The sequence below is a fragment of the Phoca vitulina genome, unplaced genomic scaffold (assembly GCF_004348235.1).
Source record: "Phoca vitulina isolate PV1807 unplaced genomic scaffold, GSC_HSeal_1.0 scaffold7, whole genome shotgun sequence".
Taxonomy (NCBI): Eukaryota; Metazoa; Chordata; class Mammalia; order Carnivora; family Phocidae; genus Phoca; species Phoca vitulina.
The window spans coordinates 25,097,741-25,169,829 of NW_022589710.1; the positions used below are offsets into that span (position 1 = coordinate 25,097,741).

The window sequence follows — 72,089 nt, forward strand, 5'->3', positions numbered from 1 at the left end:
CCCCAGGAATCCTTGCCTGTTTGTATCATACTCTCGTGTGGTCCTTTCCCACAATGAACAGGTCTGACCTTTAGGACCAATAGGATGTTGTGGAAGTGACCAACAGTGAGCTGCCTCTGAGGTTGGGTCATAAAAGACATCACTGCTTCTGCCTTGCTTTCTTGGATGGCTCACTCTGGAGGAAGCTGGTCATGAAAACCTCAAGTGGCTTATGGAGAGGGCTTCGTGGAAAGGTGCTGAAGCCTCCCACCAGCCAGCATCTCCCACATGTTAGCCACATGAAAGCCACTTTGGGAGTGTATCCTCCAGCACCATTTAAACCTTCAGATGAATGTCCCTCGATCAACATCTTCTAAGCAACCTCAGAAAGACTCTAAGCCAGAACCACCAGAAATTAAGTCATTCCTGAAGTCCTGACACACAGAAACTGTGAGAGAGAGTCGTAGGATCAAGCCCTGTGTTGAGTTCCATGCTTAGCATGAAGTCTGCTTGAGATTCTCTCCCTCTCCTTCTGCCCCTCCCCACCCCTGCTGTGCACTCACACTTTCTCTCTCTCCCTCTCACTAAAATAAGTAAATAGAATTTAAACAAAACAAAACAAAAACCAACAGCATATTGACTTGCTCCTTTTAATTTTTTAAAATGACTGCCCTAGTCTGCTTAGGCTGCTACAAGAAAATACCATAGCCTTGGTGGCTTAAACAACAGACATTTATTTCTCACAGTTTTGAAGGCTGGAGAGTCTAAGATCAAGTTGTAGAAACTTTTGGTTCTTGATGAGGACCCTCTTCCTCATTTACAGATGCCTGCCTTCTTGCTGTGTCCTCACATGGCAGAGAAAACCAGCTCTGGTGTCTCTTCCTCTTCTTATAAAAGCACTCATCTCATCATCAGGATTCCATTCTCATGAACTTACCTAAACCAAATGATCTCCCAATGACCCTACCTCTTAATACCATTGCATGGGGGCTTAGGGCTTCAACATAAGAACTTTGGAGAGATACAAGCACTTAGTCCACAACAAAAATTAAGAGGTCATTTTCTATAATTGCTGAATTTCAGAGAGATACTTAAGTGTAAGTGTGGTATATCAGTATACATATATAAAACTTGATATTTAACCTACTATAATTAATGTAATAGGTAAATATAAGTTAGTATGCAATGTTGCTCTGTATTAACTGCCAATTCTCCTGGGCAGGGAAACTGACATCCGTGGTGTGCTCAGATAACCATCTCTGTCCAGGTCCAGTTCAAGCATCTCTTGTTGTCCTGACTCTATCATTTATGATCCTTTCTCTGCCCTCGGCCATCTGTGCAGGAAGAGCTGCTACAGTGTCAAAGATTTCAATGCTAAGTGAACACACTTCTCTTTCTTCTTTTGAAATTGATCAGACTTCAAAATTTAAGTCTGGTGTCTATGGCTTTAGCTTTCCTTGTGCCTTATGAACATCTGCAATAATATATATCTTAAAGCTAATCTCGAGCTACAAATCCCCTCTAACTTGCCAAGTTATTACGTCAGTGATGATAATCCTTCAGATGGCCAAATCTTCATTTAACTCTAACTTAGGGTTTCACGTGATAGTGTCCCTTTGAACATTTGGAATTTTCTCTAGTTTCATTTAAACATTTTATGCATGAATGAGGACATTATAAAATATTTAATATGCTTCTTTAAAGTTAAATTTTAAAGTCAACCTCATAAATTTAGAATGGTCCTCACTTTTGCCTTTCTGCATCTAGATGGGAAAGGAGAATAATTAATCTTCCTAATCTTGGCTTAGAGAGCTGTGAGACCATCTAAGGATGTTATCTCACAGTGTAGTTGTCAGAGAGTTTAGCTAAGCTACTCTATAATATTGCTGCTTGGGCATCTTTTGGGGTGGTGAGGCAGCCTACAGGGGCCTTGAGCTGACACTAGGCCTCCTGTGAGCGTATGCCCTAGATAATAGCTCATTGAGTCATAAGTAAACGTAAGTTCCTGATATGACTCCCTCAATGGCCCTTGTGATAAACAATCCCCCACCCTCTTCCCAGGACTTCCACTATTTGCACCCCCTTAGATAAAAACCCTGTGAAATTTACCAAAACCCTGCTTTTTCTGGTGTGAGTTGACCAGGAACCCCAAAGCACTCTACCCACTGACTCTCAAGGCATACTGTGTTCTTCTTCCAGGACTTGTGAGTAATAAACTCTATTTTAATTTCCCTTGTGGTCTTTTATTAAACGGCAACTTGCCATCTGATAACCCAGAGCTCTAAGAACAGTATTAATTTAACAAAGTCACAATAAGTGGCTATACTAATATCAGACAAAATAGACTATAAAACAAAGTTACAAGATATAGAGGGAAATTTTATAATAATAAAAGAGCCAATCCATCAGAAATGTGTAACAATTATAAAAATATATACAGCAGAGCTCTAAAATACATGAAACACAAACTGTCAGAATTGAAGAAAGAAATAGTTCAACAATAAGAGTTGGAGACTTCAGTACCCTATTTTCAATAATGGATAGAACACTTAGGCAGAAGATCAGCAAGGAATTAAAAGACTTAAACACTATACACCACCTAACCTAATAGACATCTATAGAGCACTCACCCAACAACAGAAGAATGCAAATTCTTCTCAAGGGCTGGAATATTCTGTGGACTAGACCATATGCTAGGCTATAAACCGAATGCTCTTTGATGATAACAGAATGAAATTAGAAATTAATAACAGAAAGGAATTCTGGAAATTCAAAAATATATGGAAATAACACACTTTTAAGTAACCAATGGACAAATAAGATGTCAGGATAATTAGTAAATACCTTGACATCAATGAAATGATGACATAACATGATAAAAGTTAGGGGATGCAGCTAACGCAGCGTTTAGAGGGTAACTTAGGGGTTCAATACCAACATTAGAGGATAACTTAGGGGTTCAATACCAACATTAGAAAAAGCAGAAATATCTCAAATCAATAACCAAATCTTCCCCCTTAAAATACTGTAGAGGGAGGGGGGAAGAAAACTAAATCCAAAGATGCAAAAGGAAGGAAATAATGGAAGAGAGGGAATTTTTTAAAAATAGAGAAAACCAATGAAACTAAAAGATGGTTCTTTGAAAAGATCAATAAAATTGACAAACCTTTAGCTAAACTGACCAAGAAAAAGGAGAAAAAACTCACATTATTAAATTATGAATTAGTAAAATTAGGAATGAAAGAAGAGACATTAATATTGACCTTACAGATATAAAAAGGATTATAATGGGATACTATGAACTACCGTAGGCCAACAAATTAGATGATTTATATGAAATAGACATATTCCTAGAAAGATATAAACTCCCCAACTGACATAAGAAAAAGGAGAAAATCTGAATAGATCTATAACAAAAGATTGGATTAGTAATTTAAAAACTACCCACAAAGCAAAGCCCAGGCCTAGATGACTCCACTGTTGAATTCCACCAAACATTTAAAGAATTAGTAGAATTCTTCATATACTCTTCCAAAACATAGAAAAGGATGGAACACTTTCTACTTCATTTTACCAGGCTAGTATTATTCTGATATCAAAACCAGAGAAAGACATCATAAGAAAAGAAAACTACAGGTCAATATCTCTTATGAATATAGATGCAAAAGTCCTCAATAAAATACTAACAAATGAAACTAGCAATATAGAAAAAGAAATAAACACCATAACCAAGTGGGGCTTATATCAGGAATGCAAGGTTGGCTTAAATCAGTTAATACAATACACTATATCAATAGAATAAAAGACAGAAACCATTGATCATCTCAATAAATGCAGAAAAACCACGTGACAGAATTCAATATTCCTTCATGATAAAAATACACAACCACCTAGGAATAGAAGGAAATCTCTTCAAGCTAATAAAGGACATTTGTGAAAAACCCAAACTCTCATTATACTTAATGATGAAAACTGAATGCTTTCCTCCTAAGAATAGTAACAAGACAAAGTTCTCTAGACTTGCCACTTCTGTTCAACATTGTACCAGAAGTCTAGCCAGCGAAATTAGATAGGAAAATTAAATAAAAGTCATCTAGATTGGAAAAAAAGAAGTAAAACCATCTCTACCTTTAGATCACATAATCTTATATACAAAAAAATCCTAAGAAATCCACTAAAAAGTATTAGAATTAATAAACATATCCAGCAAAATTGCATGATACAAGATAAATATAAATTCTATTGTATTTCTATACAGCTGCAATGAACAAATCAAAAATGAAATTAAGAAAACAAGTGCATTAATATTAGCACCAAAAAGAATAAATACTTAAGAGTAAATTTAATAAAAGTGCAAAGTTTGTAATTTGAAAACTATAAAATTTTGTTGAAAAAAATTAAGACATAAATCAATGGAAAGACCTCCCATATTCATAGACTAGAAGGCTCAATATTGTTAAAAGGGCAATACTCCCCAAATTGATCTACAGATTTCATGTAGTTTCTTACAAAATTCCAGCTTGCTTTTTTATAGAAATCAATAAACTGATTTAAAAATTTATATGGAAATTCAAGGGTCCCAGAATAGCTAAAACGATCTTAAAAAAGAACATAGTTGGAAGACTCACACTTCTGATTTCAAAACTATAGTAATGAAGACAGGGTGGTAATGGCATCAAGGGAGACATATAGATCAATAAAACAGAACTGAAAATTCAGGGGAAAAATAAAAAAACAACCTCATACATTTATGACCAACTGATTTCTGACAGAGTTGCCAAGACCATTCAATGGTGAAAGAATAGTCTTTCCTCCCTGCTCAGCGGGGAGTCTGTTTCTCCCTCTCCCTCTGTGATTTCTCTCACTCTTGCTCTCTCTCAAATAAATAAAATCTTAAAAAAAAAAAAAAAAGAAAGAAAGAATAGTCTTTTCAACAAATGGTGTTGGGACAACTGGATATCCACATGCTACAGAATGAAGTTAGATCTCTTATCCCACACCATATATAAAAATTAACTCAAAATGAATCAAAAATCTAAATGAATGAGCTAAAACTATAAAATCCTTTTTTTTTAAGAGAGGAAGAGAGAGAGGTGGGGGAGGAGCAGAGGGAGAGGAAGAGAGAGAATCTAAAGCAGGCTCCATGTGGAGCCTGACATGGAGCTCAATCCCACAACCCTGAGATCATGACCTGAGCTGAAATCAAGAGTCTGACACTTAACCAACTGAGCCACCCAGGCACCCCAAACTATAAAATTCTTATATGAAATCTAGGTAACCCTGGATGAGGCAATAGTTTCTTAGATGTTGTATCATAAACACTTTCATTTCAAGGTGGGTGCCCATGAGATATGAGAACATTATGTCCCCACAAAAACTTGTACATGAATGTTCATAGTAGCATTATTCCTAATAGCCAAAGAGAAAAACAAATCAAATGTTCATCAACTGATGAATGGAAACTAAATATGTTCTATTCATGCAATGGAATGTTCTTCAGCAATAAATAGAAATGAAGTACTGATATATGTTACAACACAGGTGAACTTTGAATACATTATGCTAAATGAAAGAAGTTAGTCACAAAAGACCCTGTATTATTGCATTTCTACGAACTATCCAGAGTACACAAAACCATAGAGGCAGAAAGGAGATTGGTGGTGGCTTAGAGCTGGGGAAAGGGGTAGTTGGGTGGAAATGGAGAATGACTGCTAATGAATATGGGGTTTCTGTTTGAGGTGATAAATATTTTCTAAATTTGACTGTGGTGATGGTTGCACAACTCTGTGAATACACTAAAAACCATTAAATTGCACATTTTAAATGGCTGTGCTCTATGATACATGAATTATATATCAATAATGAGATTATTATAAAAAAAAGGGAAAAAAGAAACCCTTCAAGATTCCAGAAGAAAAAAGATGATGGCATATATCAGGGCTGTGACAGTGGGATGAAGAGATAGATTTGAGATGAGTTTAGTTGTTAAAATGAACAGGACTTGATGATTTGGTTGATTGGTTAGGAGGGTTAATTTGATTTTAGTAACTCAAATTTAAGAGTATTTGTTTGAGAGCTTTTGTGGTAAGCCATAGCAGTGAAGTTAGGTCATCAGTGGAGGTCATCAGTGGCTCCTCCCCCTAAGCCTAATGAAATAAACCAAAACAGTGCAAAACTAGCTCTCAAAGGAAGAGAACTGCTCTAGCCTGGGATAAGTCTTCAGCTACATTGTGACAGTAAAGCTGCACCAGTTGTTAAAATATTGAAATACTTGGTCAGTAAATAGCTGCTGCCTGGAGCCCAGTGGGAGGCTCCATCACCGGGCTTGATCCCAGGACCCTGAGATCATGACCTGAGCTGCATGCAGATGCTTGACTGAGCCACCCAGGCGCCCCCATGTATGTGTTTTTTTTTTAAGGAATAGTTTATGTGCATAGAAAAAGTCTGAAAGCATACAAAAGAAAATGTTAATAGCAGTTGCCTACAGGGTGCAAATTCTCACAGGAGATGGGAAAAGATTTTAGAGGGTATTTCTTTTCACTTTACAGTCTTTGGTACTTTGCACATTTTAGTCATAAGTGCATTTTTTTGTAATATGAAAAATTCCCTTAAAATGAAATTTTAATAAATTATCTTGAATGACTTACAGCTTACAAAGAATACTCATTTTGAATTCTTAATCTCAGGAAACAAACTGAGGGTTGCTGGAGTAGTAGGGGGTGGGAGGGATGGGGTGGCTGTGTGATAGACATTGGGGAGGGTATGTGCAATGGTGAGCGCTGTGAATTGTGTAAGACTGATGAATCACAGACCTGTACCCCGAAACAAATAATACATTATATGTTTAAAAAAAAAGAAAGAAGATAGTGGGAAGGGAAAATTGGAAAGACTATGGACTCTGAGAAACAAACTGAGGGTTTTAGAGGGGAGGGGGGTGGGGGGATGGGTTAGCCCAGTGGGTGATGGGTATTAAGAAGGGCATGTATTGAATGGAGCACTGGGTGTTATACACAAACAATGAATCATGGAACACTACATCAAAAACTAATGATGTACAGTATGGTGACTAACATAATAAAATAAGAAAAAAAAAAAGATTATTACCCTCCAAAAAAAAGAATACTCATTTTATCCTCTTATCAACCCTGTGGATATAAACAGCAGGTATTTTCTCTATATTACACATAAGAATATAGTTACATTCTTTCTTAATACAGCTCATACATTATAATAAAAGCATGGCATATCTATAATTATGGTTTTCCTCATTCATTCAACAAATATTTATTGAGCATTTATTATGTACTAAGTTCTTTTTTAAATTTTTTTTTTTTTAAGATTTTATTTATTTGCGAGAGAGACCATGAGAGACAGAGAGCATGAGAGGGAGGGTCAGAGGGAGAAGCAGACTCCCTGCTGAGCAGGGAGCCTGATGTGGGACTCGATCCCGGGACTCCAAGATCATGACCTGAGCCGAACGCAGTCGCTTAACCAACTGAGCCACCCAGGCGCCCCTATTATGTACTAAGTTCTAATAGTGGCTAGGCACTATACCTTAGAGATTATAGTAGTGAACAAAATAGAGAAGTTTTCCACTGTCATGAAACTTATATTCTTATTTTTTTTAAGATTTTATTTTTTTATTTATTTGAGAGAGAGGGAGCATGAGCGTGGGGGGGAGGGGAAGAGTAGAGGGAGCAGGACAAGCAGACTCCGTGCTGAGTGTAGAGCTGGATGTGGGGCTCCATCCCACAACCCTGAGACCATGACCCGAGCTCAAGAGTCAGTTGCTCAACCGAATGAGCGACCCAGGCACCCCGAAACTTATATTTTTATTGAGTGAGGAAAGAAATCAGATCAGAAACAAGGACATCAGTTTAATATTATGCACAGCTTTAGAGTAGACTAAGATGGATAATATGACTTTTAAGAGGTAACATTTGAAATCAATGACAAAATGGAGTGATACGAAGACCAGTGGGTAAGTAGTCTAGGCAGAGGGAACGTCAATGCCAATTCTCTAAAGTGGGAATGAGTTTGGCATCTTCAGGGAACCACTGGGGTAAGGAGGAGGAGGGCAAGTACTACATGAGGGAGTAGTTAGGCAGGTTTCAGATCATGTAGGACTTCTTAAGTGATAGTAAGGAGTTTAAGAAGTTTGGATTTAATTTTAAGTAAAGTGGGAAGCATTTGGAAAGCTTTAAAGAGAAATGGCTTGATCTTATTTAGAGAAGTAAGAGAGGACACAGGGAGATCAGTTAGGAATCTATTATCGTAGTAGAGGCAAGAGATGATAGAACTGTGGACTAGGGTGTTGGCTGTGGAGATGGAAATTAGTGGTCAGATTCAGGCTATGTTTTGGAGGTTGAGTTTTTGGGACTTGCTGATGGAGTACATGAGGGAGGGTGAAGAGAGAAAGCAACAAAGAATTAAAATGAAAATTTGTGTCTTGAGCAACCTGATGGACCTTGGGGCTCTTTTCTGAGAGGAAAGACTAGGCGAGGGAGAATCAAGAATTTTATTTTTTGGCCACGTTATGTTTAAACTGCCTATTTGATATCCAAGAGATGTCCAGCAAAGAGTTGAATACATATGTCCCAATTTTCCAGAAGGGTCAGAATGGGAATGACAGGTATACAGCCAGATTGAGGTTACCTGGAGGAGTGTGTGGATACAGAGAGAGGGAAGGGCCAGTACAGCATCCTGGGTCAAGCCGATGTCTAGAAATCACATACAGGAGGACCAGCCAAGAAGCAGCACCTAGTGAGGAAGGAGAAAAAACAATCAAGTGAGGCTCACCTGAAGGCAAGAGAGTAAAGCAGCTTCACGGAGGTAGAATGCTGCTGGCCAGTGGAGTAAGATGAATACTGAGAAGAAACAATTAGCTTTGTTAACATGCAGATCACTAGTGTCCTCGAAAGAGCCTTTCAGAGGAGGGAGGGGTGAGCAAGTCAGCCAACTGGAGTGAGTTTAGGAGAGAATGTGAGGTGAGGAGACGTAATGGCAACCACTATCGTTTGACTAATACTTTCTAGAGACAGTGCACATTTTGGTTTGCATTTGCATTTACAAATGCTTGAGAGAAAAAAATCTCAAATATTTGTTATAAGCCTATGTGTTTTGTTCCCATGTTGAATTTCAGATCTCACATCTCTGTAACTACTACATTTAAAAGCAAACTGAGGGACAACATACATCCTAAAGTGCATAAAGTGCACTAATCTCAACATGTACAGCTTGATGGTTTTTTTTTTTTAAGATTTTATTTATTTGACAGAGGGAACACAAGCAGAGGGAGAGAGAGGGAGAAGCAGGCTTCCCACTGAGCAGGGAGCCCGATTCGGGGCTCCATCCCAGGACCCGAGGATCATGACCCCGGCGGAAGGCAGCCGCTTAACCGACTGAGCCACCCAGGCGTCCCTTGATGGTTTTTTTATATGTGTACGCTCGTGTAACCAACTGTTCAGACCAAGATAAAGAATGTGAAAAGCATCCCTTAAGGTTCCCTTGTGCACCTTTCCAGTCTATAATCCCCCATTAGTAAACCAATATTCTGATTTACATAAACATTCATTAGCTTTACTGCAAAAATTTTCAAAACAAACAAATGAAAACTCTAAAGGGCAGTTAACTGGAAATTGCTTTTGTGTAAACTTACCAATTGGCCTAAGTATGAATACCAATTATTTGGCGCCAAAATTCTGAAGTAATTTTGAAGCCAGTCATCTCCGAAGCCCCGCCCCACTTCCTACGCCACGCCCCCTGTTTGCTCTTCTCCTTCCCAAAAGTACTGGGGCTCACCAGGCGGTGGGAAGAGACCGCTTTTCTGTCATGCGCACTAGGGATAGGCGCGCTTCCCTCTTTTCCACAAACCAACTCACTAGGACCCGGCCTCGTCATGCGCATTGAGAGTTCCCAGGAGCGCGCGGTAAGGCGCATGAGCAGATAAGCTCTCGAGGGCGGAAGTGAGCAGCGGCTGCGCGGAGGTTGGGGCCGCCGCGCTTGCTGTGGGGTGGGCAAGCTGCAGAAATGACGCCCCCCGGGAGTCGCGTGGTTCCAGTGGCAGTGTTGCTGCTTTTGCTTTGGGGGGCTCCCTGGATCCACGGGCGGCGGAGCGACGTGCGCATCATCACGGACGAGAACTGGAAAGAGTTGATGGAAGGAGAGTGGATGATAGAATTGTGAGTGTGGGGGGCGGTTGTCTCGGGTCCCCTCGGTGGGCCGGAAAGTCCGTGTCTTAGATCCAAGTCTGGACACCCGACTTCACCTCCATTTACCACCTCCTGCGGGTCCCAGGTTCGCCAGTACTCCACTCCGAGCCGTGGAGCCGGCGCCCCTGACTCCTCGGGATCCCTAAACTCCTCTTCGGATCAGCTTGGTCCCACCCCCTCCTCGTTTCTTATCGGGAAATATTAAGTTTCTTCTAAAGTGTGTACCCCCAGTTTCGTTTCTAGCGCTGTGGTGCTCGTAAGAGACGGCGTTCAACTTGGAATTCTCTCAACTTTTCATGACTTTGGGGCTGGAGATTGTTCGTCTGACTAGTTTCTATACGTTATCTATTTTAGAATGATCTTTCACAAACTTCTAGACTTACTTTTCACCAAACTTTACAAAACAGGAAATTGAGCAGAACCTCTCTTCTCCTTTGGTCTAATTATCCTTTAACAGTCCATTTACAGTGTTGGAATTTGAGACTCTTTTATTTTATGGACTGGGTATATTTTTATTTTAGGTGCTGAGTAAATTCAAGTTGGGTTATTGTTAAATTTTCTTTATCTTTTTTTTTTCTTTTCTCTTTCTCTGCATCTCAGTTTTCCTTTGGATGTGTGTTTTTGCAAAGTACTGAATATCTTCGATTGTTACTCTTACATTCAAGTGTTATTGCATTAAAAAATAAAATTAATGTATGACTGTGATTATAAACTCTGAAGACCACCGGGTCATCATTTACTCGTCAGAGGAAATCATATGTCTGTGGTGATTCTGTTATAATGTCTCTTCTGCATGGGTAGAAAATAAACTGCCAGCCTTTGCTTTAGTTGCTAAATTGGTGGTGGTGGTGATGATGGTTGTAGTACTATTGATAATAGTAGGGTTAGTGGTATTAGTAACAAACACCACTATTGAGTGTTAACTGTACTAAACACTGCTAAGCACTTTATATACACTATCCTATTTAATTCTCTACAAATTTTGTAAGATGGGTATTACTTCCCGCATTTTACAAGTGAGAGAAATACCTAAAGGCTTTAATTAATCTGACCTGGTATTGCTATACCGGCTTCCTTTCCGTTTTCGAAGCCTAAGAGTAGGTATGCAATAATTGTTAGAACAGCCCCCTTCTTTAACAGAGTTCAGGTGAGTGTTTTCCTCTATGCTTGGGTTGCCAGTTAATGGATGGAGGTGGATGTCCCTAAAGGAGAGCTCAAAAGGCCAAATCAATAACTCTTGAGTCATAAAATCAAAAAAGGCATAGAATATTTATATGGAGGAAAAGATAGGGGAAAATGTTTATGTAGTATACATATAATCTGTAACTTAGTGAAATGAATTTTCAGGCACTATTGAAGCTATACAGGGGAGAGGAAATATAACCAGAGACAACATTTGGTTTTTATTGTCATGAATAACTTGTTTTAGATTGTGCCAGTAAAATATTCAGTTTCATGAGTATTAAACAATAGTGATTATGAATTTATATGCAAAATACAGTCAAGTAATACTTAGGAGTTTTTTTTTTTAAACTCGTTTGATCAAACTGTAAAAATACAATGGTCAAAAATTTATTAGGGGATTTGAATTAGAACTTCTCTGTGAAATTAGAATATACTGTAGTACTTTTTCCTTTAGCTTACTGAGTTTGAGGTTAAGACTTAAAAAGGGCCTAAGAAACAAAAGGAACTTGAAAGGGGGATCTAGTACTAGTCTTAATGATAGTCTGCTCTTGTTACAAGTCTGTTATATGCATTACATCCATCCTTATCAGTTTTGTTACAGAGAGATTTTCATTGAAATACAATCTCTTGTTAAGGACTTTTCCCTTTTATGTATGGTACTACATAGTACTAGTCTTGTTCCACAGTGCCACTTACTTTTAGGAGTTCTATTGTCATAAAATAAGTTCAAATATAATGAAATGTAGAAACTGTACTCTTGTGTTCAAGTACACGCTTTATTCTTCTTGGTTTCATTAAAAAAAAACTGAGGCAAATTAAAAGATGATATGCAATAAAGCGAAGAATAAAATCCTAGGGAGAAGTCAGGGCCTTGAAAGATGCAGAATATCAGAGGAGTAATTAAAAAGCTAATAAACTTACCCATAGATTTGTAAACCTGAGGTCTTAGAAACTGGCTGACCAAGGGCTGGCCAGAGGAATTTTGTTTGGCTTGCCTAATGTTTGTGTCTGGGTTAACTTTTGAGGTAACGTTTTTACATAAAAATGCAGATTTTCAGCTTTTAAATAAGATAGAGCCTGCTTCCTAGCTGTAAATTCCTTCCTGGTGGTCTTGCTGAGTGATTGATGGTGCCCCTCTTAAGCAGGGGCATGCATTTCCTTGTTCAGCTCAGCCCTGGGCACTTCCTATTTTTCTCATTTGTGACTCATGTAGTGCAAAGTATTAAAACTGGTGAACTCCAAATTTGGTTTTGAGGTTTCTGGTTGCCACATATTTGTGGAGAAATTCAATTTTTTTTTTTTTTTAAGACTTTATTTTTGAGAGAAAGCGCACATGTGGGGGAGGGGGCAGAGGGAGAAGCCAACTCCCCGCTGCTGAGCAGGGAGCCTGACTCGGGGCTCCATCTCAGGACCCTGGGATGACCTGAGCCGAAGACGATGCTTAACCGACTGAGCCACCCAGGCACCCTGAGAAATTCAAAGGTTTTTAAAGAGCTGTTTTGCATGTGAACTTACGAACTTATTTTTGTGTCTTAAGAACTTATTTCAGAATTACTTTTCTGTGATCAGCGTTATCAGTTAGTTTTGATTTCCAGAACGTTAGACCCACAGTTAAAACTTTTTCATCTTCACAAAGTTAATCATTTTGCTTTTTGTTTTTGGTATAAAATATTCTTCATAAATTATACACTTAGAATTTTTATCTCCATATGGTCATATTAGATTGCTTAACTTTTTTTGTACTCTGTTTCTTAGTTATGCTCCATGGTGTCCTGCTTGTCAGAATCTTCAACCAGAATGGGAAAGTTTTGCTGAATGGGGAGAAGATCTTGAGGTTAATGTTGCAAAAGTAGATGTCACAGAGCAGCCAGGTACTGTAAGTCTGTGGTTAGTCTTTGCAGATTGGGTTCATATATTCATCCTGTTTGCCACATCACTTGGTCTTAACTACCTTTTATTAGGTTTTGAAAACATAACTGTCTGTAGTACTTAAGCTGACCCACCCACCTCTCTGATGAGGGATCCTTGTGCAGTGGCTGCAGAAAGCAGATTCCGTGGTTGTATATGCAACTCATTCCTTTTATGTGTGGCTCTAAGGGACCTTGGAGACATTGCCCTCTCCCCATTCTTGCCCATTTAACTGCCTCTGATCTTTTTTTCCTTTGTATCCCAGGCCCCAGAATAGCGTGTAAGATGCCTTTGAGAAGTCCTAGAATACTGTGGTTTAGGTGGACATTGGAAAAACCATCATTTGCATCCATACCAAGCTTCAGAATAAGGAGCATGTGGTTGAAGTTCTTTGTAGAGCCAAGGGCACATTCCCTGACCAGCGATCCTAATCTCTTAATTGGGTTTCAAATTTAATATCTATGATTTGAGGACATGCTTTTAATACAAAGACCTCAAGGTTGTGGGGTCAAATATACTCCTGACTTGGCCCCCTGAATAAGTGGCAGGCTCTGTTCTTAAGGATGCTCCTTTCTTAGACCAGCCTCATCTTATGTGTTCTTGGTCACAATAAACCTGGATTTGTTGACTCCGTTCCCACCTCAGATGGTAATAATAGCTAATATTTATTGAGTGCTTACCTAGTACAGATATTGCTCCAGATTTGCATTTATCCTATACAACCTTGTGAGGTAATATCCCCATTTTATAGATAAGAAAACTGAGGCATAGAGAGATTAATCCTTGGTTATATTATTGCCTAACACATGGTTAATAATGTTATTGTTATTGCTCATCTTACGAAAGGTTCAAAATATTTTCCATTTTAACAACATGTTAGACTCTGCCTTTGTTTTTTGAATGTCAAATGCAATTTCATTTGATTTTAGAACTTTCTAAAACTACTGTTATATTGTGCTGCCCCATTACTCATCGCTAGTAGTCTTATCGTACAGTGGTATAATTGATCAAATGTTAATAAATATATATTCACAGATATCTTCAGTATTCAAGCTTTTACATACTTTTAGTTGAGATAATGTGCAATAGTGTTTATTTATTTTTTAATTTTATTTTACTATGTTATGTTAATCACCATACATTACATCATTAGTTTTTGATGTAGTGTTCCATGATTCATTGTTTGCGTATAACACCCAGTGCTCCATTCAATACGTGCCCTCTTTAATACCCATCACCAGGCTAACCCATCCTCCCACCCCCCTCCCCTCTAGAACCCTCAGTTTGTTTCTCAGAGTCCATAGTCTCTCATGGTTCGTCTCCCCCTCCGATTTTCACCCCCCTTCATTTTTCCCTTCCTACTAAGTGTTGATTTTTTAAAGTTGCTTTCAGTACATAATTGGGATTTTTTTTATTGTTTGTTACAAAGCTCAACTATTTTCAGGTATAATTTCATATGCTTTCCCAGTTAGTATTTAAATACAGAATCAACTTTTAAGTAGTGATTGTTGGCTTATATAAAACCTGTTGTGTGTTCTTTCTTGTATTTATTTCTAATCTTTATCATTTTTAGGGCTGAGTGGACGATTTATCATAACTGCTCTTCCTACTATTTATCAGTAAGTATTTGAAGATTCTGTAATTATGGAGAAGGATGCAACATAGTATAATCAGAATAGTAGACCTCTGGCCTGGGTCATGTTTAAAGAGCATTATATTCAGTAAGGCTCATTTTGCTCTTAGCACTATCCTAGATGTCTTTAGGTAGATGGTTGAGGTATAAAATAGTCCCTGGTTGGGGCGCCTGGGTGGCTCAGTCGTTAAGCGTCTGCCTTGAGCCCAGGTCGTGATCTCAGGGTCCTGGGATTGAGCCCCGCATCAGGCTCTCTGCTCCGCGGGAGGCCTGCTTCTCCCTCTCCCACTCCCTCTGCTTGTGTTCTCTCTCTCACTGTGTCTCTCTCTGTCAAATAAATAAATAAAATCTTAAAAAAAAAAAATGAAAAATAACAGTCCCTGGTCTCAGAGCTTTGTAATTATTTTGGAGGGTGGTGTTCACATGAAATCGTGTGAAGCCATATAGCATAGTAAATGATTATGAGCCCAGAGTTGTGTTAAGTCCTGTAGAAAGTTTGGTAAGGGAAAAATCACTGGGCTAGGAGGGTGGTTCCTGGAGAATATGGGGATGTAAATGCAACCCTGAATTTTCAAAAGAGTGCAGAAGTAAGCATTCCATCCTTTGAATAATCTCATGAACAGTCATAAATAGGGAAGTTGTATGTTCAAAAATGAACTAAGAAAGGGCTATATAGCTCAGTCTTTGGACAGTAGTAGGTGAAATGATTGAGTGCTAAGTCAGAATGAGCAAGATTATGTAGTCTTCAGTATCAGGTCTTTTAGTTTGAATTTATCTTCTAAATTGGGGATAGGAAGTCTCAAATCTGTACAGGCATACCTCATTTTATTGTGCTTCCCAGATATTGCAGCTTTTTACAGATTAAAGGCTTGTGGCAACCTTGTGTCAAGCGAATCTATCCACCATTTTTCCAACAGCATTTGCTCACTCTGTCTCTCTGTCACATTTTGGTAATTCTTGAGTATTTCAAACTTTTTCATTACTCTGTTTCTTATGGTGGCCCATAGTAAGTGATTACAACTTGCTGAAAGCTCAGATGATGGTTTACATTTTTTAGCAATAAAATATTTTTAAATGAAGGTATGTACATTTTTTTTAGACATAATACTATTGCATAGCATTAATAGACTACAGTATAGTAAATATTTATATGTACTTGGAAACCAAAAAGTCTTGTGACTTTATTGTGATAATTGTTTTACTGGGGTGGTACGGTGATATCTCCCAGGTATTGCCTGTACCTGCCCGATACCTTAAAGTTCATCTAGTTGGTGGGTTGAATGCCAGGAGGTACTTCTCATTTAAAGTATAAAAGCAAGCTGGCAATTTTTTGTGTGTCTATATCTCACTTTTCTTTGTCATTTTTCTTTTTCATGTTTATGTCTGTTTCCCTCTACCTTTGTATTCATCCCTACTCCCTTTGTGTCTTTTCATGTCATCATAAGTACTGCTGTCCCTTTTCACTCAGTCCTTTTCTCCACATGTCCCTTAACTGGTTCTGATTGTGTCTCTCATCTTCCTTCTCACTTCTTAACATCCCTTAAACTTATCTGGAATTTCCTGTGCTTTTTTAACTTACATTGTTTATGCCCATTCTTTTGCCTGTTGAACTTCTACCTATTCTTCAAAAACAGCTCAAATGCCATTGCCTTTACAAAACGTTTTTTTGAGTGGGGGCTTCCTTGTGGTCTTTGGCTCTGGATGGCTAAAGGATCCTCTAACCCTACTGTAGGTAGTAGGGAGCTCTTGAAAGTTTGCACTTAAGAGATAAAAATAGAAGTATTGTATAGGATGAGACTGGCAGTGTTATTGGGGGCAGTTTGAAAATAGTGAAGATGTGGGAGGAGAGAGAGAATTTTTGAACCTATGAGAACTCCATACATTGGGAATGGGAGGGAGGGAGGGGCCTATCAGGAAGAATGCAAAGTAGACTGTAAAATACAATCACTGAAATAGGAGGAAAGGAAATATGACCAGATACCTCCAGCAATTTAAAGTAGCATGGCTAAGATGATGTAATTAGGGCTGAAAATTCCAGAAAAATGCCTTTAATTTTTAACCTAGATAGCTTAAAAGTAGCTAATAATTAATAAGTGCCAGACACTATTCTAACTTTACATATAGTCATTCTTTTAATATGTTCATTACACATTTATTGAGGTATAATTGACATATAACTTCTGTGTTTCATTGTTTTACTATTTGGAAAGATAATAATAGTCTTAAGGCTTATTATTGTTTATAACCCCATTGTTTAAATAAATTTGGAGCTAAGATGTTATGAGTAGGCAATTAGTATAATTTGTTACTTGTGCATTACTAATGATTTTGAATATAAGGATTGATTGTAAAATGAGGTTAAAGAAATAGCAAAACAAATACAAATTTATTTGGTTCTGTTTAATAATGTGATTCTGATCCTCTTTAGTTGTAAAGATGGTGAATTTAGGCGCTATCAGGGCCCAAGGACTAAGAAGGACTTCATAAACTTTATAAGTGAGAAAGAGTGGAAGAGTATTGAACCTGTTTCATCATGGTTTGGTCCAGGTTCTGTTCTGTAAGTATGAGGATTTTTCTTTTATTTATTTCAGAATTAACTGGACCAATTATATTTTGTGGAAATAAAGCATTTTTATAGACCCTTAAGGTATATTCATATTTACTGTGATATTTTTAGCTTGACTTTTTCTTCTAAGTCAGGTGCTTTGATCCTTGTTAAGCTAGAAGGAGGCATTCACTAGAATTGAAAGCCTTTTCAGGAATATTTTAGCTCTGTAGATCATGGTCATTTCATATCAAAAACTAATCAGGCTTTCTGAGCAATATGATGGGTAAAGTTATCATTTGAGTTTAATATTTGAATGAGAAGCCTCAAACATATACCTCCTCTTGCTACTTTAGATTTCAGTTCTTAATGTGATTAAATTATTCTACCCATCTGATAATATTTTGGTTGAATAGTATGGATGAACAGTGCCCTTAATGGCATGAGTAACCACTGGACTTTATATATAGCTAGATATATGGAGTAGTAAGGGTTGGAGATAGCATATTTCCTGCTAGCTGTTGGGGTGTAAGGCCTCACAGGTCATTTGAGAGACATTTAGAAATACTGAGTTTTGCTGAGGTCCCCATGGACTCATCCTGGTGTGGCTAAGCTATCTCTTCCTGTCTCCTCACCACACTTGCTCTTGGTATACACAAGATCTACCAATGGTATATACACACCAATGGTATAAGAGATAATACACACCAATCTTGGTATACACCAAGATCTACCAATGGTATATACACACCAATAGTATAAGAGATAAAAATATAAAGAGATATGAAAATATAAAAAGATATACCAGTAGTATATACACACCAATGGTATAAGAGATAAAAATGCTCTGGGTTCTGGGAGTGGAGGAAAGATCAGCCATAAGCGATATTTTGAAATAGAATTTTGTCTTTAGCACCTTTCCCTTACACCTCTCTTCCTGTGAAAATCTCTGAATTGAATTGTCCTGTAGCTGTCAGAATTCCCCCACTGAACCACCATGCCAACCCAGTTAAGGCACCTAATCTTCCTGATAGAGCCTGATTAGTGCTGATTGTAGTGAGGCTATACGGTGCTTTATGTTTCAGTTCTTGTTCCTATTCCCGTTTTGCAGTTTAAACAACAGAAACAACATGATTGAACCACCTTTCTATGTTCAACTGAAAATGCAACTGATTTTTGTTAATTTGAAATCTCATAAATGACTTCTCCCCTCTCCAGTAGAAGAAGGGGTTGCTTGTAAGACTTTGTTCAAAGAATCCTCAGGGATTCAGCAGTCCATGCCTTTGTCTTGTGGACTGAATAAGAGGTACTTCCAATGTCAGTGTGTTCACCCACCCGATGATGGGCAACAGATGGGTCATCTTGCCTACAGGAACTTTGGCTTAGGTGTGAATTAGTTTTATGTGTTGGTGGCAACACTTGCTCTAGAGGGGAAACAGTTCGGAACCCACAAACCGTTTTTAGTTCTGGAGCATGCCTTTTTCTAACTGTCCATCTAAACTATTTGGGTTTATGTGAAAATAATAATAATTTTTATTTATAGGGGCGCCTGGGTGGCTCAGTCGTTAAGCGTCTGCCTTCGGCTCAGGTCGTGATCCCAGGGTCCTGGGATCGAGCCCCATGTCGGGCTCCCTGCTTGGAGGGAAGTCTGCTTCTCCCTCTTCCACTCCCCCTGCTTGTGTTCCCTCTCTCACTGTGTCTCTCTCTGTCAAATAAAATCTTTAAAAAAAAAAAAAAAAAAAATTTATTTATATTATTACTTAGTATTGATTTTCAAGGTAATTTCTTTGTATATCATTAAACTATATCAAGCTAATGCTATGATAAGTTTTATTTAATTTTAACACAAAAGGTGGGTAATTCTTAGGTGGGAAGGATCAGTTCAACAAGTGCTCCCGGTTCTTCCTTCAGACTCTCTTCTCTGCTCATTCTTTGGAGAATTTTAAGTGTCAATAAGAGTTGCCATTTGCTTACAGTACACTTGACTTTAACTGGTTCCATAGAGCTCATAAGCTGTTATTCAGAGTATATTGGAGAAATCATCAGGTGAAAGGTGAAAGGCTAATGTCAAAGCAGTAGGGACAAGGAAAAAAGTTATCAAGTGTTTTATTTATGAGGACATCACATAGTGACAGCAATTCAAGAACTGTTAATTTTCATTAATGAGACTTCTTAATACAGGCTTGAAATCAGTGATGTATCACTAATCTTGATTAACACCAGCAATAAAATCTGTCATGTTGGGGAAATTGTAGACTGAAAACTAGAAGGTATAGATAGACACACATTCTACTTCAAAGCTGTGTGTCTTACTCAGTTTCTCAGTCCTCTCTCCTTTCTTTCAGGATGAGTAGTATGTCTGCACTCTTTCAGCTATCTATGTGGATCCGGGTATGGACTAAAGTTTTATTTCTATTTTAAACATTTTTGACACTACCCTTTTATTTTAAACAACCAGGTTTTTTATTTATTTTTTCTTTTGATTTTAGACTTGCCATAACTATTTTATTGAAGAACTTGGATTACCAGTTTGGGGATCATATGCAGTTTTTGCTTTAGCAACTCTACTTTCAGGACTATTACTAGGACTCGTAAGTATTTCATTTTTCAGAGTACTAGGAGAAAACCTTTTACGTCTGGTAATTTAATATAGTTACACGAGCTCAATCATATACATTCAGATTTCTTGTGTTTATTTTTGCAGTGTATGATATTTGTGGCAGATTGCCTTTTTCCTTCAAAAAGGCGCAGACCACAGCCATACCCTTCCAGTAAGTATATTTTTTAGTATTTATTTTTTATTTTTTTGTTCACTGTAATTCTGTTCATTTCTGTGAACACAATCACACCTGTAACAGGTTGCCCTTCCAGCTTAGCTTTCTAAATGTGGAATGGTAGGTTATATTGGAAGTGGCAGGGGGATATTTATTTCATGTAAGAATGACAGCCTGGTGGATTTTGGAACATAGTTATTTTCTTGGGTTTTATAATGTAGAGAATTTTAACATTGCATATAACTTGTCGATATTTAATGACATTGATCTGATGTCATTTTATTTGAACCATCATATTCCTGGATCCATTTGAGTATACTTGAATCAGAAGAAGTTGAATATATTCTACTCTTGAAGTCATTCTTTATAATAGTGATCACATTTGAAGATTTTTCTTTGTATGCTAGCCAAGTCTAAGTTTTTATGGTAGGGTATTGGGAACAGTAATTCTCGTAGCTGATTTAGGAGTGGCATTGACACTGGATTACAAGATGAGTTTATATAATTAGAAGTATTCACTGATGTCTGTCTTAGTATAATTGCCTCTCAAACATGCATTTAATCTTGAAAATTACGGTGTTATGGAAGCCTTCCTATTTGCTGTTTATAAAGAACTTTCACTTTGTGCCATCCCATTCACTTTTCCGTAACTCTCTAGATTTCATAAGTGATACTCTTTCCATTTTGTGGTTGAGGAAAATAAGGCTCAGAGAGATGAATTATTTTTCCAGGGTCACACAGAAGTGACAGAGTGGAGAATAGAGCCTAAATTAGACTGTTGGCATGACATTTTCATTGTGCTGCCTTTCATGACTTAGGATTTATTGAGGTCAGAACTCGTGAAATGATATCAGTGGAGATTGCTGATAACTGACAGGTTGTCTTTTCTTAGATCATTACATCAATACTGAAAAGGACATATACAGGGGAAGGAATCATTTTATCCAGCAAGAGCCACTGACATGTAGGGAAAGAAATGCAAGCACAGATTACTTAAGAGACAATTTAAAAGTTGGCGAGTGTACATTTAATATTTATATCACTTGAAACACTTTTAACAAATTTGTCTCTTTAAGTAATCTGTGGCACAACTGATAGATAGTAACCCATACTTGAATCTGATACCACCCTTTCTATAGCAGGCCACATGATTTGAGTTGTTTTCTAGGATGTGTTTAGCTTAGATTTTGAGTTGCTAGGGAAAGACCCAACTCAGTCCAGCTTTAAGCAAAATAGAAGTTTATTGCTTTTCAGGTAGCAAGCAAGTCTGAGGGCAGAGATGGCTGGATCCTAGGCCTCAAATGTTGAGATGTTGTGTTTCTCAATTGCTTAGTTGTCCATGCCTTAGCTTGCTCCATTTTTGGCTCTTTCCAGTCCTTAGCATAAAATGATTAAGAAAGCCATAGCTCACAATCCAGAGTAAGAAGGAAATACGCTTTTCCCCTACACCCACCTATCTTTCAGAAAAATTCTGATGCACTCCACTAGTGTAAAGAGCTCACTTGTTTGGAACAGTCACTGTAAACCAGGGTTTCTCAACCTGGACACTTCTCACATTTGGGCTGGTTACTTCTTAATTGTGACAGCCTGTCTTTTGTACATTGTTGGATGTTCGGCAGCATCCCACTGGTTGGCGGTAGCACCACTCCTCTTAGTTGTGACAACCAAAAATATCTCCAGATGTTGCTGAGTGTTCTTTTGGGTGGGGCGGGTTGGGGGGAGGCGCGTGTGTGCAGCAAAATCACCCCTGGTGGAGAACCACTGGGGTGAACTGTAGTGCTCACCACAGCTACATGGGATGTGGTACAGGGAAGGGGCTATTAACCCAACAGAAAGAGGGAGGCCCGACCAAACAACAGATTGTCTACCATGTGGTAATTGCTTCTGGTGTTTTCTTCTGCCTTGCACCCTCGCATCTCCCTACTCTTCTGAATTGCCTAAGATTAGGGGCAGTCTAGTATCACTGAACAGACTGAAGCTCATTGGCCCAACTCTATGTTCTGTATCTCTCTGTTACATGGTGTGTTCTAAGTTTAAGTTAACTATCAATAGGCCTTGTTAAAAAAATGGAAAGGGTATGTGTGTGTGGACAGAGTTAAAAAGTCATTGAGCTGTACACTTAAGATTTGTACATTTCATTTGTAATTATATCTTCATAAAATTATATCTTTAAAGAAGAACATTTGTGAAACTCGTTGGAAAAAACCTGGATAAGAATATAACCGTCAGGGGCACCTGGGTGGCTCAGTTGGTTAAGCGACTGCCTTCAGCTCAGGTCATGATCCTGGAGTCCCAGGATCGAGTCCCGCATCGGGCTCCCTGCTCAGCAGGGAGTCTGCTTCTCCCTCTGACCCTCCCCCCCCTCATGCTTTCTCTCTATCTCATTCTCTCTCTCAAATAAATAAATAAAATCTTAAAAAAAAAAAAAAAAGAATATAACCGTCAGTAGTAAATGTCTGATTCCTGTTCATGTGGGAACTGAAACAAGGGTAGTGTTGGAGTCTGTTTTCAGTGTACTTGTTCACTGGAAGATTTAATAGCAAATTAAGATGGTTCTGTTGAATGCCGTGTATTTTCCACATTCATAGCATTAATTTTGGTATATTAATTTCAGTTCAGTTTATAAACAGGCAGGTAATTATAATGAATTTGGTAAGTAAAATGGATCTTTCAAACCAATTTTTATTTTTATGGTGTCACTCTTTTTTTTTTTTTTTTTAGATTTTATTTATTTATTTGACAGAGAGAGAGATAGCGAGAGCAGGAACACAAGCAGGGGGAGTGGGAGAGGGAGAAGCAGGCTTCCCGCCGAGCAGGGAGCCCGATGTGGGGACTCGATCCCAGGACCCTGGGATCATGACCTGAGCCGAAGGCAGACGCTTAACGACTGAGCCACCCAGGCGCCCTTTATGGTGTCACTCTTAAAGATAACTTTTTCCTTTTGGAAATCTAAACTTACGATTGATAAATAAGTGACAAAGCAGTTTATGGGCATAGAATCGTGTCTTGATTTTACTCCAGTGCAAATCTGTTAACAGCAACAACAACAACAAAAACCCATTTCTGGTCTTGATCTTTTTTTAATGCTCACCATGAATGTTGTTGTCTCTTGCCATACAATGTTATTAAGATATTACTGACTATATTCCTGATGCTGTACTTTTCATCTCAGTGACTTATTTATTTTATAACTGGAAGTTTGTACCTCTTAATTCCCTCTGGTCTTTATCTTTAAGAAAAATTATTACCTGAATCTTCTCAACCTTTGCAAAAAGTGGAGGAGGAACAAGAGGCTGATGAAGAAGATGTTTCAGAAGAGGAAGCAGGAAGTAAAGGAGCAAACAAAGACTTTGCACAGAATGCCATAAGACAACGTGCTTTGAGTCCTTCATTGGCCACAGATAAATCCTAGTTAATTTTTCTTAATATCATAGTATTATTTTGGCAGAAAGAGAAGATCATTTCTTTTGGTTTGAAGTGAACTGTGACATGCTTGTACATTGCAGGGTTCAGTCTAGATTATCATTAGATTGAACAGACTACCTTCAGAAAATAAAAGTAGCACTACATAAAAACGTTTGAAATAGGATTTAAGAATGGCAATATGATGGTTTAAACAATTCTTTAATTTTTGAAAAATCTGGTGCCAAGCAATAAGATTTGAGTATGTTTGTTTAATAATTGGTTTCAAGTTTTCTGAGTTGAAAATTTACATTTCCCGAATATTGCATTATTGAGGTATTTAAGGAGATTACTTTGGAGAAAAAGATTTCTCATTTGATATAATTTTTCTCAGTTTCACTGTGTGAAAAAACGAACATATTTCCCATAAATGGGAACTTTGCCCATTGTCTAAAGAAATGTGTATTTGAATGACAACTCTGGTCATTTTAGAGAGATAGTTCAAGATTTCTTCATATTTTTAGATTATGCAACTAATAAAAACTACCTTGTTTAATTACAGTTTTCTACATGTGATAATACAGGATATGCTACTGATTTAGGAAGTTTTTATATAAGTCCATGGTGTTGTCTTGATTCCTATAAAGGTTGGTTACCTTTTTTGTTCCCCTCTGTTCAGTGTATGATTTGTATTTTTCTTAACCATGGGTTACATTTTTCATTTTCCAAATTGGGTAATTTTTGGAATGTTTTTCATTCTTTAATAAATAGTCCTTTTTTGTTGTGTCAAACCGAAGTTTACTGAGGGATCCTTAAAATTGAAGAGCTGTCTACTGATCATTTAAAATTTTGGCCATTCATGTCAGATTTTATATCATTCTGTTGAACCTCTCCTTGAACCATGTTTTTTTGTTTTTGTTTTTTTTGGATATGAAGGTGAACATTCCTGATTTTTATTTGATGTGGAAAAGCCTTGGTATTTTACATTTTCAAAATTCATAGAAACTTAATTTGATATAAAATAAAGTTAGCATTCTACTCAGGAAAAAGTATCTTATAGTGTATGTTTTCAATGTATATTCATCATGCAGAAAGTTCCTAATTAATTTTACAAAGTCTGTATATGCTTGATGTTTAAAAATCACAGCATTCTTACGTTTTTGAACACACAAAATCTGTATTCTGCTGTACTTTTTTATTGTGTAGTATTTCATAGGTGGGCATCAGCAGGATGGGACATTTAAAATATTTTTACTCCTCAGAGAGTTAGAGCACAGAGTTTTCACCTTACAGTGAAAGTAGGGAGGGGTGCTGGGTGGCAATAAGAACTATATTACCTACAAGAAGGGGAAAAACCGTAACTCAGAGTGAATCCCTTGTCCATTTATGTAATAGACAATTTCTGTAATGTCCCCTTTTGTCTGGATTCTGCTGCTGTGTGAATCCATTAGACTTATACAGTATCATAATGTACAACAGTTTTCTTGAAAGGCCTTGCCTTTAGAATATTAAATATTCTACCATTGAAGAGTTTTGGATGTATAATAATTCTGTGATGCTTTAGAAAAATAGTCTAAGCACAAAATAAACTTTTCTAAGCACTTCACTCAAGCTGGAGACAAGTGTGATTTCTTGTTGCATATTAAGAAAAGCTTAATTACTTTGTATTTAACGATGTTCAGATGAATAGTTATGTCACTGTGTGTGTTCTTGATCTGCACAGTCCAAAGGCTAGAGTCATACACATCTTTTTCTGTTACTTGAGATGATAGAGGAAAATAGTACTTATTAATCAGGCATGCTGTTTTCTAGTGTTCTAGTATACACGGCGTAGATTTTAAGTTTCTAAGTGATTAGAAAATAGTATATATGTAGAAAATTAAAAGTAGCCCGAACAGGTAGAGACATGATATTTCAGAAAAGATAATCTTGCATTTCATAAGGACTCTTGCATCTCTCCAGTGACTCTTCAGTCACTCTAGACATCTGAATAAACAGTTTTCTGTCACACCAGCGGCGCACAGAAGGTATAGGGATCGTTTTACCTTTAACAGACCCCTTTTGTTTCCATTATTGGGCTAAGGGTACTCTATATGGCAGAGAGATTAAGGCGCAATATCAGCGTCCTAGAGAACTCTGCTCATCACTGCTCCCCCCCGCCCCCCAGTAATTATTCAGTGCTTCCATGGAGGTGTAAAATCTGATCACTCCAATGGAAAATGCAGTTCTACCACATACTGCATGGATACTTAATGAGCAAGAATGACAAGAGTTGTAATGAAGAGTCCTGTGTATATAATAGTAGCTTCCATTCACGAGGGTTCTTTTTTCTCCACATTCTTGCCAACATTTATCTCATCTCTGAGTCTAGTCATTCTGACAGGTGTAAGGTGATACCTCATTGTGGTTTTGATTTGCATTTCCCTGAGGATGAGTGACATTGAGCATCTTTTCATGCGTCTGTTGGCCATTTGGATGTTGTCTTGGGAAAATTGTCAGTCAGGTCCTCTGCCCATTTTAATCGGATTATTTGGGTGTTTTTGGTGTCAACTTGTATAAATTCTTTAATATGTTTTGGATATTAGCCCATTACTGGATAGATCATTTGCAAATATCTTCTCCCATTCAGTAGGTTGCCTTTTCATTTTGTCGATGGTTTCCTTCACTGTGCAAAAGCTTTTTATTTTGATGTAGTCCCAACAGTTTATTTTGCTTTTGTTTGAGGAAATGTATCTAGAAAGTGTTGCTAATGCCAATGTCAGAGAAATTACTGCCTATGTTTTCTTCTAGAAGTTTTATGTTTTCAGGTCTTACATTTAGGTCTTTAATCCATTTTGAGTTTATTTTTATGTATGGTATGAGAAAGTGGTCCAATTTCATTTGTAAATGATGCTTTTGAAAGCAGTTTTCTGTCAAGTTGTGTCCTTATTCAGCCCAGTGCATCAAAGGCATAGTTCTGGACGCAATTACATTATGAGATTAACATTAAAATAAACATTTTGACTCATTTTAGGGTTACCCAGGATATCCTGATCCATCCCAACAGTTAAAGGTAGAAGTCTTTCAATAAGTTATTTTTTCCATTTTATTGAGGTATGATTGACCAAACAAATTACTTTTGTTAGGGCTCTTTTATTAATAAAATAATTGACCTGGGGTGGAATTTAAACGAGTGGTCCTAACAGTAAATTTACAATTGTCAAAGTAAAATTTTAAGTATCTTACTTGCAGATTTAGATTTGTATTGTATATCTAGCAACTTTTGCATTTGTTTTAAAACATTAAAACAAGAACAACAATAAATTTAAATTGGAACTTTGATAATATATAAGTAGTAAGGTCAAATTCAATACTTGAACAGATCTAAAATATATCCTTTTTTTTTTTTTCCGTATCATTATTTTTAATGTCCAGCATTTACAATACGAGGGCCAGAGCTTTCTCCCCAATTCAAGTTTATAAATTCTCAATTGGCTTGTGAGGCCAATAGGGATACTTCTTGTCTAATTTGGTTTCTGGGAAGACTTCATTCAGGTCCTCAATGGTCATCTGATCAAATGGAATTATGTTCCTCATCTTCTCCAGCTCTTTTTCATATTCCTCAATCCTGGCCTTTGAGAGAGACATAAACTCGGCACAACTTTTCACATCTTTTTCTTCAGCATCCACCTGAACAGTATATTTATCCTCTGGCACAGGAACCTTCAGGGCATTAAACTTCTTCTCAAAGTCATCTACCAAACCAGCCTTCGCCACATTGGCCTTGTAGTAAGCCCAGTTGATAGCAGGTGGTTTCTCAGGGAGAGCAGCCAACCTGGAGGTAAGTGTCTCATTCCAGGATTTCAGGGAGTTAGCAATGGCCTTCTGGTTTCAGGGTATGATCTCCCCAAAAGTTACCCAGTCAATGGTTTTTAGAGCAAATTTTCGCGCAGCCATCTTGAGATCCTTCACCGACCCCAGCGGCCCATATATCCTTTCTTTTAATGATTGTTTCTTTTGAGTCATTAATTACAAATGGTGGTAATATCAGTATTGTGGCCATTAATGAAATCAGCTCTCTCTCTACCTATCTGGCTGTGACATTATTTTTACACCTATTTTGGTTGTGTTTTGATAACTCAGACTGGTTGTATCCTGAAAATGACAATATGAAAAATGAAAATATCAGAAGTCAATTAACCAAATAGAGGTTAGATTCTCTGAAATTTCTTTTAAATCTAAATTAAGAGTCAGTTTTGAACTGAGTGAAAATATATTTAATTTTGAAGAATAACTTAAGTATTAAGTACTTTTAAAAAACTTTCCTAGGTTCAGTGTTTTTAATACAGCAAGTCACAGAAATAAGGTTGCTAGTGGATTGGAATATATTAAGTTCAGTACTTAGGAAGATTCAGCTTATTGCTACCTGGGCATTCTGAAGAAAATTTCTCTAAACTTCAGATGTTTCTGCTTCCACAGAAGCATACATACTATATACTTGGTTGGAAAATTTAAATGTAATCAACTTTATCTCCCCGCCCCAATGTAACTAATACTCCTGAAACAATTTTAACAAATCCTCTGTTGTTCTGTGAACATGTTTCACATTCCATCTGTTGGTTTAAGAGTCAGCTCAAATCCCTTAAGTCCTTTCTGGCCCACAATTGTAGTTTTTTTTTTTTTTTTAAACTAAACTAAAATGTAGGTTTTCATCATTCCCTGGCAGTTAAATCACATTCTGTCTTGTAATATTTCTTCTCACATTTATTATACCAATTAACTGAGTGACAGAGCAAATCACAGTACATCCCGTGGCCTCAATTTATGAGTTAAGTGATTTCTGGGGTTCTCTGCCTTTAACAAGATAGTCACTGTATTCATAAATTGTCTCTAAAGCCTGATTGTCATCACCTTGAGCCCTGAAAATAGTTTGAGACAAAGCATACTGTTGTGCGGAGACTTGGCAGAAGTCAGGAGACCTGGCCTCAAGTCTTTTCTCCGCCCCTGACTAGGAATGTGACTACTACCTCTCTCTACACTGATTTTTCATTTTTGTGAAATCAGTGTAAGTCGAGTAGTATAGTTGTTGGATAAATTACTTTGAGGAAGTTCTTGAAATGAACAATGAAGTTATTTGCAACTTTAGTTTCCTGGGCAGGTTTCCTAGAATATTAATGCCAGGGGAATGAAGACAGTTGAATAGTCAAGTTGTTCTTGTTGACAGTAAACTGTGGGTGTCACTAGGCACCAACTTGGGTCCTCCCGTCTACTGAGATGGGGGAACAGGAAAAGAAAAAGGCTATTCTGCCTTCACTATCATTGCAAACACTGATGCCTACTCTACTCTCTAACGTTCATGTCCTTCCAGCAGAACCCAGATTTTCCATTCTCCATCTTTTTCTCTTCAGCCATGTGCTTCAAGATAAGCTGACTCCCTCCTCACCTACTAGGGTTGAGTTTGGATTATTAAGACACATGTGGTCCAGCTTGAGCCAGTGAGGAGGTAAGGGGCTTCTTGTCATAAGGTCTCTGCTTAAAAATGAGGACTCAAAGGAGATGTCTTTTTCTTTTGGAGTTGGCCATTTTCTTAGAATCTCAGAGCCTGAGGATGAAATGAACAGACAGGAGGGCAGAGCCAAGGGAATCAGAAAAGCAAAGCTAGAGCTTTGCCAAGAGCACATCCTACCTCCAGGCATCTTGTTATTAGAGATAATTTTTCTTATTACCTAACCGTGTTGAATAAGGCTTTTCAGTTACTTGTAACTAAAATATCACTATGGTTCTCACCTTTCTGGACTTTGTGAACAATGGTGTCTTGATTTGGCCTAACTCGGCTCAATTCCATGTAATTTTCAGATTGCTCACCTCAAGCTATGGTTTACTTTTCTTCCTGTGACATTCCAAGGTCAGGAAGAAGAGTTATCTTTATATATGTGGTTGAAACTAATGGGATAAGTCAGTTGTACTCTAAACAGACTTGGTAGTGAAAGGTTAAGTGAGTATAGTTTTCATTTTGGGGAGCTATATTTTTTTCTTTAATTTTGCTCACATTTTATTACATTAGTGTTAGGATCTGTAAGCATTAGAGGTGAAATCCTGGAAGCTAAAAATAGTGTGTTGAGTGTAAGTATAGCTAGCTATTTAGTGTTAACTCGGGCTTTGAGCCTAAAATAGCCTTGTTTGGCTTGTAAAATACTCTTTTATTTGGATTTTGTGTTTAGTGAGCGAATTTCTATTTTCATTTTTGACAGTAACTTGAGTTTTCCACTGAGAATGAGAACAATATAAGTGTGAAGATGGTAAAGAAGGAATTATTTTGCCATTCTGTCTCATTTGAGGAGGAGCAAATAAAGGATGAGGTAGTAAAGGGTGAAGTTTGTTTATGTCTTCTGGAATGTTTCTTTTCTAAGTTTATTGTTTGTTTATTACCAAGATTAAATGAAAATGTGAAAATGTCAATCATAACTTAGCATGTGCAAACAGCTTGATATGGAAGGTTTCTAATCTAATGTTTATGAAAGGGGATTCCAGCAAATAACCGTACTGCTTAATAGACTGTAACTTGCATCGTAGTTTGAAAAACCTGTCAAGAATGCAGTTACTTTTTTTGAAGTGCGAGCTCCTTGTCAATGCATGCCTAGATGCCTCATTGTTGGGGGGAGCCGGACTCCTTGCTAACTTTGAGTTCTATGCTGTATGTAAAAATTTTTAGTTATGTTCACTGTTTAGGTATGAATCCAAGGTGTTAAATGGCTCCAGCCTTCAGGCTGATTTTTAATCTGAGGATATGCAAATTGTGTAAAATGATGTGTTACTTATTCTCACCCTTGGATATGAACTTCCAGGGAGATTATAGTATACAAAGACAAGACACTGTGATGAGTTTTTCATTAAAGGGCTATCTTTTATTCTGTGATTATAGCCTTCTTAATGTTTTAAAATGAAAAATGCCAGATTTTTAAAAATGACCGTACTTTAGTAAAGTTAAGAATTGACAGTCTCTTGTGAGTATCTTAAATTTGGAGAATTTTATTGGACCATAAAATTTTGAAGTCTGGGAACCACTCATCTTTTCCAAGATGAGTAAACTGAAGTTTCTTCCCTAGACAGCTCATGAAGGGCAAATAGTAAGAATTCCAATCTTCTCACAGTTGATTTCTTCTTTCTTCATAAAATTTTCTCTGAGTGGAGTTATTGGAAGCTATGCCATGTTATACAACGGTAAGCTTAAATGTTCTGTTCACATTGTTAAATAGAACCCAAGTCTGATCAAGCAGGGCTGTTGGCTTATAGGAGATCTGTCCAGTCACAGTTTGTATTTACTGTGCCACGGAAGCCTGTAGTAACCTCATTTTTCTGTGTCTCTGTGTTACGTTGGAATCATCAAGGAGAATAATTGAATTTTAGCTTCATCAGTAACATTTCCACCTGTTCATATAGGGAGATCAAATTAAATCTGATATTGGTGCTAAGGAATAGAAAGTGCACCAGTTGGGTACACTGAGGGTCTGTAACATTATTTTTTTCTGGTTGAAGCATCATCATTATAAATAGTAACAAGGAGAAGTACCCAAGTTAAGTTCATGTCAGTCACATTCTGTCCTGGCACCTTGTACGAGAGCTCAATAAATGTTTGCTCAGTATATTTACTTAGCTTTTTACCACTGATCTTGAAGTAGACAAAGAAAGCTCTGACTTTGCACAAAACAGTTCTTATTAGAATATTTTCCATTTTATTTCACTGATAATACTCTGTCCTATGATCCCCATGAATTTACCTTATCTCTCCTGTGAGGTATTGTTAAGAACACTTTACTCATGGGGTGCCTCGGTGGCTGAGTTGGTTGAGCATCTGCCTTTGGCTCAGGTCACGATCCCAGGGTCCTGGTATGAGCCCTGCGTCCCCAGAGCGGGGAGTCCGCTTGTCCCTCTCCCTCTGACATTTCCCCTGCTCATGCTCTCTCTTGCTCTCTCTCTCAAGTAAATAAATAAAATCTTTAAGAAAAAAAAGCACACTTTACTCGTGTGTACTGCTGTAGAGTTTACAAAGTGCTTTCACAAGCTTTGTCTCATTTGACTTACCACATCCTTAACGAGTGGACAGGGCAACTATTATTATTATTTTACTGATAAGGAAATTGAAACTCAGGCCAAAAGACCTGCTTGAGGTTACACAACCATTAAGGGGGTGGATTTAAGACTTGAACCTAGGTTCACTTAACTTTAGTAGAGTTCAGTGTTTCTCAGATTATCTTTAGCTCACTAGTCCCACAGATGTTTCACGAACAGTCTCATGGTAAAATGAGTTAGGGAAAGTTTGTATATGCTGTTCCTTCTGGATGTTCGTAGTACAGGCTAAATCCCTGTACCAGTAAGACCAGTTTACCGTTTAACCTGATGCTTCCCTATAGAACCTCTTTTTAAATTAACATTCTTTAAACATCTCAAGGTATTAGTTTTCCTTAGTTTCCTTAAAGTACACTTTGGGGGAGTGTTAGTATAGGAACTTCGATACCATGCTACCCTCATCTTATATGGGGCTTTCTTTATGGTACCTCATAATTTAAGCTTCTTACTCAATTGTTGAATGCTGGCTTCCTGAAAATATACCAAAATAATCCTATTGATTAAGCAAAGCTGAGTTTATTCTTTACTATGGTTAGGACAATCACTTCATTGACAGAGTCTTAGTATACTGTGTTCTGGAGAGAGGGAGAGCAAAGGCAGATTATTTGAGTTCTTTTGGGGTCTGGTTTAAGGTGGGTTTCTTGATTTGAGGTCTTCTTTATGATTGGACAAATTTGGGACTAGGATTTTAAAGTAAATCTTGAAAAGTAAATAGTCATTCAGTGCTACCTGTTCTGAGAAGGGAGTATATACTTTGTTGAGGGGAAGTTGAACAGTGTTCAGATAAAGGACTTTGAGGAAGTTCTTGAAATGAACAATAAAGTTATTTGCAACTTTAGCTTTCTGGGCTAGTTTCCTAGAATATTAATGCTATGTGAATGAAGACAGTAGAACAGTAAAGTTGTTAATGTTGACCGTCAACTGTGTGATTGCAAATAGTTTCAGTTCTCAGTATCACCCCCTTATTGCCATTCTTTGGTCTGAGCTGAAAGATTCGTAATGGAATGTGGTCTCACAATCTTTACTACAGATCTTCACTGCTGTTTGTGGTACCATGATCATGTATCACGGTTCCCAGATGGTGGTTTCAACATAGTGTTAGGTTTTTTTTTGTTGTTTTCATTGATGATTTGTTTACTTATGTGATGGGACACCAGGTGCTGAGCAGCATTTAAAACTTGCCATCACCCATCTGAGACCCTGTATAGCAGACAACTTCTAGGAGAAGGGCTATGATCAGTTTGTAGAGTCCCTTTTAAACCCTGAGCCAAGAGTACCCAAATTAAGATGGAAGAACAGTTTTCATTTCCATTGTGATGAGTCTGCAGTACTGGACATGAGATTATTAGCCAGATTACCTAATTTTGTGATTTCTATGTTAGCTTATCAGATCTCTTTTAGAAGTATTAAAGATGCCAGAGAGGTCTGCAGGGATATAATCACACCATTTTCCCCTAAAACAGCACAGGCTTCCTCTCAAGACACCAGTATTGTATCTAATGGGCTCTAACTCAGTTCAATTTCCTGAACCTCTTGGATAAGGATTACCTTGGTGGAACTTTATAGCCTTAGCAGCTTTGTCTAGCTCTCCTGCTTTTTTCTCTGACCCATAGCATGTAAGATGTCTCCCTATTTCTAGGCCTCTTGCAAAGTGAAATAAAGAGTCTAGCAAAGAAAAGAAAGCAATCTAGAATCCGCTGTGAGCGGCTAAGGTTTCAGTTTTCAAAACAAGGCCTAATTTTTCTCCTTTCACTAATTTACCTAATAACTTTTTCTAAGAGGCAAATTGATGAGTCACAGTGGCTGATACCAGACTATTCTGAGGGCAGGTGTCCATTTACCATGGTAACAACCCCTTGTCCAGTTTGCAGTTAGTAGCCAATAGACTTCCGTGTTACAGATCTAATTGTACTACAAATTCAATTTTATGTTACAAATGGAGTTCTTGGTGGCCCCACAGTCATCTGTTTTTGGTTAGAATACCCTTATGGGGTTGTCAAATGGTTTTTTATGATTTGGGGCCACTTGAGAGGAGTCTGGCTCCAGGTGTTGAAATTTATAGTGTCAAGATCATCAGTTAGGCGTATCTAAAGTAAAAAAAATTGTGTGTTTTACCTGTAAAACTAGATAAAGTGAGACAGCTTCCAAATCTCTACCATATGTTCCCTCGTTCTCTGCCAGGGTCTATATCTGAAAGTTCAGATACCAAAGCTAGCTCCTACAAAAGGTCCCAAATATTAGTTTTGGTGGATACCAGAACCTTTTTTTCTACATATAATATCATAGAGGATTTTAGGTTTATGGCTATCCATGTGTTGTTTGCCATCTAAAAAGTTGCCTAATGAAAGGATTGAGTTTAGTTACCCAGAAAGTTACCAGATTTCATTCAAGGAAATGGAATCAAGGGAAGTGGGATAGTTTCTCCCAAAGGAAAATGTATAATTCCAACAGTCAGTTTGGTTGTATGGTTTACCAGTTCAAGAGTAATTTATCTCTTCCAGAAGGCCAAATCTTTGGGTCTTAGGTTGTGCACAGTTTAGGAGGATTCTGAGGCAAGTCTCCTCATACCTGTTGATGGTAAGATTGGATGTATTGCATGAGCCCCTTGAAATATTTGGTTGTCTCCTTGCTAGTAGCATGTAGAGTCTAGAATCAGATGTAATATTCCTAGATGCTTGGACAGGACTATTACTCATGAGGCAAGAGTTGATGAACCCCAGAGGAGTCATTAAAGCCAATGAGAATATCTTCAACCCGTAGAACTTGGAGAGTCTCTGAGAGCTTTGCTAAACTGAATTTCAGATTTCCATTTGTTCTTTCTACTTTTCCTGGAAGTGGGGACAATGCATAGCAGACTGTCTGAGTAAGTGGTAATAACTCTTTAATAATAGTCCCAGAAAGGGCGCCTGGGTGGCTCAGTTGGTTAAGCGACTGCCTTCGGCTCAGGTCATGATCCTGGAGTCCCGGGATCGAGTCCCGCATCAGGCTCCCTGCTCGGCAGGGAGTCTGCTTCTCCCTCTGACCCTCCCCCCTCTCATGCTCTCTCTCTATCTCATTCTCTCTCAAATGAATAAATAAAATCTTTAAAAAAAAAATAATAATAATAGTCCCAGAAAAATTGGTACCCTGTTCACTATAGAGAGAGATTGGGATTCCTCAGATTAGGGCATGAATCAGGTAATATTTTTTATACTGTAGAGCTAGAGGTATGGCACAAAAGGATTTCAGTATATATATGTGAATAAGGCTAGAACAATGGCCAGAGCATATTTAATACTCATACTAGGGTGTAGTTGTGTGAAATCCATTTGGAGATGTTCAGAGAGGACCTGACTTTGGGGCTCTTGTCCAAGGTCAACCTTGACAGTTTTACCAAGATTATGTTGGTGACATGGAACATACGTCAGAGGTACCACCAGCAGTTTTAGTAAAGTTTCCCCACTGATGGTTAAATTTATGTCACTTGACTGAGCTAAGGGTTGCCCACATAGCTGGTAAAACATTATTTCTAGGTGTGTCAGGTTGTTTCTGGAAGAGATTAGCATTTGAATCATTGGACTGACTAAAAAAAGATCTGCCCTATCAATGTGGGTGGGCAACATCAAGTCAGTTCAGGGCCCAAATAGAACAAAAAGGCTAAAGGAGGGTGATTTTCTCTCCCTTTCCCCTTGGACATCGAAGTTCCTTTGGCGGCAGTAACAGATCACAGGACTTCTTGGCCTTCATAACCACATGATCCAATTTCTGTCTCTCTTTCTGTGTGTGTGTGTGTGTGTGTGTGTGTTTGTGTATTTATTTATTTGCTTCTGTTTCTTTGGATAACCCTAATACACCAATGTTGTTTCAGTACAGTGGCCAATTTTTCCTTATTGTAGTGAGTAGTTTCATGTAAACTTCTGACAGGAAGTGGTTAAGAGAGAGGTTAAGAGATTATCCATATGCAATTTCTATCCAGATTTCTTCCAGTAGCTTTCTTCTACCTCTGTATCTAATTGCTGGCATCTTGTAAAATAGCCTCACCTCTTTAAAAGTTTGGTCTTTTGGGATTTCATGGATGCTAGGATTTTAATAAGGATGCCTGTCTCGCATTGTGATCAGCCAGGGTATTTTGTTTAGTGTTGTGTTATCCCTTTTGAGACAAGTTCCAACCATTATAATAACCAGTACTTTAGGAAGTATTAGAGTACTTAAAAGTTCTTTAATCTGCTAACTGATCTTAATTAGATTTTCTGTTGAGATCAAGACTCATACCTGTTAATCAGTTTATATATTGATTCTCTTATGTGTAAGTAGCCAACAAGCTCTGGTGAGTATAATGAGGCAAATTTTACCTCTTGCAGGGTGTCACATCCTAGAGGTGAAGTGTGAGACTTGTTATAGTGTGTCTCCCCTAATATTTTTCTATGTAGGTCCATCAACAAAGAAGTTTAAGTCTGTATTTTCTAATAAATCAATTTGGAGCATAGGTCGTTCCTGCACAGGTTAAACAGTTATGAGTGTCTTTTTCAGGTAATAGAAGGGCAGCAGTATTCAAAGTATTGCAACAGCGGGTGTAAATGCGTGCAAGAGAAAATAATAGGAATTCATAGAAAATAGGATCACCTGCTGAGAAATGTATATTTCTAGCAGGCAACAAAGACTGTACAGCATGAGACACCCTCAAGTTTAAAGGAGACCCTAAAACCAAGTCTGCAGAAGCCTCCACTTGGTTAGCTGCTGTAGCTGCTGTCCTTACCAGGTCCATAGGGTTTGCTACTAGGTTAAGAGGAAGACTGTAGTAAGCACTTGGCCTCTAGTGATTCCCATGAAATTGAATCAGAACATTAAAAGCTTGTTCAGATTCCTCTTGTACAAATAGAAGGGTTATGATAATTAGGAAAACCCATAGTGAGACATCGTTGAAGAGCTCAACTTTGCTGTTGTAGTACAGACAGCCTAGGGTAATCTGTAAATGAATGAGTGTTGGTGTGTTCCAATAATACTTTATTTATAAAACAGGTGACCGGATATGGACATTTTCTTTTACTGAAGAATTTAGTCTTTACTATTTATTGTGGTTACTAATAAATTTGGAGTTCTTTCCACCATCTTATTATACTGCTTTATAAGTATTCTTATATACATATTTTTCCCTTTCTTTTGGATACAGATTTTTTAAAATTTTGTTTTAAATTCCATCTTTCTTCTCCATTGAAAGTGATGCTATTTTAATTTTTTTGTGCTCCCAGAAATTCTAAAAAGCATGTTTAACTTAACAGATTCAAAATTTAATTGCTATTTTTGCCCCATTGCCCAAGTTATATACTATTATTTTTTATTTTACTTCTCTGTATTTAACCCCACAATTTTGGTATGATTGTCACTGCCCCATACAGTAGTAGTTTAGACTTTCTTATGCATTTTCGACTTACCTTGCTCACCATTGGTTTTTGCATCACAGACCATTTTGGGGAGGGTCCATTTTACTTCTTTCTGGAGTAGGTCTTCTGATTTTTAGAAGCCAGTTATTAGACTGATTTCTTTGATGTAATCTTTTCCTCTACCTGCATTAAGATCTACCCTTTGTTGTTCTGTAATGTCTAGTTGTGAATCTATTTAAGCATTTTAGGATTCATCGAGATTCATGAATCTGAGGATTTGTTCCTTTTACCAGTTTTGGAAAATTTTCAGTGGTTATGTTTTGAATATTGCCTCATCCTTATATTATTTATTAGCTCCTTCTGATAGTCTTATTAGAGGTGTGTTAAACGTTCTCCCTCTGTTCTCAATATCTATTAAATTCCTTTTTTTATCTCTTATTATTCTTTCCTTCATTCTGAATAATTTCTTCAAAATTATCTTTAATAGTAATTCTAAAACAATGTCTAATCTTTGTTTCATCTCTATTGAGTTTCTAAATCCAATTATGTGTTTTAAATTTCTAGACACTCTTCTTACGAAATATGCCTGTTCATACTCTTAAGTACTATCTTTTTATATTCAAATATAGTCAGTGTAATTATTTCCAGTCTTTGTGAGTCTGATACGGTTGTGTTCTGTTTGAGTGTCAGTCATGTATGCTGATTTGTTTTCTCTTATGCTTTAGGATTTTTTAATCTTAATTTCATAATTTACTTTATCTGTAGATTTTTGGGGACCTGGCTTTAAGGTACGTTCCACTAGGATTTGTATTTATTTCTGCCAGTCACTTGGGAGTGTTTTAAATTAAATTTGCACCTTGGAGTTTTTCACCCCCAAAGGGACTATAGATTTTGTTTGTGTGTGCAGGGCCAGATTGTGGAGAAACTCCCAGAGGAATCTTCCCTGCTCCCAGAGCTAAGGTAAAATAGGTACATTTCCTTCCTTTTTCCTTCTGTGTTTATCTTATTTCTGAGGGAGTTGTTGGTGGGTCTCATCTCATCTGACCTGTCACCCTAGGTCCTAGGTTTTTTCTCTAGTGCCCTTGTTTGTATAAAGACCAAAAAGCTGGAATCCACTAGCATTGATCAGCAGAAGCATCACTGCTGTTAGCTCTTACACTTAGCTGTCTCACTTGGTTTAAGTTCTTGCTTCATTTTTGGCCAATGGAGTATTTCTTCATAATGCCCAGCCATGAATATAAAGAGATTTAAAAAAAAATTTTTATCCAGAACTTTTAGTTGTCTGTCCCAGGAGTTTTTAAGTTACCCATTCCACTAAATCATTTTGCTTGAAACAGAAGTACTCTCCTGTTCTTTTTGGTATTGTGGGTTTACACTAAAAAAAAAAAAATCTCTTTACCATTACTTTAGTAGAGTTTTGAGAAAATCAGAGATTAACGAAAGCTTTTTATTGTGGAAGGTCTTTTAGCTATTACATTGGGGACTTTTTTATGCTGAAGCATGTGGTGGTGATGTCACAGACACAGAATTGAATTTAAATTTATAGCTGCATCCTGAAATTAATTGTGATGCTTTTGTTCCTTTTATTGTCAAATATTTTTATTATCAGTTGGGTTTGGCAGATGAATGTGTGTATCTAAAGGTAAGTTCTTGTGTCATTTCATTCAGTTAAGCTATTAAAACTGATATATTCGGGTGCCTGGGTGGCTCAGTTGGTTAAGCGACTGCCTTCAGCTCAGGTCATGATCCTGGAGTCCAGGGATCCAGTCCGGCATCAGGCTCCCTGCTCAGCAGGGAGTCTGCTTCTCCCTCTGACCCTCCCCCCTCTCATGTGCTCTCTTGCTCTCTCTCATTCTCTCTCTCAAATAAATAAATAAAATCTTTAAAAAAAAAAAAACCTGATATATTCAATTGATAAATTCTGCTCATTTTCATGAAACTTTAAAATGATATAAAGTAGATATCATAAAGTTATAAATGTTGAGACTTTTACTCCTAGATATGCTGTCCATAGTGTTAGCTCTTTATTAAATTTTAAAGGCCAGAGAGTGACCTTTTCATGGGTCAGAAGAGAAGTGAAAATTCTTGAGAGTTACTCTCTTAAGATCTTACTCAGATCTTACTCAGATCTTATAGTAACTTACTCAGTTACTATGTTTTGTAACAAAGGACAAAATAGTTAATTAACTTGGTAAAGATAAATTTTCTTTTACCTTGGAAAGGGCACATTTGTAATTAGTTTTATGCCTGAGGTAGGACTGACTCAGCAACAAATTCTCAATATGGTAAAATGCAAACCTGATTTATTTGGGTAGAAACGAATAGAACAGAAGTGTCTGAACTTGTGATCTGGGGGTTTGGGATCCCCTGATATTATGTACAGTTTTACATATATATTTGTATTCATGCATTTTCCTGGGCCCAACCCTCCTTGGCCTTCACATCCCTTTTGGCATAAGGTACATTTGTGCAGTGTACAAACTGTGTAACTGTATATGGCAGTTAGATTTCCCAAAAGCTTGCATCCCATAGTTTGAGAAACTGAAAAAGATAAATGAAAGCAACATGATTTCACTTACTGAGGAAAACTTGTCTTATGGGGTTGGGATTTAAAAACTTAAAAGTCATCTTTATCAGGTGTATTAAGTGTGGAGGTGATAAGAGTGAAGTCTCTCAGTCAGATGTTAACATTTCTTTTTTGTTTATTCTAACATCCTTTTGTATGTGTTTACTACACCTGGGAGGGGCTATTCATCCCTGGAGAAGTGGCTGTCTTGCAGATCTTTAAAAAACTTGCTGGGGGGACGCCTGGGTGGCTCAGTCATTAAGTGTCTGCCTTTGGCTTAGGTCACCGAGTCCTTGCTCAGCAGGGAGCCTGCTTCTCCCTCTCCCTCTGCCTCTCCCCCTGCTTGTGCTCTCTCTCTCTCCGACAAATAAAATCTTTAAAAAATAAATAAAAACTTGCTGGATTTCTTGAAGACTGGGCTTAAAATGTGCCATGCTTAGTGGCTCACTGTTTTTCCAGCTGACATTTCAGGCTGGCAAGGAACTTGGGCACTGGTTAACCATAGTTTTAGTTCACAATTCTATTTTTTCTTTTTAAGGGAAGTAGCTAATAGATCTTTTAAAGACAACAAACATTACCAAAAGAAAGGAAACATGGGGAAAAGAGCAACAAAAGTTTTGTGTGCCAAATATAAAATGATATGATTGGCATAAATTGTTAGGCAGCTGGTTTGTTAAAAATTATTTCAAGTATCAATAGGGCCAAATTCATTTTTATTAACAAATGGAAATTTTGCTAAATTATATTTCTTTTAGGCTCCTCTGCTTTTTTGTTCTTTGTATAAATCAAATATTTCCTTTCTCCCTTAAAAAATGTAGGACTTAATATTTCCTATCAACAAGCTTGAAATACACCTTTCTCTTTCCCAGGTAAAATGCTTTCGTTTTTCATCTTTTTGCTGGCTAGTGATAGACTTCTTTAAGAGCTCATGTACATAAGTTCTTGAGCAGTGCTGACTGCAGTTTATGACACTCTTTTTTCCATGTTGGCTAAAAAAAAAACCCAGCTTGATCTGAGTCCTGTGTTGTCTGTCCATGGATGTGGGATACTCTCTTTGCTTATTCAATGACTCTCAAAGAATTAATACTCATCAGGGATCACCTCACAGTCTACCTCCATTTGGAACAGATCATTTAAGGGGTAAAATTCTCATTTGTGAACATCTTTAAGGCTGTTTTATGCACTTAGTAATAGACTCCCACTGATTGGTATCTACTTCATGTTTGTGTCAGCAACTCATACTTCAGGGCAAGCATGTATCTTTCCCTTAGCTTGGGTCTCCACCATCCCTTCCCCTACACTCCCTCAAAGCAGAGCCCATGGCAAAGACTGGCAAATAAGAAGTCCCTTTGGGAGTGATCCCACTGAGCAAGAATGAGGGGTCAGGAGAATTGAATAGGGAGAGAGGGGAAACTAATCCGGTGATACATTATGGAGTGGTCCATCCCTATAGGTGACTCGTGCAGTCTTGCTAGGGCATTCTTTTAAATGTGTCTCAGAACTGTTTGCTTGGGGGACAAGAAGGGGAAGCTTTTATCCATTGGTTTCTGCTTCCTGTTTGGTAAGGCTGGATTTGCAATGGTGTGAATGAGGTCCAGTAAAATGTTGTGAACTTAATTCTGAGCACAAACTGCGCATCTAGTGACTACTTACTGACTTGAAAATTATGGTTCTATCTCTGCCAATAGAAATAGCACAAGTAGCACATTTGTATTCCTATTTCCCCAAATCTAAACAAATAAGCTGTATTTCATTTTACAGTGTTTTAAACAAGATATTATTCTGCTGATGTTTTTTCTGGGGTCCAACATTCTTCCTATAGAATTTACAAAACAATATCTGCAGAGCTTACCTCCAGCAGTCATAATAAGGCATTGCTCATGTAATACCCTTCAGAAATGTGCTATGTGGACATGTGTTCACTTAACAGAACCACTTTTTAAAAAAAAAAAAATCCTTTAAAAATTTCCTTACTTTGAAGTAAGTGTAGACTTACAGAAGAGAGTGGCAAAAATAATATAGAGAGTTCCCATATAACCTTTACTCAGCTTTCTCTCATTTTGATACTTATTCAACAGAATTAATAGGGAAATTAACATCGACACTCGACTATTTACTAATCTGTAAACCTTATTCGAATTTCAACAATTTTCCCACTAATGTTGGAATAATCCTCTGCTCCCAGATCTAATCCAGGATCACACACACATTGCATGTATTTGTCACGTTTCTGTCTCCTTTGTCTTTCATGACCTTGACCTTGACACTTCTGGAGAATACTGGTCAGTTATTTTCTAGAATATCCCCCAATTTGGGTTTGTCTGATGTTTTCTGATGATTGGATGCGAGATGATGTATTTTTTTTTTTTTTTTACAAGAACACCACAGAAGTTGTGTTGTACCCTTCTCAGTGTATCCTGTCAGGGGCACATGATCTTGCTATGCCTTATTACTGGTGTTCACTTTGATTACTTAAGATGTATGCCAGGTTTCTGCCCTGTAAGGTAACTATTTTTGCCTTTGTAATTAGTATCTTGTAGGGAGATACTTTGAGACTATGTAAATATCCTTTTTCTCATAATACTTTTGCCTCCTGATTTTATCATCCATTGATGGATCTTCTATGCAATAGTTATTACGTATGGTATTTGCCTAATGGTGACTTTGTTTCCTTCATTCCTTCCACATTTATTAATTGGAATGCTAAGTTTTTTAAAGATTTTATTTATTTATTTGACAGAGAGAGAGCACAAATGGGCAGCAGCAGGCAAAGGGAGAGGGAGAAGCAGGCTCCCCGCTGAGCAGAGAGCCCAATGCGGGGCTCGATCCCAGGACCCTGGGATCATGACCTGAGCCAGAGGCAGATGCTTAATCGACTGAGCCACCCAGGCACCCCACCCCTCCAATCACTTTCTATAGGCAAAACGCATTAATTTATGGTTTATCCTTTTGGCATTTCTTTTGAACAAATGAATGAATATATATATATAATGAATACATACATAGTGTTGTATCCCCTCTGTCTTACACAAAAGGTAGCATACTATAGATACTCTTCATTTTGCTTTTCAAATTTAATATGTTCTGGAAATCACTCCATATCTTCATTTTTTTTTTATTTAAAAAAAATTTTTTTTTAAAGATTTTTATTTATTTGACAGAGACAGCGAGAGAGGGAACACAGCAGGGGGAGTAGGAGAGGGAGAAGCAGGCTTCCTGCCGAACAGGGAGCCCGATGCGGGGCTCGATCCCAGGACCCTGGGATCATGACCTGAGCTGAAGGCAGATGCTTAATGACTGAGCCACCCAGGCGCCCCCATTTTTTTTTTTTATAGCTGCATAGTATTTCACTTGTGTGGATGGCTCAATTTATTCAACGACTCCCCTGCTGATGGCATTGAGCATCTAGGTTGCTTCTAATATTTTGTAGTTACAAATAGTGCTGCAGTGAATCACCTTGTGCTTATTCATTTTGTATTGCTGGAGGTTTATCTTCAGAGTAGACTCCTAAAAGTGGGATTGTTAGGGCAGAAGTTACGTGCATCTATAGTTTTTGTTAAGTGTTGTCAAATTTCATTCCAGAAAGCGTTGTATCAATCTTCATTCCCACTGGCAATTTACAAGAATATTTCCCCACAGTTTTGCCATGTATTATCATACTTTCTAATTTTTGCCAGTCTGATAGATAAAAATGGTATCTCAGTGGTTTTTTTTTTTTTTTTTTTAATTTCTCTAAGATTTTTTTCACATTTTTAAGGACTATTTTATATTTCAGGGGTGAATTGTCTCTGTATCTTTTTCCCCTTTTTTCTACTGGGTTTTTGGTCCTTTATTGATTTCAAGAACTCTTTACATATTACAGATACGCCTTGCAAATATTTTCTCCCAGTCTGTCAGTTGTCTTTTATCTTTGTTTATTGTGGGTGGGGTTTTTTTTGCTGTTGTTGTTATGTATTGTATTTATTTTTATGTGGTCAGATTATTAGTCTTTTCTTTTATTGCCTCTTTAAATCTTTGTCTCTACACCAAAATTGAAGAGGAATTTACTCTATTTTCTTCTAGTACCTGGATAGTTTTATTTGTCAGATATCTGATACATTTAGAGTTCATTCTTTTGTATGGAATGCAATACAGATCTAATTTTACCTTTTGCTCCAAATGGCTCTCTTCTTGTCCTGACACCATTCAAAAGTGATTTGAGATGTCACTTTTAGCATATACTAAATTGTATCAAATCACCTTTAAAAATTCACTTTTGCTCTTTTTGCACTTTGTCATGGTGTGGTTAGTGTTATCTGTTCGTTGCCTGTGGCCACAGATAATGCTCCAGATTGGTGTTTGTTCTTCTGAAAGAATAGTTAATTAAGCCAGAGAAATTTACCTTCTGGCTATGTACTTATTAAACACTGTTACCTAAATTGAACCCACTGCTATGAGGCATTGCATTGTTCCTTCTGCCCAAATGTTATCTGAGTCAGTTTCTGTTGTATTGTAAAATCGTTAGGCTGAAATGAAGCTTCCTACAATGAATCTCAGGGCTGCTGGTTTGGAACTACTGTATTGAGACCTTGAAGAATGGCCTCATGAGCACTAGCTTTTTTGAAGGTTCATTGGCTTTGGCTCCTTGACTTGTTTTCTTAATTCAGCTGCTAGATCTTGGGAGACAAATTGTAATACTGTGATTACTGCCAGACTAGTCATTAGAAATATGAGGTAATTTAACTTTTGCATTACACCTACATCTAGAGTACAGAGTTGCCTGGCAACAATGACATCCTTGTTAAAATACAAAAAATCTGAAACAAAGTCCAGACATTGTCCTTCCAAGATGACTTTACGTTGATGTGAGGAGAAACACTATCCTAGGGGTGCCTGGCTGGCTCAGTCCATGGAGCATGTGACTCTTGATCTTGGGGTTGTGAGTTCAAGCCCCATATTGGGTGTAGAGATTACTTAAAAATAAAACCTGGGGTGTCTGGGTGGCTTAGTCGTTAAGCGTCTGCCTTCGGCTCAGGTCATGATCCCAGGGTCCTGGATCGAGCCCCCGCATCGGGCTCCCTGCTCTGCGGGAAGCCTGCTTCTCCCTCTCGCACTCCCCCCTGCTCGTGTTCCCTCTCTCGCTGTGTCTCTCTCTGTCAGATAAATAAATAAAATCTTAAAAAAAAAATAAAACCTTAAAAAAAACCCCACCATCCTAAAAAATCTTCCTGTTTACAAAGGAAACAATGAGCTGTTTGGGGAAATAGACTAACTTAGGCTAATGCAGTACTGTACCTTTTTCCCATCCTATAAGGCCTGTCTTAAGTATTTGATTAGTGCTGTACCGTGGCTTTGCTTACAAAGCACCTCAAATTTGTGGGCTTCAAATTTGAGAATATATGGAAAGTGCCCAAAAGCCAGAGGAACTTTTATTTCTTGCCCTTATTTTGTCCTTTTATTTTAATACGATTTTATTTTATTAATATTTTTTTCTGACTTATTTTAAAGTGAAGAAAGATGCCGTCCAAATGAAGCCGAGGTGTCGCTTAGTGATTTTTTTTTTTACAGACATGTTATTCACACCCTTGACCTCCAGAGGGAGCAAGAGGGTTATAGTTAAATAGGAATTGTTCCTGAAAAAGAACTTTCTACTCTCCTGTTCTCTCCCCTCCACTCCCTTGTCTTCCCTTTCTCTTTTACCCTACCTACATAAACATGTTGATTTTGAAGAATCATGTCTTCTTTATCATTTTCTATTTTCCTGCTTCTTTTGTGTAACATCCACATAGGTTTCCCTAAACCGTTATTAAGCATATCTGTTTTCTAGTTGTTAGCCTTCCATTCCCCTGTGGTGGAGGGGGTACCTTGCTGTTTCAAGAGTGATTCTCAAGGAACCCAGATAGAAATTTGTTTCAGCAATTGGGGATATTTCTTTGGAAATAGTATTGGTCCTTTCACCCCCATCGCTGCACTCTGCCCCTCCCCCTACTCAGAGGGGTCTACACATTCTTTTTTCCCTATTCCTACCCAACAACAGAAATGTTAGTGTATGGTGAAACTCTAAACCGTAGGTCCATTTTGGGTAGTCAGAGAGCCCACCCTCTAGGTGGCTTCTGGGCTGAAAAACTGGTCCATCCCAAGGTCCTTTGTTGATAGAAAGGTCAGTTATTAGGGAGTGCTTTGTTTCTCCGTGATCTCCGCGATGAAGGATCCCAAGTGTTTATTTTCTCTCAGATAAAATTCTGTACAAAAATGATTACCTAGTTCCCACATACATATTTTCTCTCTCCTCTGGTTGTAGCTAAAATCTAGATGGGTTTGTGATGACTGAATCTGGACCTTAAATGTTACACTGAATCTTGAGAGCTCGCCTTGAGGTAGATTTGGATTGGGTCAGGATTGTTCTTTTTGTCCCCATTGTCCTAACGTAGCTTGACCTACAGAAGCTTCCACCTCTGGTGTAGTCTGTGCGTGGACCTACCTTTCTTCATAAGGTTTTAGGCACCATCTATGTGCTACTGACTCCAAAGTTTCTATCATCTCTGGGCCCCCTTCTAAGGGGCCTGTTTGACACGATCACTTAGACGTTTAATTGAAATTTCAGATTTACTGGATGTAAAACAGAATCCTTGACTTTTCTTGCCCCAAACCTGTTTCTTCTCTAGTATTCCCAAATGAACCATCTGTCTATTACTCACTTAGGAGTCATTCTTGGTTCCCCGTTTTCTTCACCCCCTACGATCTCATCCTTCAGCTAATTCTATTTTAATTCCAAAATATTTCCTACATCTGCCTACTTTGCTCTCTCTCTCTCATGCTCTCTACTTCACTTGAGCTTGCTACGTTTCTCTGTCATCCAGACCATTAAGATAGATTCCTAACAGGTGTAATGATGGCAGTGACTTGGAAAAATTTAATGTGCTTTTCTTTTTTCCCCAAATATACCTGCTCAGAGAGGGGATAAAAGAATACAAACCGAGGGGCACCTGGGTGGTTCAGTTGATTAAGCATCTGCCTTTGGCTCAGGTCATGATCTCAGGGTCCTGGGATGGAGCCCCGCATCAGGCTCCCTTTTCAGTGGGGAACCTGCTTCTCCCTCTCCTCTGCCTCTCCTACCACTTGCGCTCACTCTCTCAAACAAATAAATCTCTAAAAAAAAAAAAAAAAAAAAAAAAACAAACTGAAAAAGCTAAGATTTGGCTTCTGACATTAAAAAATAGGGTCATACAGAAAGACAGTAGACTTGAAAGCTAGTCTTTGTAGGGAGAGAAAGGATTTTACGAATGTTTTTAGTGCCCATTTACATAGCAGAGATCAGGACTAAAAGACTAGATTATAAATTTCTTCCATAATACACAGACGGTCTGTACTGTTCACCGTCCATGCCGAGTGAGTGAGAAGGCTGTTCAGATGATGGGACTATGGTAATGAAGCCTGCGTACCTGCCCATGTCGGTTTTTGGAGGAAGAAGACAGAGGGGAAGAAGACAGGAGATAATGGTCAGTTAAGGATTCTAATCTTCCCTTGGGGCTGCAGCCCCGAGGGAAAGAGAAGTGAACTAAATACCTGGAGGAATACAGAGGGCAGAGGGGCTCCTCCTTGGCTTCTAGTCTGGGACACTGGGAGAAGTCACCTGGAGGCCCTGTGAGGGGCCTTCCTGGCCAACCCGGAGGGTGACCACATGTGAGTACGTTCAGAGATGTGGTCAGAGAGTGAGGATCTCATTCGTGTCCCCAAGCCTTTGTTCTTCCAAGGCATGAACGTGGAATTTCGAGCCACCAGGGCTGGCATGGGCCTACTGAGGTGGGGGCTTCGAGGTATTCAGAAGGGCCTGTAATGCCAGTGAGAGCAGAGGTGACTACTAGTCCCACCTGGCTGAGAGTTTGTACAGACCAAGATGTAGACCAGCTCAGCCTCGGCTGCAGCCCCTACTGACACCGTTGTAGGCTAGTGACACGGGGGACAAGGGACATTGCTGGGGAGCCAGAGGACCCTGCATGGTTTTGAGGATTCTTTTCCCACCAAATCCATAAGGTCATGCATGCTTCTCTCCCTCCATATACCATCCTGGAGGGCGGGGGTGGTGCCAAAATCTAGACACTTAACATGTCTAACCAAAGAGGCTGACTTTTACCTAAAAAGACTACTTAAATCACTGTGTTGGCCTAAGGGTTGTGTCCCTGCTCCTTCTATTTTCCTATAGTTGATAGGAGCTAGTGAGCAAGAACAGATCAACTGTAGACCAAGTGGAAGTCTAATTTCTCCGCATATTTGGGTTCTGGGCTGAGTTCTTTGTAACCCTGCTGCACCGGTTGCTTCTACATCACTCTTACCACCCCTACAGTGCCTACTCCACACAGGAAGCAGAGCAGGATCATAACACCTTTCTACATCTTCCGAAGTCTTCCCGTTGGGCACAGAATGAAGCACCTCACCTCAGCATACAGAGCCCCATATGATCAGGGCCTGTCTCCTTTCTGTCCTCATCCTAAACCTTGTCCTCTGAGCTCCAGCTCAGTGGCCCTTCTGTTCCATGAACAAGCTCTGCTCTTTCCCATCTCGAGCCTTCATACTTGCTGTTTATGCTGATGCCTTCCCTTTGCCCTTTCAGACCCAATGTCTATCCTTTCTCACTTTGTTCTGTGACCCCCTAGGCTGACCTATGAATTACATCAGTGGACATGCTAGTGTTCTGGCTTCCTATTGGAATTGGCCAACGGGAAGCACTAGCAGGGTATCAGACGGAGGGAAAAGATACTTATTCAGGATATTTATTCTCCCTGCTTCTTTCCGGCTAGGTCACCGGGGATTGGCTGTGTCCCGGGAGTGCCCTGGTTCCCCCCACCTTTGGGAGATCCCATTCTCTCTCTAGTTTCATTAAACTCTGTGCTTTTGTCCAGAGTCCCCTTTTGGGTGTCAGCTGCTTCCTGCCAGACCTCAGCTGTCACACTCTTCTGGGCTCTCCGCATGCTGGTTTCTTGAGTCTCTGCTCAGACGTCACTGCCTCAGGGAGACCTTCCCTGACTGCCTCCCCATCTCACTGCCCACCGCCGTGGCCTGCCTCTTGTCCTTCACTCTTTATCACCACATATTTTTAATTTCTTGCATTACAGGGATCAAAATCTGATGCTATCTTTGTTTTGTTTTGTTGTTTTGTACTGGTCTCTTTGATTAGGACTGTAGCCAAGAAGAGCAAGAAGCTTGTCCGTAACTCCCTCTTGTGTCCCCAGTACCTAGAATAGAGCTTGCACGTAGCAGGCAGCCAGTGCGTGTTTTTTGAGGACATGAAGGAAGAGCTGATTTCTTGCTCACGAGAAGCCTGGATCTCAAGGCTGGGTGTATGTGAGGGTGTCAGAGGCAGGTCAGGAAGTTGTCTCATTTCCTTGTACCTTTATTGCATAAGGTGCTAACACTGCTTCTCGGGTACTATTTATTTGCCAACTGACTCAGTCACCAATGCTCAGGAAGTAGGAAAGAAGATACAGAATAAGCCCTTTGAGTGGAAACATGGAGGGGTCACTGTAACCGTCTAATAGCTCTGTCTCTTTTACCCGGTTTAGGTGTGTCTGGTCTCAGCTGCATACGGAAGCTGCTTTGTGTTTCTTTGGAGTCTGGGGATGGTGCTGAAAGAGTATCTCAGAACTTCTTTCTGAGAGGACGGTTTTAGGATGCCTGGGCTGCATAAGGAGAGCAGGGCAAGTGCCCAGTGGAGGCACGCTCAACCTGAGCTGATTGTCAGAGTCCCCCATGGAACTTACCCAGCTCTCTGCTCCGCGCCCCAGGCCCACGGAGTCCTGCGTTCCAAGGGATGGGCTCAGGAATCTCTTTTTAAAAGTTGCACGGGTGTTTCTAGGATATGGGCCAGGTGAGAGCCACCGAACTGGCATAAAGAAGAGGGGCTTTGCTTAGTTCCGTGAATTCGAGGATCTAATTATGTTGTCTTAAACTTCCTGAACCATTCGCACAAGGCTGGCTGATGAGCCAAGTCCATTTTGTATTTGAGTCCACTGATGTTTCCTCTCACGTCTTTGGAATTATTTCTCAGTGGCAATAGGGGTCTTGAAAACTTGTCATTTGAAGGCTGGTATTATTTTTAAGAAAGTGAAATCTGGAAAGGTTAGCAGACTTCTTCGGCCACCGTGGCCCTGAGACCACTCTCCTTCTCCTACTAAGTTATGCTATAACTCAACAGCCAATTGCATAAAACTCTTAAAATGTGACACCCACCTGGTCCCTGTAGAGTTTTCTCTTGTTCCTTTCAATGGTCATGGATTTCCATAAAAAGCTATTTCATCTACCAGTTTGGTGGTGTCGCAGGCATTTGCGAACCAGATGGATGCGTGCATTGGCCCTCGTCAGCTGTGGTCCTCCGTGTACATTCGGGCTGTAACATTTACAGTCATGTCACATCTGGGATTCTGTGATAGATATCTCCCGTTTGTATTATGCCATGGCTATTTTGAAAATTTATTGAAGTAGAATTTACATATCAATTATACCAATTTAAATACAGGTAGTTGAATTTTGACAAATGTATGTACCCTGTAACCACTACCACAATCAGGACAACAAATATCTCTTTCACCCCAGAATGTTCCCTCATACCCTGCTGTGGTCAGTCTCTCGCTCCACTTTTGGCCCCAGGCAACCACTGATCTCCTTTCCATCACTACAGATTTTGCATTTTCTAGAATTTCACACAGATGATACCCTCCATAGGCATGATTTTGTGTCTCATTTCTTTTACTCAGCATGTTTTTATTTTTTATTTATTTTATTTTATTTATTTCTAATTTATTTATTAGAGAGAGAATGTGTGTGCCCTGTGAGAGCATGAGCTGGGGGAGGGGCGGAGGGAGAGGGAGAAGCACACTCCCTGGGGTCATGACCTGAGCTGAAGGCAAATGCTCACCCTCCTGCCCCTTAAACCAGGTAGCTTAAGCTTAGTATGTATATTTTCTAGCCCGTCTATCAATATTCATACAACCATGTCCACATACAAGAGAGCCCAGATGATTCGGTTTGTAAAAGGTCATCCTCTGTGAACACAGACTAGAATAGCAAAGGGCTGAGAATGGACTTGGAAGGGCAAAAGGACAACAATCAACAGAGGTAGGAAGGTATTCCTGCTTAACCGATGAGAAAACTGGAAAACTCAGAAGGCACCTACAAATGGTCACTGGCCGAGGCAGCCCTCGGTGCAGCTCTTCTGACTCCAAATCCCACATCTCATTTCCCTGCAAGAGGTCTTTTTGTTGTGTTTTGTTTTGTTGCTCAGTAAAATTTTGAAGGCCCCAAAGGCAATGAAATGTAAGGAAATTTAGGACCTGGAGCAAAGATGATGATGTTAGTGATGATAATGGGGATGGTGATGACGTTAGCAGCCGTGGAGGTGCGGAGGATGATGGTAGCAATGGCGAAGGTGCTGGCCATGGCGGTGACAGTGATGATGGTGCTGGTGGCGCTCTAAAGAATCCCGCTGAGATCCAGGGGGGACTGAAGAGAACCGGAAATAAAACCTCATCTTTTTACAGTGCTTTCACCTATTTTTTCTCATTTCAGCATCATAACAATCCTTCAAGGTGTGTATTATTATCATTCCCATTTTAGAGGAGGAACCTAAGGGCAACTCAACCATTGGCAAGAGAAGCGGGTGATAAACATTTGGTCCACTCTTTACAGTAAGGGGTTGTGAAAATCAGCAAGCGTTTTAGTGGCATATATGAGGCATTTGACAGATTTGAAAAACATTCCCAATTTTTCACGATTTTTTTTCTAATTTTTCACCCTTAAAAACAAATTTTCTTCATGCCAAGTTGTTGCTACGAAAGAATGGGCTGATCTATATTCACTTGGAGGGATTTCTGTTTTGTTGTTAATGTTGTCCTTAGGTGGGGAAATAAAGATGCAGATACATGTATATAGTAGGTTCTGTTTTCATTAAATGAATATTAAACATACTGATCTCTGGCTTCCAGTTTGGTTTGGCTAAGCTGAGGCTGGTTTTCCGGAGACGAGCAGGTGGGAGGAGAGAGGTCAAGGGGTTATCCCCCGACTCTGGCCTGCTCCCTCGTTGCTTGGCTCTAGTCTAGGCAGGGGATCACCACCCCGCCGGTCTCCCCTTTCCCTGAGCCTTGACCCTCAGGAGGTCCCTATAAGGTCATTCCTTCCTCTGGCCCCTTAGGTTTGGGGTGGTGACTGCCTCCTGCTGTTCCCAGTTGGTGGTGGTTTTACCATTCCCTTGACCTTGCCCCACGCCTTTTGTGCCCATTAATTAAGCTAATATGGCTCAGCTCCTAACCCTTCTGTGCCCCACTTTTTGGTGCTGGGCCGGGACTTTGCAAATGACACCCCTCTGTGCTAGTAGCTCCCTGTCAGTTCTGCCAACACTGGACGCCACATGTGCCCAGTGCATGACCGAGGAGGAGGAAGGACCTGGGCCTCCCTTGGCTTGCTTTTCCTGTTCTGGTGCCCTCACAACAGCCAGGGTTTCCCGAACCGTCAGCACAGCTGGGTAACCTGTACCAGCCTGGCCTCGCCTCGGAGCTTCCGGGTCGTAACAGCCCCGAGCCCATCCCTTGCTTCCCTGGCCAGAGGAGAGCTAGCCTCTCTTCACACTAATTCGTCTGTCTGTCTGTCTACTACTTACTTATTTAGTAAGTAATCTCTACACCCAGTGTGGGGCTCAAACTCACGACCCCGAGATGGAGTCTCGCGCTACCCCGCAACTGAGCCAGCCAGACGCCCCTTGGTGGCTTCTCTGCAGTTAACTTTTCTGTGTTACCTCAGGGAGCCCTTTCACATATTCAGCTCTCCAACGCTTTTGTTCTTTTTCTTTCTGTGGTAAAAAAACACATCAGATAAAATTTACCATCTTACCCATTTGTAAGTGTACAGTTCAGGAGTGTTAAGTGTGCTTACAGTGCTGTGAAACAGAGCTCCAGAACTTTCTCATCTTGCACAGCTGAAACTACCCATTGAACATCTCCCCTCCCCCCAGCTCCTTGCAACCACCATTCTGTTTTCTGTCCTTATGAATTTGACTATTTTCTATACTTGGTGTAAAGATCTCCAATTCTTTTAAACTAATTATTTTTTATTAAAATAATTGGCATAGTTTCTGTTTTCCCGATTGGACTCTGGTATATCTCTGTAAGTTGTTCCTTCTTTAAATAATTTTCAATTAAACTCTTTGAAGGTGCCCCTTGATTCCTGTGCAATCCCAACTGATACTCTATCTGGAGAGGAGTAACAAGTGTTAAAGTAACAATAAAGGTGAAAGCCCTTTTAAAACCAAAAGCACTATATATTATTACTACTACTAGTAGTATTCCAAATGAGGCCATATCTAAACTTCCTTTGTGTGTCGCTTGAAGCACTACATCCAGAGAAGAGGAATGACAGACACAAGAAAATGCATGCAACCTCAGAGTTTCAACCAACCCCGTGGCTCTGGGCCTGAGGATCAGAAAGAGAAGCCAAATGGGAACAGTCCCCTTTCCTGAGAGAGGGTGTGGGAAATATAACAAAAGCCCATATTGACGTTCACAAGTTAACATGGGGAAGAAGCCAGGGTGTCTGTGTCCTTACATGATACAGAGACTCTGGCTCTGGTCAAGATGAGACTCCAATCCCACATGTCAGCCCCCAGCAATTCAGTGACACCTCAGCGACCTAATAATGTCAGATGAAAGATCTGGTTGCTTTTACAGAGTAGAAAAAGACTGGAAAATCCCAACCACCAGCCAACTCACAAATGCCATAGCCCTGGCTAGAGATGTCCCTGGCAGGGTGGGGTCCCCAACCTCTTTAAGAGGAGCCCTCCTCTCTGAGGAGGTCAGATTTTAGAATGAGGCCCCAGTGGGTCTCGCCCAGGGGCTTTAAAGGTGAAAGGGGGGCGGCTGGGGCAGGAAGTATTGTGGGCAAGTCCAGCGAGGAGGACCTTGGCTTTTCTGAATAGTGATTTGGTTGGCCATGCACTCTGGAGAATACGGTCAATCCCTGCCAGGAAAGAAGGACTCAAAACACAAGTCTGAGTGAGAGTAAGGTGTTTTCTGTAGCAGCTATTAATCAAGAAAACCTTGAGCTCCAAGGACAGGATATTACTCCCTTCTTAAACTATTTGACTGACTTGGTCTCTTTGTATTTGGGTAGGACTAGCTATGACAGAAAGCTCACCCCCATGAGTTTCGTGGCCAGATGTTCCAGAACACGCACCTGAGCTACTCGTCCAATGTCCAGGAGCTCTATAAGCCCTGAGAAATTATTTGCCGAATTGTGTGGGTACATGGAGATCTGGAACAATTTTCTACGACCTATAAATGTCGTCTGATTCACGAAAGGGTCCATGCCCCCTCTCTGCCTCTCCATTCCCAGACCGAGAACAGCTCTAGACTATGTATGAGTCACTGGAGGGCAGCGCCATAACTTTCATCCTGAATCTCCAACAGCATCCTGCTTGGCGTGCTTTGTGCACAGTCTTTGAATGAGTATTTACTAAAACGACCATTTGTAAGCAGACTTGAGCTTCTAGGAATCCACAATAAAGAAGGTGGGCTTGTGATGGGTGACCCTTTCGGGGATCTCAGTGAGAGTTGCTTTTCTTTGCAGGGTGGCTCTTTCTATAGGGGTCTTGAAATCAGAAAAGAGTAAACACTTGTTTAGGAGGCCGCATGCCAGTGTTGTTTCCCCCGCCAACACTGCAGGCTTTCTTTCCAATTTCATCATCTGAAACATCATAGTCTCTTCCTGTCTCTACCACTCAATGAGGTTATTATGGGGATTCATGATAAAAATGAGAGGAAAAAATTTTATCATAAACTCAGTCATGGTACTAGTATTGATAAGTGAAATAGGAGTTGATCTCTTGCTTTCACTTCCACGTTGTTAGAGGGATAAAAAAGAGACAAATTGAGGGAGGAGAAGAGATGTAATGAGATACTGTTATGGAGATCATAGTAAAGTATTATGACCTAGTATAGGAGAGCGGGGAAGAAAGATAGCTTTGAGTCCCTCACGTTAAGACAGAGTAATGGAAATGAGTCAAAACATTATGGGAAGTGAAAACATTGTTATTATTTTTACCATTATCCTCTTCTTAGTTTTTCCTTTTCATTTTAGTTATGACTGTTGGTCTGTTGGAGACATTGAGATATGGGGGGCAGGGGTAAGGAGTGGGAACTATATTTCACTGATTCTAGAGCACACATTTTCCACCTTCCAACATCTCTGGGAATCAAATGGTGTCTGCTAAATTCAGCAGAGATGCAGTTATTAATATTGCCAAAACTTGGTCATTGCTGCTCATATGGTCATCACTTGGATTGAGGTAAGTGTATTGTTGTTACTGTAGGTGTTGAGTTGAACTGCCATTTAAAAGGTCCTCAGAAGATCACACTATGATTTGGCACGGAAATGAAAAATGCTGTTGCAAAAAGAGCAGAAACAGCAGCAGGACTTGAATTTAATATTGGTGAAGCAGATAGGCATGGTTGGAGGAATGAACAATTGCCTAGTTTTTGCAAAGTCACAACTGACTGCTTTCTGGAACCTAAGAGCAGAAGAGTCATGCCTCAAGTAGAAGAAACTCTAGCTGAGATCCACAAAAGAGTTGGCCATCCTCACAAGCCCAGCCAAGTGACAGGAGAAACTGCTAACTCATGTCGGGGGCATGAAAGAGACGTCAAAGCAATGAGAGGCTTGCACCACTGCCGAAGACTATGGTTAAGACGTGTTGTCATTAAATGGACAGTGTTTTCTCCTGTGGGGCATAACAAAAGGTGTGTCTTACAATTAATGGAACGTGGTACAAAATGCAGGCTTAAAAAGTTCAGGGAACCACTACCATTTTACAGGAAAAGACAGATCCAATGCCGCCTCTGCCGGTGGGCCTACAATTACGAGATTCAGCATAAGGTTGGCTGATTGTTGACCAGGCACTGTGTGAGTAGGAGGGGGAAAGAACCTGTCCTCTTAGATGTATGGACTTGAGATGGACAAAGGATTTTTTAAAAAGTACAGTTTTTTACTTAAAGAAAATATTTACAGTTTGAGGAGGCTTCTTATACAATAGCAAAAAATTAAACCTGAATTCTTAAAAAGCTTCTCAGTTTTCATACCCCACAGCAAATATAAGACATTTTCAAGTAAATTCGATTAGTAAATATTTAATTGTCTTGAAGATTATATCTTTAAATTTGCCAAGCGTGATTATTTTATGAGCAAATTCTATATAGTCAATTATTAATGTCCCTAAAATAACAAATTACTTCAGATTAATAAAAACACTAGAAAGTTAAATATTGCATATATCTACATTTTTGCCAAATTTCTATTAACAGAACATGAATAAAAAGAATACATATAACTTGTTTCCTTATGCATCCCACCCCATCCCCACCTTGACTTTCCTCATGTGTGTATAAAAATTTTTAGCCATTTCTGGTTCTTAATTCTCTGTCATGTTTTTGGTAATTCTTAACCAACTGAGCCACCCAGGCGCCCTTTTTTTTTTTTTTTAAAGATTTTATTTATTTATCTGAGAGAGAGAATGGGAATGTTTTTGGTAATTCTTAACCTGGGGCTAATGGGCAGAGGTTCATGGATGGGCTCAAAGGAGCCTTGCACCCCTGAAATTATATGAAAAATCTTGGGGATTATACGCTTTTTGGTGGTATTGAGGAGAGGGATTCTGGTGGTCATCACTTTCTCAAAAGTGTCCATTTTTTAAAGAACAAAAGAGTCCATGAACTACCAGTCAGAATTTTGGATCAGTTGTGACCCGGCCCTGGGCCCCTCCCAGCAGTGGGAACTTTTGGCAGATATTTGGCTGTAGAAGGAGGGGCTAGACCCAGCAGCACCTGAGCGGGTAACTGGGAAATGAAATGGGCTTTGTGATTTGGCTGCCAAAATGTCCCTGCTTGTCCTCAAAATAAACAAAGAAAAGCCATCACATTCCTGTGCCTTCCAGGCTCAATCTGGTACTTTGAACTGTGTTTTTAAGTGACAAAAACCAGGTCCTAATCCTTTAGTTTTCTTCTCACTCTGGTAGGTCGGAGATACTCTGACTGTGATAAGGATAAGCTTGGGGGAGGGCTGAAGAGGCGGTGATCCAGGCCACTTGCCACTGGGGGCAAGGAATCAGGTTGGATGGAGTCTCATTTAGTCCCATGGAATTCCTCTACCTCGAAGACCTGGCTTGGCTTAAATTGATGCTCAGCCTCTGAAAGTCCTTGGCTAAGAAGGGACTTGAGAGCTAAGAGCATCTTAGACTTTAGCAAGCATCAGAAGTTTGTTGGAGAGCTTGTTCAAAACAGATTTCTTAGATCATCCCTGGAGATTCTGATTCAGTAGGTCTGGGGTGGAGTCCTGGAATTGTTCTGTTTGTTTTTTAGATCAATATCTCCAAGTGATTTTGAGGAAGGGGCCATAAAGAGTTTTGCTTTTCCAAATGTCAAGAGCTTGGATGAAGAGAAGGCCATCTGGGCCATCAAACATTCTGCCCTCCGTGAGTTCATTCTGTTGGGTCTGGGTGCTCTCCTTATCTTCAGAGAATGGCCTGAGAGGGAAGCCCTGGGTCTGTTTTGATTCCTTACAGATGTGAAGCAAGGCAGGGATGACTTGGGTCTTGGTGCCATGGCTCCCTCAGTCTTGGCAGGTAGGAAACCTCTGCTCAGCCCTGCTACCTCCAGCACTTCAGGATTTCTCCCCAGCCAAGGGAAGAATCCCCTGAAAGGGCACTGAGTGTGGGTGAAACATCTTGGCCAACTCAACCAAGAATTGTCTGTTGGGGGCTTTGTGTTTCCAAGCCCCTGCCCCCACCAAGGCTGTGCATTGGAGATCTGCAGAAGACAGTGTCCAAAGTGGCAGTTGCTGTAGCCTTCTTCCTAGCAGGAGAGGGAGTGGTATAGTGGGAAACCACCCATTTAGGAGGACTAAGTCATACATCCATTCATTTATCCATTCGCTGAACAAATGCTGCAGCGCTTGCCATGTGCTAAGCACTGGGTTAGGTGCTGGGATTCAAGAGTGAGCGAGAGAAATAGTCTATGCCTTCATGGAGCTCTTAACTCTAGTCAGAGTGGAAGACGTTAAAAAAATGGTTCTAAAGTTCTACATAGGAGGGAATGGGGGTTTTCAGAGAGAAAGGGAGTGGCATAGAGGTTCATCCTGAAGGTGATTTTGCACTGCAAAATGACTTCTCTCACATTATCTGTTTGTTTGGGATAGATGGTGAAGAAGAGCTGATGGATATTGTCAAGTGGTCAAAGACACCTCGCTCCCAACATAACACAAAACCACCTCTCAGTGCCAACATCTGAGAGTAAACAAATCATTATCTAATTCATTTACTCAGTCAATCAATCAGTCAAGTGATTAGTTAATGACAGCCATAGTGCAAAGAAGTATATGGCCTTGTGGGAGCTCACAAAAAAGATAATTAGTCTAGGGTAGGGCATGAGGGAAAGATTTCTTAAATAAGAGGTAACTGAAGCTGAGACCAGAAATAAGAGGTAAGAATGGGTGTAGAATGAGCGGTGAGTTAGGGCCCAACCAGGGTGGCTGTAGCTGAGGAAACGTGGGGAAGAATGTCCCAATGAAGTTAGAAGCAGGGTGAGCCTACAGGGCCTTATGGAGGTTTTTTTCATTATACTTGTTGATATGTGATCTTGAGTAAGTTGCCTAACGTCTCAACTGTAAAATGGGGGGACGGAGCCAACCTGACAAGGCCACAGCAAGGATGAAACATTGCTTCGTCAAACGTAATCTTACAAAAACAAAATGATTATGACTGCTCAGTGTCTAACAACTCATTTTCCTCCCTTAAAAATGGCAGACTGGTTTTGGCAAGAGCCCAAATGGGACCCTCCTTAGCTCTTCAAAAGCCTTTCTGTGTAGGGAAGGAAGCAAATCTGACCTGTTCCATAAACCCTGGCTCTGATGGCCATGTCTCTTCAGACTCTCCCCTGGGCCCATCCAGAGCCGGCATTTCCTCCAATGGGCTGTCTAGCTTCTGGAAGTTTCTGTTTCTGGGTATGCCATCACTTTCGTTTACCTTTATGGTTTCTCTGGCTTAATGAATTCTAGCCCTTGTATTTTGTTGACTTTTTAAAAGTAAGTTTGAGAACAGCAACCTGTGGTTAGACATTCATTTCTCATGTCTCAGTAGATCCATACTGCATATTAATGGAATCTGTAGACCTTGATGAATCAACATGACATTTGGCAGTGGTGTCACTCAACAGGAAGTGTACCTAGCACTTATTTCGGTTTTATTTATGAAGTTCCACAAGGCACACAAATGGTTAGGGCAGAGTCTCTGGTGAAATGAAGGTCTGTCTACTCTTTATTCCTCTTGTCCTTGTCTCCTTTTTTAAAGTCAAGAGAATACACACTTGCAAAAGGCCTAGATTAAACCTGATTGTTCACCCTTAGGATATGTTACTGTCAACTTCAAAAGAGTTGTTATAACACTTCTTTTCCCATGGATAGGTGCATCCCCACATTAGCATTTTTTTTAAAAGATGTATTTATTTGGGGTACCTGCGTGGCTCAGTCAGTTAAGCATCTGCCTTTGGCTCAGGTCATGATCTCAGGGTCCTGGGATCGAGCCCTGCATCAGGCTCTCTGCTCGGCCGGGAGTCTGCTTCTCCCTCTCACTCTCCCTCCATGCTCTCTCTCTGTCTCAAATAAATAAATAAAATCTTAGGAAAAAATAAAAAAATAAAGATTTATTTATTTTAGAGAAAGAGCACAAGTGGGAGGGACAGAGGGAGGAGGGGGAGAGCGAGAGAGAGAGAGAGGGACAATCTCAAGGAGACTCCCCTCTGAGCATGGAGCCTGATGTGGGGCTCGATCCCATGACCCTGGAATCATGACCTGAGCCAAAATCAAGAGTCAGAAGCTTTAACCGACTGAGCCACGCAGGCGTTCCTTAGCACTTCTTGATTCCATATGTGTTTATTAAAATTTAGTCAGGAAGGAGGCATAGGAAGAATTTCTGGGCTGGGAGTCAGAGGCCCTGAGTCCTAATATTGGCTTATCCACTTGCTAGCTGTGTGACATTACACAGGATGGACAAGTGGTGTCTTATACAAAAAGAGATTTATTTACTTGTAAATGATAAGAAAGCTGAAAGTAGGAAGTTATTGGCTAGATTTCAGCCACCAGCTAAATGATGTCATCCAGGACGAAGGTCCTTGTGTCTTTACCTATTACAGCCGTTATGTGGCCCTTTTATCCTCATGCTTGTAGCTTTATTGTCACAAGAGGCCCATCCCAGCTCCAGACGCCACGGCAACTCTGGCAGGATGCACAGGGAAGGACAGTACATCCATGTCTGGCTTACTCTACCAACAAAGCAGATTTGCAAGAAAGCCTTAGGACTATCATGTAGTCACTCATAGCAGCAAAGAAGACTAGGAAAATATATAGTTGTTTCACATTGTAAAGTGGAGAGTAGCAAGGGAGGAGGGGTTGGAAATACCTATAGGATTAATCAAGGGGCAGCATCTTTTCAGACAATTTCAGGACAATTTATATTCTTTTGGACATCAGTTTCCTCAGTTATAAAGTGAGGGGGTTTAAACAGAATGTACATGGTCTCTGGGGTTCCTTTAGTTCAAAATTCTTAAACTTTTTTTTTTTTCCCAAGGAATTCTTAAACTTTAAAGTGCATACAGATCACCTGAGATCTTGTTAAAATGCGAATTACCAGTGGAGGTATGAAGCCTGAGATCCTGCATTTTTTTTTTCACTTTTATTGAGATGGAAGTTTAAGGCGTATAGCATAATGACTTGACATACATATATTATGAAGTGATTACCACAGGAAATTTAGTTATTATCCATCGCCTCATGAGATTCTACATTTCTAATAGGCACTCAGGTGATGGGAATGCTGCTGGACCACACTTTGATTTGCAAGATTCTAAAGGTCTATGAGTCCTTTGGTATATTTTTCTGCTTTTCTCAATGGACAAGCCAGCTTTAAGCAAAGCCCATACAAATTTCTTAAGTTGCCTAGAAGGATTTTGGATTCAAAGAAATGTTTCTTTTATCAACAAGTGTGCACATTCTTACTGATTTTTCGGCATTTCTAGATCTAGAGGAGGTAAGAGCTAGACCCTCAGTCCTAGTTAGAAAGAGAATAGGGAAGAGGAAAGGACTTTTCTAATTTAATTCTCACAGCAACCCCGTGAGGCCAGTGTGATTTTACTGTTAAATTACTTTCCTAAGGTCATACAGCTGGTAGTTGACAGGGTCCACTGATATACCAGGCCTGATTTCCAAGTCCATGCTTTTTTCATTTCTCCATACTGACTCTTGCAGAGGTCCGCATGCGAGAGACACTAAGGACGAATACAAGATGGCCCCCAGTTGAGGGATGATTAGCTTGGTTCAGACCTGTCCATGGTGATTAGCCTCTGTTTGCCCCTCCAGGTCCCTTCACCCTTCTCTCCATCACAGGGAAACTGACCTCTGTGTGGGCTCTGGCCTCCAGTTGTGTCCGCCCAGTGGGAACCACCTGCAAGAGACTGCTCGAGGGGAAGAGACAGAGGTGGGACATTGGTTCACTCACTGTCCCCATGGTTTCTTTACTTCAAGGCCATTACCTGGATGGCCTCTTCAAGGCCTCCCACTGGTTTTCAGTAACTGCTCCCTTCCCTTGTTTCCTCAGGCCTGGGGGATAACTACTTCCCCTGTTGCTAGTTCTCTGGGTCACTTGATGTTTCCCTTAACCCTGCCTATGCCTCCATAAATAGCCGCCGTGGTTGCCTTTTTGAGGTGCTTCCTGTTTTCTCACGAGACCATGACTCACGCACTCATTTCTTCAAAGTTTTCAGGTAGCGGCAGATAGCAGTAAGCAGTACAGAAGTTGGCTGGAGATCTGGGCTGGGGGGCTCCAACAGTCAGGACTTGGGGAGGAGGCAGGGCTTCAGCTGGAGAATTTACGGACAATGGAGAGAAAATATTTGGGAAGAGCATCAAGCAAAGTCAAAGATAGAAGGGGCACGGAGATCTACCTGTATTTGGGGATCAATTGGAAAGTAAGTGGCCTGGGGTGAAACCAAATAAGGATAGGTTATAGTAACAGTGTTAACATTATTAAGTGCTATGTGTTGTGTTCTCAGTGCTTTACTGGAACTAACTCATTTCATCCTCGGCAGCCCCGGGGTCATCCTGCTTTTTAGAGGGGAGGAAGAAACTAAGGCACAGAGAAGTTATAAACTTGTCCCATGTCACCCAGTAACTAAGTGGCCAGGGTTTGACTCTTTGTGGTCTGGCTCTGAGCTTGCCCTCAGAAACCACTATGCGTGCGGATGCACAGATTTCCATTGATTGTTTTGGAGGCAGGATGAAATCTGAAGAGAGTGGTATTAAGAGAGTAGGGCCCAGATGTGCAAGGTAGAAAGCACGTGGGGAAGAGCAGAGGAATCTGATGTGCCCTCCACGGAGCCTTCAGCTTAGCGTAGCTCTGGGTCACGGGTGGGAGTCCACCGGCTGGGTTCACGGTTTTCCTCCTGCCCTTTCCTGGACGTAATGACAGCAGTTCTGTCTTTCCTTTTCATAGTCCCAGGTCCAAATTCATGTTCAGTTCCCCCAGTGGCAGGGAAATGGAAGGGGCCTGGGTCGGGACGCTGGGAGCTGCGAGTGTTGCCAGAGACCGTTATGGAAAGGCCTGGGGGAGGAGATGCCCCCACCCTGGCAGGGCCTGCGCATCTGCGTCATGGTGGGTTGAAAGCGAGCACATGAGGAGTCAGCATAATTATTTTTGTTTTTAATCCGCTCACTGGTGAATTTCTTTAGCAGCCAAGATAGTTCCAATGGCCCGATTTGTTCTCTATTTTCCATGTGAAAACAGGTTGAACCCGAGTCTAATTTTTATAAACTGGTGGTAATAAAAGCTACCTGACATGTGATGTGCACACATAGGAGGGCACACAGCACAGAGACTAACCTAAAGTAGGTGTTCCCAAATATTAGTGGAATTTCTCTTCTCTCTTAATTCACCTTTTTTTCTATCAAAAGATAAACTGAGGCGTGTTGAAAATTTTAAGAGTTTATATGAGCAAAAATTGGTTCTGCTGGGACAGCACCAAGCCAGAAGTTGTTAGCAGTGCTCTGCCGGCAGGAGCTGGGGGAGGGACTTTAACAGAGAAAAGGCAGAGGCGAAGTAAGGACATTACTGATTGGCTCTAGCTTATTTTTTTTTCCTAAGATTTATTTATTTATTTGAGGAGAGAGCGTGTGTGAGCAGGGGGAAGGGCAGACGGAGAAGGAGAGAGAATCCTCAAGCCGACTCCCCACTGAGTGCGGAGCCTGATGTCGGGCTTGATCTCACGACCCCGAGGCCATGATCTGAGCTGAAACCAAGAGTTGGCCACTCAACCGACTGAGCCACGCAGGTACCCCATTATTGGCTTTAGCTTTAAAGCCTTGTTTGCTGTTTGTGATTGGTTGTCCTTAGGTTTCAATTTTGTAACCTTGAGGCATTTGTAGGCTTAGGGCCACCTCAAGACTAAAGGCCTCCTTATTTAATTAATTAACACTTCCTTCCATTTAAAGTCATTATGAAATGATAATAAGCATGTTGGAGGGTAGTTTTTCTCCCTTCTTTCCTTCTCCTTTTCTTCCTCCCTTCCTTCCTTGCAACTTTATTGTGGAAAATTTCAAACATACATAAAAGTAAAGGACAGTGAATTGTGCCTCCATCATCATCAGGATTCAACAATGTTCAACAGCTTGCCATATTCGGTTTCTCTATTTTATTTTTGCTAAAATATTTTAAAACAATACCGAATGTCATCAGTTTCACCTTGAATACTTGAGTATGCATTTCTAAATTATAAGAATATTTTTTAACACAATGACACTGATACACCTAGCAAAACTAATAGTAACTTCTTACTAGCAAGTTCTACCCAGATCGTATTTAACTATGTTCAATGCCAACACAGTCTTTTTGTAGTTGGTTTGATCGAATCAAGATCCCAACATGGTGAGGAGCTACAAAGGGAGAGAAAGCAGCTACAAAGGGCCCTGTTTACAGTTCTTAGAGTTCTGGAATTTCTTTGCCTTTTGCATAATGACTCAGCTTTGCCGATAAAGTGCACCCTAACATTTGTGGTTTTGACTGTCTGGAAACAACTCCAGATGTCCATGGCATTTAGCAAAGTCTGCCGAGGCACAGTTGTGAATCCTGGGTATTTCCGGGGTTGTGTCTGGGAGGGAGTTGTTCAGCTAGAGTGTGCACCTTGCCGAGAGCTGGCACTTGGCTTTTCAGTGATGTTCTGTTGTTCTCGCTTCTTGTTCTTTTCTGATTTGGTATTTCACAGATTGGGACAATTTTTTTTTTTTTTTAAATTGGAGTCATACATAGGATTTCTTTTATTTTACTAAGTAAGGACATTAAAAAATACCTCTTATCACCATTATTTCATAAAAGGAAGGACATTTTATTTTATTTTATTTTTAAAGATTTATTTATTTAGGGGCACCTGGGTGGCTCAGTTGGTTAGGCATCCGCCTTCAGCTCAGGTCATGATCCCGGGGTCCTGGGATTGAGCCCCACATCAGGCTCCTTGCTCAGCGGGGAGCCTGCTTCTCCCTCTCCCTCTGCTGCTCCCCCTGCTTGTGCTCTCTCTCTCTGTCAAATAAATACATAAAATCATAAAAAAAATAAAAAAAAGATTTATTTATTTATTAGAGAGAGTGCCTGTGAGGGGGGGTGGGGGCAGAGGGAGAGAATCTTCAAGCAGACTCCCCGCTAAGTGAAGAGCCCAACTCAGGGCTCAATCCCATGACCCATGAGATCATGACCTGAGCTGAAACCCAAGAGTTGGATGTTCAACCAACTGAGCCACTCAGGCACCTCAAAGAAGGACATTTTAATGTTAAAAGGAGAGGACTGACATTGTTTCAGAATAAAGGGGCACCTTCCCCAGGAAGTGATAGTTGGCCACTTTATGCTGACGTATATATGTTCCGTGGTTCCAGTTTTCCCATTTTGCCATGGACTGGTGAGCAGTCTGTCACAGTTTGACATTTGGGAAGCATCTCTTTACTCAAGATTGCTTGAATAGTAAAAACTTGCAAAGTGATAAAAATGTCATTCCTTCTTGAAAAGTAGTCATTGAGTGGGAGATGAAACTTGAGTAAAAGCTGAAAACGAAGTTCACTTGTGAAGTGGGGATAGGTACAGGAGAGAGGTGCCACTTGTTTTAGTTGTGATTTAGGGACCTGTCAGGAGCCAGGTATAAACTTTTCCATATTTTCCTAGGGGTCTGGGATTGGATCAAGGGATTTCAAGAATTAATTATTTTCTTAAGTCATTAGACTTCGGATGAAACCTCTTCTCGGTTCCCAAGAACTCCTTTTGATCTTGCTCCTGTTTTTCAACCCCATGTCGCCATCCTTGTCCAGTGCCCCACACTTGTCATGCGTTGTGTGAGGCGACGGCCATTCTATACACCCCTGAACCTCTCCCACAGCCTAACACCAGCACTAAGCCCATGACCCTGCACATTTGTAACCTACCCTGCTCTGCTGAGCTTCAGACCAGCAGATCCAGTTGCCATTCAGCAGCCTCACATGAGTGTCTTTGTCCCAATCTGGTTCCTCCTCCTTGCTTCCCCACTGCACAAAATAGAAACTTTGCTCATGCCAGAACCTGGGAGTTCTCCCTGACACATCCGTCACTCCTCACATTCACACATTACCTATTCCTGAAGTGATGACTGCAAAATATATTTCTAGTCTCTTTACTTCATGCCATGACCACTGCTACTGCCCCTATCTTTGTCACTGTTCCCTCATCCCTGGGTTATTGCAACAGTTCCTCTTAATCCCCATCTCTAATCCCATCAATCCGTTCTTCACACAGTAGGCAGGAGAAAGACTTTCTCAAGATGGAGATTGGGCCATGTTGCACCCCCTGTTCAAAACTCTGAGGACATTTGGGACAAAATGAAAAAGAAAAAAAATCCCTAACAGGGCCTCCAAGGCTTGTGTGGTCAGTGCATTACCCAGCCCTAACCCCACCTCAAGTTATTTTCCTCTTCATGTACCATGTGTGATTGACACATTGTGCATTTTAATTTTCTTGAACACTGAAAGCCCTGTCCTACTTCAGGGTAAGGAACACATGGTGTTTCTTCTGCCTAGAAAGTTCTCCCCACTATTCCCGCTCTCTGTGTTCCCCCTCTAGACTGTAAGCTTCCAGAGGACAGACCCTTGACTGTCCCTCTCTTTAATGAACAGCCAACATCTAGCACAGTCCCAGGCAGAGAGTCGGTGCTTGGTAAATCTATGTTGAATGAGTAAGCGACTATTCCAATTAACATCAATATTCTTCCATCTCTATAAAAGGAATAGAAAGGAGAGGTTGAATATATTTTAGAAAGAAAAAAGGCTATATTTTTGCTATATTAGCCGAACTGACATTCAACCTTCAGTATTCAGGCCAGTATTTACCTCTACACTAATAATATAAGACCTTTCTGTGAAATAAAGTAAATCATATATTTTTTTTTAAAGATTTTATTTATTTTTTGACAGAGGGAGAGACAGCGAGAGAGGGAACACAAGCAGGGGGAGTGGGAGAGAGAGAAGCAGGCTTCCCACTGAGCAGAGAGCCCGACGTGGGGCTCGATCCCAGGACCCTGGGATCATGACCTGAGCTGAAGGCAGACGCTTAACGACTGAGCCACCCAGGCGCCCCAAGTAAATCATATTTTAAGTGGGTGCTCAGACCAGCTCCATTTTATCTGCATTACCAGAATTGCCAAGGTTTCTATAAAACTCCTGTAAAGGATGACCTGTCTTTTAATAAATGCTAAATCTGTCCATTTCTGAAGGACCTATAATACACCCATTTAAAAAAACTAAGTGCCTTATTAGCGCTGGTTATTGGAAAGGCTAAAATGAAATAGACTTAAAATGGCCCCATAATTTAAGTTCAAATTTTTATTACAGTTTGAAAAGAGAAGAGTCAACATATTTGTAGAGCCATTTCCTATAATACTTTTCAATAAGTTATGTAATTTTACCTTTTTTTTAATGGAAATGAAATATTTTCTGAGAACTGTAAGCCCATGCTGAGCTCTCCCTTTTCTTATTCCCTTTTAATGCATTGTCTTAGTGGCTCACCTTTAGCACCATGTCCTGTTTGCTAATTATCTCTACTTTCCAATTTAGCTTTTTACTACCTGCTCATTGAGTCTCTACATTTATTTTGTGGATATGACTTATCCCCTCAACTATACTCTAAGCTTCTTGTAAATAGGAGTTGGTTTCTTTTTCTCCAGCATCCTCAGTGTAACAATCAGGTCAGGCTAAGTCAGTCACAACATGTCCAAAATCTCAGGGGCTTTCTTTCCTACTCCACCTGCACGTCTACTGTGGGCCAGCAGGGGGCTCTGATCGTGAGCCCTCTCAGGGACCTAGGCTAATGGAAGGCTTTTCATCTTCACCCACATCCCTGATGAAAACAACAGTGGGAAGGAAACAGGGAAAACCACACAGCCGGCTTTTAAAGCTTCTGCCAGGACATAACACTTATCATTCCATATGTGTGTTGTTTGCTAAAACAAGTCCCGTGACTGTGCCTGACTTCAAAAGAGGTGGACAAGTGAAACCCTAAAATGTCCCCAGAAAAGGATAGTTGGGGACACTGGATGAACTGCACTAAATGATTCACACTTGGTGCCTGCAGAGCCCTGCTCAGTTCCAGGGCTCATGGTGGGAACTCCATCCTACTCGCTTACTGAAATTTGGAGACATCCGAAGGATTATATGTGGGCTAAAGGTAAAGGAGAAGGCAGTTAGTTGCTGGTTGAAAATGAAGAAAGTATTGCTATAGTATATTTGCATTCTCCTGGTTTCAACTTCCCTTCTAAAATCTGGAAATAGGGAAAGCTCTAGAGAATATTTCAAAATAAAGGACCATGTGAATACCTGCCTTTATGCAGCAGATAGCTATGCATACACTAATGATCTGGCCCTACACCCTGACCTAGTAAACATTCCTGCCAATGATTTCAGTGAAGGCAGATGTTGACACTCAGAAAATATTTGTGGACTACATAAACCTGGGAGGGGAGTGAGTGATTTGGGTGGTGGAATTATGATTTAAAGCTGGAATTCTGGGCTGAATAATGGGTTCACTCTAAGAGATCAATGTGTAATGTTTGGGTCTAAAGACCAATTGCATAACTACAGGATGGCAGATCTTTGAACAACAGCATGTGTGAAAAATCTCCAGGGCTTTCTGTTGACATAAATTGTACTGTTATTTAGTAGTGGGATGTGGTAGCCAAATGAGCTAATAGAATGTCCACATGGGAGCATGATGCCCAGGACAAGGGAAGGGCTAAAGGACTCTGCTCAGACAGTGCATGGAAGCTTGAACTCGGTTTGGGATGTCACCATTTGAGGTACCTTGACAGATGAGCTTACCCAGAGGAGAGTCATTGGATCACCAATGGAACAAGAACACTTGAGGAGTAGATGAAGGAACTGGGTCAGTTCAACCTGGAGAATGGAGAGACTGGATTGGGGAAGTATGGGATGGGGAGGGGCAGTCTTCATATAATCAGAAGTCTACCAGTTTTAGAAGAGGGAATTCATTTTGCTAAAGAAGACAGAATAAGGATAGGTTATAGGGACACTGATTTTGACTCATGATCAGGAACAGAACCCTGTGAAAGTTAAGTCTCTTGTAGGTTTTGTCATCAAGGGGATTTATGAATCCAAAGAGCAGAGTGACCAACTACCCAGTTAGCTCAAGGCTGAGGAGTTTTCTTTTTCTTTTCTTTTTAAAAATATTTATTTATTTATTTGAGAGTGAGCGAGCCAGCACCTGAGCAGGAGGGGCAGAGGGAGAGGAAGAGAAAACCTCAAGCAGACTCCGTGCAGAATGTCCAATGCAAGGCTCGCTCTCATTACCCTGAGATCATGACCTGAGCTGAAACCAAGAGTCGACGCTTAACTGACTGCACCACCCAGGTGCCCCAAGACTGAGGATTTTCTAAGGCTTGGGATGTTGAGTGCTAAAATCAGAAAAATCCCAGACAAACCTGGACAAAGTGGTCACCCTACCAAAGAGGATTGCCTTTAATGTCATCTAAGGTCTCTTCCAATTTAGAGATTCTGTGGTATGTTGATTGTCCCAGAAAATGTTCAGGCAAAGCAATTATTCTTATACACTATTTTTCCAATCCCCGCTTAATTTAATCACAAAGGACTTTGCATGCTCTTTGAGCAATTGTTCCACATTTGTGTTTAAGATTTAATCACTGCTGCTGGATTCATGTCTTAGAATTGTATCACATAATGAGGTGAACGTTTCCCTGCAAGTCCAAAGTCATTCAGTGCATAAATGAGCATTTTAGAAACAAAGAGCTGCACCTTTCTTAAGAAATGACAATGGCTAATTTTTTGATAGTTTGAATTGCTGTTATTCTTAAATAAAGCATTAAGGAGGTGAACAGTGGGATAGGAAGTTAAGAAGTTTCATCATAATGAAATTTCACTTGGATAATGCACAGCGCAAGAGCTGTTTGTGTTCAACACATCCTGGTAGAAACTTTATTCTTTTCTTTTAATCACTTACTGTATTTATGATTCTGGAATAAATTGAGTAATCAAACTGCAACCTTGCAGTTTGGTTTATTCTTTGAGGTTCAATGTTTGTATATGGGGACCAAGACTTCTACAAAGAGGTTTTGTAGTTTTAGCCTGGCATCCTTCCTGATGGTGTGCTACCTGCCTGTTCCACCTGTTTAACTTCAATAAAACCGTAAGAGATAGTTACTGAGTTTGGCCAACTTTCCTAAGCCTTTTCTCTTATAACTCACTTGATAAAGCCATGCAAATAAAGCCCTTTGAGAAGAGAAGAGTAACTGGTGAATAGGCTCTATTTTTTGTCTAGTTGGTGATTTATAGAGAAGAGAAGGAATCCCTTCAATTTTCTGGCTTTGCATCCAATCCCAAGAATAGAAATCTAGGGAGGTGAGAGCATCATGGGAAGACTCTTGATGTGGCTTCAAGGAAGTGGCAATTTAAAAAGTTCTGACTGAGAGGATGGCAGTGGGGGACTAGCTGCTCATTCAAACCCACTCCACCACATGCTCCCTCCTACTTTGGTTTGCAATCATGCCTTCTGGGAATTTTCCTTGGATATACACCTGACTCTGCCTCTCAAGCAGAAATCACTCTCTGTTCTTACACCTGTGCTGTTGACTGTTCACTGTAGTTGTTGGTGATAGGCTTGTTATAGGGCCAGGAAAAAAAAAGTCTTGTGGTTCATGATAAATAAAGCCAATAACAGTGCGTACAGTGTTGGACATCCTACTCATTTAGTTGTCATCCATGTAAGAGAGGCACACACAACTGTCTGAGATCAGTCTCCTTATTGTAGCAGCGCTCTGTGTACTCGACCATAGAGCCTCTGAAACTCTAGCAAGGAACATAATATGAGTAATAAATGTAGAAGGACAGTAATGCATCCCCCGAAAGGCCTTATGGGGGAGAGATGGGATGCATTTGTTACTACAATCTGCAACTGTGCTCACAGCCTCACCAATCTGTTACATTCTCACAAATAGCATTCTGGAATATCAAACTGAGCACAGAATTCCGGGCTTACCTTGTGCAACCCTTCACATTGATTTGCAAAAAGTCAGGACTATGAATATTTTCAGTGGGCACTGCACTTTTGATCCAGAATCTCTCTGAACTTTTAATAAATCAACCTAATGGTAAATATTGGAAACCCATTACTCCAGTTCAGAAAAAGGCACTAAAGGTAAATAGTGTGCATTCGTCAACGATAACGAGCTTTATTTTATTTTGCGCTATTCCAGCCATGTTGAAACACTCACGGGAACGTGGCTGCCTTTTTCCAGGTTTGCATCCGAAGTTGCCTCACAGGATAAAGGTGGATTTTTTTTTCCCTTCTTCAAGTGATTGCTTACTTCCTTCTCTCTTGGTACTCATTCTTTCCTGGATTCACATCCTTTTCTCACGATGTTGGTGTTGAGGCCAAGTGACTATCTCCTTACCATTTCCCACGATTAGGATGAAGAGGACACTTGGTTGTTGAATGGAAACCGACTTTCAAGAGAGGTAACTGGAAGGGCAAGAAGTTGAGAAAGAGGACTGTGAAATAATTTGTGGGCATAAAAAGATAGGAGAGATTTATAAGCGTTAGGTGTGAAAACTCAGCATGGTGAGGATGATGTGGATGAAGTAACTCAACAATATCACTCGGTGTGAGAGAAGCTGTAGAACAGGACAGTGGGTGGGCTCCGTGGCAGACCCGTCCACAGACGTGGCGTGGGGGGGCTGCATCACTGGCCCTCTGTCTGCTAGCCAGAGCTGCTCCTGCTGGGCTAATAGATCTTGCTGAACAAGATATAATGTGATCTCACACCTGCTGTGACTCTGCTTTTCAAATAATAGTGTTTTAAATTTATGGACTTATTATGAAAAACAGAAAGTTACAGATTGGATTTATATCACCCATGAAGAAATTCTCCTTCACAAATACCCAGTGCGTCGCTGAGCTCCATTATCTCCGCCTTCCTGCGCAGTCGCTTTCCACATCTGCCACCTTTTCCCGTAGGCTGCCCTGTTGGCGTGACGCTCCCTGCACACGGATGACACGCCACCTGTCTTGTCACCTTTAATCCATCCCCTGCCTGAACTGCACGATCACTTTATAAATCCAGCAGAAGGTTTTTGTTTTATTCAAACTGGTATCAAAGAAAAATTATCCATGGGCAACCAAGCTGTTTTTCCTTTACTCCACTTGCTTTTGAAAGGCTTTATAAAATAATACCATGCATAATTTACAGTCATGAATTTCATTATGCTGGGGCAAGTCACCAGGTTGTTGTTTGGTTTATATAACTTTTTCCCTCACAGCATCAGTCAGATGCCTGACATAAACAGTTAACACCAACACGGCCCTTTTATTTCCTGTGTGAGTTTTGTCTGTCTTGCCTATGTACTTCTCAAGCACTTAAGACAAGTTCATGCTCCATCTGACCTTTTCATTGAACCCACAGAATCACTGCAGGTGATGTTTTCTCTGGTACTCTGAAATTTTAAGTGAGGTATTAGGTCCAGTGTCTGAGGCAGTCAACACAACCATGATGCTTGTTTGTTTGTTGGTTTTTAATTTCTACGGACTGTACGAAGATAAGCCTCTCATCTCATTTGTATTTATCATTATATATAAAGGCATCATAGAGACAATAAGGTTTGCTTAACCTGCCCCTTTGATTCAGAGGATGAGTGTGTGTGTGGGGGTGGGGGGGTGGGTGTGTTTTAACATAAAGAGAAAATGTAGCATGGGAAGAATTTTTTACCACAGTCGTTTAGAAGGTAATGAGCTGTATGATTCCTTAACATAAGGGCAAACTACTCTGATGTGC

At 39.9% G+C, this 72,089-nt stretch overlaps 1 protein-coding gene, 1 non-coding gene and 1 pseudogene across 2 annotated transcripts; 2 read left to right on the forward strand and 1 right to left on the reverse strand.

The window, feature by feature from the left end:
• Nucleotides 1-9,928: 9,928 nt before the first annotated feature.
• TMX1 (thioredoxin related transmembrane protein 1) lies at nucleotides 9,929-25,418 on the forward strand. Its single transcript, XM_032405102.1, has 8 exons — nucleotides 9,929-10,160; nucleotides 13,131-13,246; nucleotides 14,857-14,902; nucleotides 17,345-17,473; nucleotides 19,807-19,852; nucleotides 19,951-20,052; nucleotides 20,166-20,232; nucleotides 23,472-25,418. Exons 1-8 carry the CDS (start codon nucleotides 10,009-10,011, stop codon nucleotides 23,645-23,647), a joined length of 834 nt encoding a protein of 277 aa, XP_032260993.1. The 5' UTR covers nucleotides 9,929-10,008; the 3' UTR covers nucleotides 23,648-25,418.
• LOC116633373 lies at nucleotides 13,356-13,489 on the forward strand. The gene has a single exon (XR_004299660.1). It is a non-coding gene; the product is annotated as a small nucleolar RNA SNORA70 (small nucleolar RNA).
• Nucleotides 25,419-27,013: 1,595 nt separating the features above from the next.
• On the reverse strand, nucleotides 27,014-27,676 carry LOC116632649 (annotated as a pseudogene).
• Between the last annotated feature and the right edge of the window lie 44,413 nt (nucleotides 27,677-72,089).

Bases quoted from the DNA above. Each gene is read 5' to 3' on its own strand.
- TMX1 (XM_032405102.1), top strand. From the start codon at position 10,009: ATGACGCCCCCCGGGAGTCGCGTGGTTCCAGTGGCAGTGTTGCTGCTT. The intron at 14,903-17,344 runs GTAAGTATTTGA...GATCCTCTTTAG, and splicing joins GCTCTTCCTACTATTTATCA to TTGTAAAGATGGTGAATTTA. The intron at 17,474-19,806 runs GTAAGTATGAGG...CCTTTCTTTCAG, and splicing joins TTTGGTCCAGGTTCTGTTCT to GATGAGTAGTATGTCTGCAC.